The sequence below is a fragment of the Podarcis muralis genome, chromosome 18 (genome assembly GCF_964188315.1).
Source record: "Podarcis muralis chromosome 18, rPodMur119.hap1.1, whole genome shotgun sequence".
In the NCBI taxonomy this organism is placed as follows: domain Eukaryota; kingdom Metazoa; phylum Chordata; class Lepidosauria; order Squamata; family Lacertidae; genus Podarcis; species Podarcis muralis.
The window spans coordinates 7,418,458-7,484,978 of record NC_135672.1 but is presented as its reverse complement, the minus strand read 5'-3'; the positions used below and the strand labels follow the sequence as shown (position 1 = coordinate 7,484,978).

The 66,521-nt window shown below is 49.6% G+C and overlaps 3 protein-coding genes across 4 annotated transcripts in view; 2 read left to right on the top strand and 1 right to left on the bottom strand.

Moving 5' to 3' along the window:
* Window positions 1-5,814: 5,814 nt before the first annotated feature.
* Window positions 5,815-13,569, bottom strand: LOC114588626 (uncharacterized). The gene is made up of 3 exons (XM_028714033.2): window positions 13,155-13,569; window positions 10,079-10,251; window positions 5,815-6,271 (listed from the first exon to the last, which is right to left on the bottom strand). The coding sequence occupies exons 1-3, from the start codon at window positions 13,464-13,466 to the stop codon at window positions 5,974-5,976; spliced, it is 783 nt and encodes a 260-aa protein (XP_028569866.2). The 5' UTR covers window positions 13,467-13,569; the 3' UTR covers window positions 5,815-5,973.
* Window positions 13,570-21,330: 7,761 nt separating this feature from the next.
* PIAS4 (protein inhibitor of activated STAT 4) lies at window positions 21,331-58,284 on the top strand. Of its 2 annotated transcripts, none has more exons than XM_028713419.2 (11): window positions 21,331-21,429; window positions 34,675-35,131; window positions 41,829-41,913; window positions 42,378-42,419; window positions 43,908-43,998; window positions 45,057-45,185; window positions 49,249-49,354; window positions 50,460-50,533; window positions 52,240-52,400; window positions 53,649-53,791; window positions 55,047-58,284. In XM_028713419.2, exons 1-11 carry the CDS (start codon window positions 21,388-21,390, stop codon window positions 55,247-55,249), a joined length of 1,533 nt encoding a protein of 510 aa, XP_028569252.2. In that variant the 5' UTR covers window positions 21,331-21,387; the 3' UTR covers window positions 55,250-58,284. The 2 variants fall into 2 exon arrangements, with proteins under 2 accessions (XP_028569252.2, XP_028569253.2); XM_028713420.2 differs by having other exon boundaries at window positions 21,337-21,433.
* A 4,187-nt stretch (window positions 58,285-62,471) lies between these two features.
* The window catches only part of LOC114588555 (elongation factor 2), a 16,459-nt gene continuing 12,409 nt past the window's right edge, over window positions 62,472-66,521 (top strand). The window contains exons 1-2 of the mRNA XM_028713941.2: window positions 62,472-62,623; window positions 65,373-65,587. Coding sequence (XP_028569774.1) covers window positions 62,621-62,623; window positions 65,373-65,587 — 218 coding nt within the window. The 5' untranslated portion in view covers window positions 62,472-62,620. The remainder of the gene's footprint in view (window positions 62,624-65,372; window positions 65,588-66,521) is intronic.

The following is a 66,521-nucleotide window of genomic DNA, read 5'->3' as shown; positions in this document are numbered from 1 at the left end:
AGGCTTGAGCTTCAGTACCCTGGAGAGCTCCAGCAAGACCACTTTGCTCTGACTCCGTCTAGCGCAGGTGTGGGGGGACCTTTAGCCCTCTGCAAGCTGAACTACAACTCCCATGATTCCTGGCCATTGGTTGTGCTTCCCGGAGCTGCTGAGCCTTGTAGTTCAGCAGCCTATGGAGGGACAATGGCTCTCCACCCCTGCTCTACTCAGTGTTTCCCAAACTTGGGTCTCCAGCTGTTTTTGAACTCCAGTTCCCATCATCCCTAACCACTGGTCCTGCTAGCTAGGGACGATGGGAGTTGTAGTCCAGCAATAGCTGGAGACCCAAGTTTGGGAAGCACTGGTCTAAAGGAATTAGTTCAAGCTTGCTCTGTCTTCCATGTGACAGCCTTTGAGATATTGGAAGATAGCTATCGCACCACCTCTGAGTCTCCTCTTTTCCAGGCTAAACATACCCAACTCCTTCGACCATTCCTCATCAGGCTTGGTTTCCAGACCCTTGATCATCTTGATCACCCTCTTCTGCCCACCTTCCAGCTTGTCAACATCCTTCTTGAATTGCGGTGTCCAGAACTGGACACAGGACTCCATGTGTGGTCCGGCCAAGGCGGAATAAAGTTGACCTGTTCCTTCCTCAAACTATATTTTGTTAGTGGGCGAATCTGTCATTTTTGTTATTTCTTTCTCTCTGACATTTTCAATATCAGTTTGTGAATTATTATTTTTCAAGTCTTCATGAACATTCGCCAGCATTCTAGTCTGAATCGGATTTTGTTTGTATGCAGATGTGCCTAACAGGCACATTTTTTGGCACAGCAATTTCCCAGAATTACGATGCGTTTTTTAAAATTTTGTTTGCAGTGAAACTTGCACAGTTTTTTGCACGCCCTTTTAGCACACGCTTTTTTCCCTGCCTGCCACTTGGCTGGGTTGCAAAACTCAGAGAAGTGTGAATTTTGAAGGGTGTCTGTTTTTCGGTTGGCGTCTTGTTCTGGAAGGTGCGTTTCCTGTATGTTCGCCTTTAAATGTGACCCGAATAAAATTTCTTCTCAGTCCCTGTTTCGGATCGCAGTTAAGAGATGGAAGTGAATTCTTGAAGTAAGAAATTTTATTAGTTTTCACAATTTCAAAGCACACATACATACATACATACATACATACATACATACATCCTATTTAGATCTTGGTAACATTATTAAGTGACTTCCTCAAACCCCCTTGGTTGAATTTCATTGTATCTCATTTTTAACAGTTTTCTAAAATCAATTTCCTCAAAAAATTAACTTGGTCACTTAACCTCTTTCGTTCTTTCTAGTTTGACATTAAACATCTTAAATCTTGTCCTTGCATATTTAACTCCTAAGCCTATCTATTTATTTGCAAGCTCTTCCAAATAAGTTCTCATGAGAAGAGAAGACTCCCTGGAAAAGACCCTGATGTTGGGAAAGATGGAGGGCACAAGGAGAAGGGGACGACAGAGGACGAGATGGTTGGATAGTGTCTTCGAAGCTACCAGCATGAGTTTGACCAAACTGCGAGAGGCAGTGGAAGACAGGAGTGCCTGGCGTGCTCTGGTCCATGGGGTCATGAAGAGTCGGGCACAACTAAACGACTAAACAACAACAACAAAATATTTAACTAAGTAGTATTTAACTAAGTAAATTTCTTCCATTCTTCCTGGTACTCCTCCTCCTCCTGGTCGTGGAGTCTTCCGGTCAGGTCGGCCAGCTCCGAAAAATCCATCATCTTCACATTCTTCTATTGTTGGTAATTCTTGGGTTTTCCACTTTTTAGCTAATACGAGCAGCAGTTGTGGCATATAAAAATAATTTAACATCTTTCTTGGGCATTTCCAAACCTATTATTCCAAGAAGAAAGGCCTCTGGTTTCTTAGTAAATGTATATTTCAACATTATTTTCAGTTCATTATAAATCTTTTCCCAGAAGTCTTTCACCTTGGGACAAGTCCTCCACATATGATAAAAGGTACCCTCCTTTTCTTTACATTTCCAGCATAGATTTTCACTGTTGTGGTAAATCTTTGCTAACTTTACAGGGGTCAAGTACCATCTATACATCATTTTCATTATGTTTTCTTTTAACACTGTACATGCAGTAAACCTGACCCCTTTCCTCCACAACCTTCCCCAATCTTCAAACATTATACAGTGGTACCTCAGGTTAAGTACTTACCGTATTTTTTGCTCTAAAAGACTCACTTATTCCCTCCTAAAAAGTAAGGGGAAATGTGTGTGCGTCTTATGGAGCGAATGCAGGCTGCGCAGCTATCCCAGAAGCCAGAACAGCAAGAAGGATTGCTGCTTTCGCTGCGCAGCGATCCCTCTTGCTGTTCTGGCTTCTGAGATTCAGAATATTTTTTTCCTTGTTTTCCTCCTCCAGAAACTAGGTGCTTCTTGTGGTCTGGTGCGTCTTATAGAGTGAAAAATACGATGATTCGTTCCGGAGGTCCGTTCTAAACCTGAAACTGTTCTTAACCTGAAGCACCACTTTAGCCGCCGCGCCACCAGAGCATGATTTCTTTTCTTATCCTGAAGCAAAGTTCTTAACCCGAGGTACTATTTCTGGGTTAGCGGAGTCTGTAACCTGAAGCATATGTAACCTTAAGCGTCTGTAACCCGAGGTGCCAATGTATTATGTCCCACATAAGAGATGGAAGTGAATTTTTGGGTCTGTCTGAACGACTCTTGTGGGAGAATCCCGTTCAGCGACTTCCTTTTCTTCTTTCTACCTGAGATGTTTCTGCTTCAACACTCCCCCTGACCCCCCGGCACCTTCAGCCGTGTTGTTATATTAGCTTTACACCTTTTTTCGTTGCAAAGGGCAAATGACAACGTTAAAAGATTAGTTTGTGTCATAAGCTTCCTATTTTTCGAGGCCGCTACAAGATTTAGGGGGGCTTATCTGGTGGGATTAAAAGCCAATGTTATCTTCCTTAATGCCACTTAGTGGCCTAGATCCGAGATTTTCATTAAACAGCATCAGGAACAATTAGCAGGCAAGCAATTAAGGCCAGGCCTTGCGGGTGTATGTGTTTTTAAATAAAAACGAAGGCTTAGGCAATCAAGCAAATCGGTTTCTGCATTAGGTCTCCAACAACGTCGTCCCCCCTGCCGCCCCCCAACGTAAATTGGGAGACTGAAACTAAGCCCCATATGTATTTGCATCTTGTGGGTCCAATGCGTGCAAAATGAAACAAAAGGTTCAGAAACACAATTAAAGCATATACAGTGGTACCTCTGGTTACGAAGGGGATTCATTCCGGAGCCCCGTTCGCAGCCTGGGAGGAACACAACCTGCGTCTGCGCATGCGCGGGTTGTGATTCACCGCTTCTGCGCATGCGTGTGATGTCACTTTGCACGTCTGCGCATGCACGAGCGGCGAAACCCGGAAGTAACCCTTTCCGGTACTTCCGGGTTGCCGCAGGACGCAACCTGAAAAGACGTAACCTGAACCGAACGTTAGGTAAAGGTAAAGGGACCCCTGAGCATTAGGTCCAGTCATGGCCGACTCTGGGGTTGCGGTGCTCATCTCGCTTTACTGGCCGAGGGAGCCGGCGTCCAGCTTCCAGGTCATGTGGCCAGCATGACTAAGCCGCTTCTGGCGAACCAGAGCAGTGCGCAGAAACGCCGTTTACCTTCCCGCCAGAGTGGTACCTATTTATCTACTTGCACTTTGATGTGCTTTTGAACTGCTAGGTTGGCAGGAGCAGGGACCGAGCAACGGGAGCTCACCCCATCACGGGGATTCGAACCGCCGACCTTCTGATCGGCAAGTCCTAGGCTCTGTGGTTTAACCCACAGCGCCACCCACGTCCCGTGAACCGAACGTTACAAGACGGTAAACAACAACAACCCAACAACTGTTACTTTGGACACGGTTTATTGTAACAGAATCACAGAATTAGAGCTGTAAGGGGCCCCAAAGGTCATCCAGTCTAATCCCCCTCCCCCTGCAATGTAGGAACAACATGGGGCTCAAACCATCGGCCCCCAAGATTAAGAATCTCATGCTGCTTTGAGGAAAGGTTGAAGGGACTGGATGTGCTCTGGAGGTGAGAAGACTCCAAGGGTAAGGATGACAACACAATTCAGGACCCCTTTCCCATTTACCGTATTTTTCGCCCTATGAAGGGGAAATGTGTGTGCATCCTATGGGGCGAATGCAGGCTTTCGCTGAAGACTGGAGAGCAAGAGGGGTCGGTGCGCACCGACCCCTCTCGCTCTCCAGGCTTCTGGCTGCTCTCCGCAAGCCTTGGGAGCCCGGAGCGACTTCCCGCTGGGCTCCCAAGGCTTGCGGACAGCAGCCTGCAGCCCGAAGCCTGGGGCGAGCTGAGCAGCCTGTTCTGGGGTCGGGGGAAGCTCGGGCCTGGGTGGAAAAATAATTTCCCCCCCTTTATTTCCCCCCCCCAAAAAAAAAACTAGGTGCGCCCTATGGGCCGGTGCGCCCTATAGGGAAAAATATACGGTGTTTATTTTTAATGCAATACTTGGGGTTGTACCTGACTTAAGCCATACTTAGAGCAGAGCAAATGAAATCAGTGGGTTTGATTGACGAGCATGAATTGAAAAATCAGTGGATGCCAGTCACACCCATTGATTTGACTGGACCAGTTTGGGGAAGGTAGTGGACGGGGAGCTATGTCGTGGCTCATAATTAGAGGGAAGGAATTCCTCCGGCAAGCAAATAACTTTTAATTCTCCCACCCCCACCCCAACTTTCATGGTATCTAGAAGCACAAAAGCCCCCAAACTTATTTATTTCTCTTCAGTTCCTTACCTCTCTCTCGTTTGCAATTCCCAAACCAATTGTTGAGAAAACATTACCTTCGGAAGGGTTAACTTCGCCTGCAAATTTCATCCACTTCTGATCAAACATTTAGGTGTTTTTCTTTTAAGGCTCTCAGCACAAAAGCCCCTGAGCCTTGTTTACCTGTAATTTGCTCTATCCATTCTGGAGGCTTGGGAATTGCTTCTGTCAAAATGTGGGGGGAGTTATAGCCTACCCCACCCAAACATTGCCCAATAGTGATTTGTGGGAGGACAAAGCAGACCGGGATAGAGTCTGAATGAGTCTCGCACGGAAGCAGCCTGTTTTCAGAAGCGACAACCCTGCAGTCAGGGCACAACACTAGTTTATGCATGCACACCTCACAAAACCCTTTCCATCCTTTCTCTAGGCAACGAAGAAGCATAATCCTAGTTCAATGACATATTCCAGCCAGGAAAAGGGATCTGAGGGGGCTGCAGAGCACAGCCAGTGTGAGGTGTGGTCAAGTCAGTGGTGTGTGGCCAGTGGCGGGGATGTGCATGTTGCAATTTACAGTTCCTGACCTGCATGTATGAAAGGGTTAACTGGAGCCCTGCGCTCAAGTTACCCAAGTGGGAGTGGCTTAGGCTCTCAGCAGCCGCTGGCTCCTCTTTCTCAGTCTTGAACAAGCCAAGTGAACTGAAACTCTCAACAAATGAGATTTTACAGCCTGCATCTTTGCTAACCAAAAGTTTGCGCGATGCTTTTTTGTAAGGAAACCATATGCTTTCCCCGTTTAATTCATTTGAAAACTTTTATTCATTTCACTGCCAGCAGATAGAGGTATGTTTGGTGCAACATCTGGGGACTCTGTGAGTAAAACATTCCATTTTGTTGTTGTTGTTGCAAAGTTAAGTGTCTGTGATTTATTCTAGCCTAAGCCTTTTTCGTGAGGAATATTTGTTTAAAGATGGGCAAGGGCAGATGCAAACCTAACCAAGTTTTAATGTGCTGGGAGCAATCGCCATTATGCTTAACTCTGGAGAGTAGGAATATCTCCTCCAAACCTCTCTCTCCAACAGTGTGGCCTGGGGAGAACCTTTCAGCCCAGGCCTCCTCCATAGAAGCAGCACCTAAAAAGATTGTATTTTCCATGAACCATCTCTGATGCAGATGCTGCTGGTGGACCCAAGCTGGAGAAGGCGTCACGGATTAGCGTGGGCCAGGACGGGCCCGATCTGCAGCTGCGGTCTGCTCCAGGCCGCCCAGTTCAGCCTCTTCTCAGCCTGGGATTTCTCCTTCCCGCCTCCGGAGAAGAAAGGGTGAGGCCAGGAGACAGCCGAGGGCAGCAGGAGAGGAGGGAGCCCGGGCGGGCAAGGTGGAGTCATGCCAGGGAGGCCGGCGTGGGCATATGGAGGGCAGCAAAGGCAGTAGCGGCCCGGGGAACAGCAGCTGAGTCCATAGAAAGCATATGGGTGGTAGTAGCCGAAGTTCACCGCCATCCTGGGAGAAGGAAGAGGAGCAGGGACCAAAATTCACATTCGCAGGAAACAGGCCCGTGGTGGGACAGCTTTGCGTTTATATCTACAGTGGTCCCTTGGTTCTCAAACGCCTTGGTACTCAAACAACTTGGAACCCAAACACTGCAAACCCGGAACTGGGAGTTCCGGTTTGCGAACGTTTTTCGGAAGCCAAACGAGTTCTGTTTTGAGTGTTACGCGTCCGATTTGAGTGCGACGCTGAGGTCTGTCTGTTTTTGCTATTTATTTTGAGTTTTTGCAGCTATTGTTTTTTGTGACTGCGTGGAACCCAGTTCAGCTACTGATTGATCTGACTGTGTGACTGCAGTACATTGTTTATTGCTTTTATCCATTGATGGATCAATGGTCTCGTCAGACAGTAAACTTAATGTCAAGTTGCTGTTTTAGGGATTGTTTTTAGAAGCCTGGAATGGATTAATCCATTTTGCATTTGCATGACTTCCGATGGGAAAGCATGCCTTGGTTTTGGAACGGACTTCCGGAACGGATGAAGTTTGAGAACCAAGGTACCACTCTATTTATTTATACGCTATTTCATAGAAACATAGAATTGCCATCTGGTCCATGCAGGAATCTTCTGCCCAATACGAACACCCTGAGATTAAGAGTTTCACTCTCTGCCTCTTCTCCGCAGATTGATAACAAAAGAGATTGATTGTCCAAGGTGGCCTACATCATTCTCTTTTCTCCTCAATAAATTCCCCCAAACAACCCTGTGAGGTAGACTGGGCTGAGGGGCAGTGACTGGCTTCCAAGTTCACCCAGGGAATTTCATCGCCAAGTGGGGATTTGAACCCTGTTCCTGTTCCGACCCTCTAACCCGGGGGTCAGCAAAATTTTTCAGCTGGGGGCCAGTCCACTGTCCCTCAGACCTTGTGGGGGACCGGACTATATTTTGAAAAAAGAAGAAAAAAGAACGAATTCCCTTTGCCCCACAACTAACCCAGAGATGCATTTTAAATAAAAGGACACATTCTACTCGTGTAAAAACACGCTGATTCCCAGACCGGCCGTGGGCCGGATTTAGAAGGCGATTAGGTCACATCCAGCCCCCGGGCCTTAGTTTGCCTACCCATGCTCTAACCACTACGCCACACTGCTATTTATAATAGTGGTTCCCAGGATTCTTTGGGAGAAAGCATGTGTTTTAAGCGTTACTGTGGATTAATGGTTATCTCCCACTTGGACTACTGCCATGCGCTCTACGTGGGGCTACCTTTGAAGGTGACTCAGAAACGACAACTGATCCAGAATGCGGCAGCTAGACTGGTGACTGGGAGTGGCTGCCAAGACCACATAACACCAGTCCTAAAGGACCTACATTGGGTCCCAGTACGTTTCCGAGCACCATTCAAAGTGTTGGTGCTGACCTTTGAAGCCCTTAATGGCCTCAGTCCTGTACACCTGAAGGAGCGTCTCCACCCCATCGTCCAGCCCGAACTCTGAGGTCCAGCTCTGAGGGCTTTCTGGTGGTTCCCTTACTGAAAGAAGTGAAGTTACAGAGAACCAGGCAGAGGATCTTTTTGGTAGTGGCGCCCGCCCTGGGAATGCCCTCCCGTCAGATGTCAAGGAGACCAGTAACTATATAACCTTTAGAAGACACCTGAAGGCAGCCCTGTATAGAGAAACCTTTAAATGTTTAATGCATGGGTAGACAAACTAAGGCCAGGGGGCCGGATCCGGCCCAATCGCCTTCTAAATCCGGCCCACAGGCGGATCGGGAATCAGCATGTTTTTACATGAGTAGAATGTGTCCTTTTATTTAAAATGCATCTCTGGGTTAGTTGTGGGGCATAGGAATTTGTTAATCCCCCCCCTTCAAAATATAGTCCGGCCCCCCACAAGTTCTGAGGGACAGTGGACCGGCCCCCTGCTGGAAAAGTTTGCTGGCCCCTGCTTTAATGTTTTATTCTGTTTTTGTATATGTTGGAAGCCACCCAAGATGGACTGGGGCAACCCCGTCAGATGAATGGGGTACAAATAAGATTGTTATAAAATTATAATTAAAGAAGAACCCCACGGGGCATATCCACAGCCCACATTTAAAGCACAGGACCTCCGCCCAAAGAATAATAGGAACCGTAGTTTCCCCTTCGCAGAGGTACAGTTCTCAGCATCCTTAACAAACGACAGATCCCAGGGATCTTTGCAGAAAGCTGCCTGTCATTCTGGACTCACAGCTGTCCGTGAAGGCGCAGGTCAGTTCTGTGTCCAGGGCAGCTGTTTACCAGCTCCATCTGGTACGCAGGATAAGACCCTACCTGCCCGCAGACTGTCTCGCCAGAGTGGTGCATGCTCTGGTTATCTCCCACTTGGACTACTGCAATGCACTCTCCGTGGGGCTACCTTTGAAGGTGACCCGGAAACTACAACTAATCCAGAATGCGGCAGCTAGACTGGGGACTGGGAGCGGCCGCCGAGACCACATAACACTGGTCTCGAAAGACCTACATTGGCTCCCAGTACATTTCCAAGCACAAGTCAAAGTGTTGGTGCTGACCTTGAAAGCCCTAAATGGTCTCGGCCCAGTATACCTGAAGGAGCACTCCACCTCCATCGTTCTGCCTGGACACTGAGGTCCAGCTCCGAGAGCCTTCTGGCGGTTCCCTTGCTGTGAGAAGCCAAGTTACAGGGAACCAGGCAGAGGGCCTTCTCGGTGGTGGTGCCTGCCCTGTGGAACGCCCTCCCACCAGATGTCAAAGAGAAAAATAACTACCAAACTTTTAGAAGACATCTGGAGGCAGCCCTGTTTAGGGAAGCTTTTAATGTTTAATAGGTTATTGTATTTTAGTGTTTTGTTGGTGGGCGCCCAGAGTGGCTGGGGAAACCCAGCCAGATGGGCGGGGTATAAATAATAAATTATTATTATTATTATTATTTAAATGTCCTGTAAAGGCCGGGCAGTGGGCAGACACGACTCGGCCTCCGCTGGGCCACAAGCCCGTGTGATGACAGACCTTGACGCCGGGACTGAATGGCCCTCGCCTTTTCTTACCCAACCCCAAAGGGAGAAAGCAGAGCAGGATAGCAGGTCTTTCTTTTGTTTCTGAGGAGGTCAAGCTGAGGTCAGCCGGAGGGCTAAAGGTCTTATCCTTCCCATGGGCATTGGAGGGTTAATAGAGCCCATTAAATGATAGGATGAGTAGGGCTCATTCTGCATATGGTGCACGGAGAACCGGGGGAGGGATAAATGGGGGATTTGTTTGGCGCAATAGCATAGCTGTCAACTCACAGATTTGAAAATAAGGGACCAGCGGCCTCTAAAATAAGGGATCAGCAGCCAAAATAAGGGATTTTCCAAGCATAGGTATGTTCGACTTCTGAGCCCCTCCAAGTCAAAGGCAGAAAGCCCAGCCAGCAGCCAAACAAAGCCTCAAGCGGTGGTTCCCACAGCGCAGCAACCCGGCAAAGGGGATGCAGCAAGGAAAACCACCGTCACCTCTCCGCTGGGAAGCGCTGAGCAAAGGCGAGTCCCCAGGCAACGCGGCCGATTTGATCGGCACAAGGCATGCAAGCTCCACCCCCCAGTCGTTCTTAGACTCCTTATTGGGTGAGCAACGCAGCCAAGCAACACAGTTGGAGCCTCCCTCCTCCCTGGCCGGCAGGGAGGGAGGGAGAGGAGCTGCTTCCTTTGAAACCCGGGAAATTTAAGGGACATCATCAATAAAGGACAGCAGCGGGACATGGCGCTGGGGACTTTCCCGCCAAATAAGGGACAGTTGACAGCTATGCGCAAGAGCAGCATCAAAGCCGCGGGGATGCCTCTCACCTGCGGATCCTTCGCCGCGCTCTCCGCCGGTGGTAATCCCCCTTGGAGAAGTCCTCCAGGTTGGCCGGGTGGATGGCCCAGTAATGGCCTTTGCCATTGTCACTGCGGCCCGCTTTGATGAAGCACTCGTTCAACGACAGGTTGTGCCTCACACTGTTGCGCCAACTCTTCTCCTGCACGTAAAAAAAAAAGGGAAAAGGGGGGGTTGGGGGATCATTCAGTTTGCCACTGAAGGGTTAACCCTGCCGCCGGTAAAAACGGGGGTTGCCGGGGGGGCAGAGGTTTTGCTTAGGAACCAGGCAGAATGGCAGGAGGGAGTTCTGAGGGAGTTTCGCCTCTGTATGTTTGGCTGGACGTCTCCATGCTATGAACAAGGCTTGGAATAGGGACCCCTGACCGTTAGGTCCAGTCGTGGCCGACTCTGGGGTTGCGACACTCATCTCGCTTTATTGGCCGAGGGAGCCGGCATACAGCTTCCAGGTCATGTGGCCAGCAGGACTAAGCCGCTTCTGGCGAACCAGAGCAGCGCATGGAAACACCGTTTACCTTCCCACCGGAGCGGTACCTATTTACAGTCATACCTCGGGTTGAATACGCTTCGAGTTGAGCACGTTTGAGTTGCGCTCCGCCGCAACCCGGAAGTAATGGAGCACAGAGCGGTTTCGCCTCTTAGAATCATAGAATAGAATCATAGAGTTGGAATAGACCACAAGGGCCATCGAGTCCAACCCCCTGCCAAGCAGGAAACACCATCAGAGCACTCCTGACATATGGTTGTCAAGCCTCTGCTTAAAGACCTCCAAAGAAGGAGACTCCACCACACTCCTTGGCAGCAAATTCCACCTTCGAACAGCTCTTACTGTCAGGAAGTTCTTCCTAATGTTTAGGTGGAATCTTCTTTCTTGTAGTTTGGATCCATTGCTCCGTGTCCGCTTCTCTGGAGCAGCAGAAAACAACCTTTCTCCCTCCTCTATGTGACATCCTTTTCTATATTTGAACATGGCTATCATATCACCCCTTAACCTCCTCTTCTCCAGGCTAAACATGCCCAGCTCCCTTAGCCGTTCCTCATAAGGCATCGTTTCCAGGCCTTTGACCATTTCCCTAGATCAAGGGAAGTAATAGTGCCACTCTATTCTGCTCTGGTCAGACCTCACCTGGAGTACTGTGTCCAGTTCTGGGCACCACAGTTCAAGAAGGACACTGACAAACTGGAACGTGTCCAGAGGAGGGCAACCAAAATGGTCTGACCAAACTGTGGGAGGCAGTGGAAGACAGGAGTGCCTGGCGTGCTCTGGTCCAGGGGGTCACGAAGAGGCAGACACGACTAAACGACTAAACAGCAACAACAGAACTTGCCGCGGTCTGGCGAGACTTAATAGAGGCAGACATATCTGTCAGTTTGGGTTTCTCTCAGCTTCTAATTCCCTCCTACTTTTGAATTCTGCCGCAATTTCCCAGAATAAAGTCCTCAGGAAAATCCGTTAACATTTCAGTGCAAATTTCTCCAAACGAACAACATTCTTGGAGGCTGTTTAGACTGCTGTACAAACATTTGCCAGCAGCTCCCCCTAATATAATGCATCTTGGAGTGTTATTTTCATGAATTTACGCACCCATTCCTCTAAGGCATGTCTCTTTGCACCACGGATCTGGAGAAGCACGGATTTCGAAGGATAACTCTGTTTCGGCTCAAAAAGGTGGGAGTTTTGTAGTTGTTTGTTAAATTGCAGACGGAATCAACTTTCTCCCCGCAAGCCTAGCAAAGGGATGCTCTCTAGACTTAATGTTTGCAAGTCAGAAGCTCAAAAAACGGAGTAGATAGAAAAGTAAATTTGTACCCTCTGCAGGAGAGCTGTTTGAGAGTTCCCGCTGTTTGGCAGGAATCTCCTATAATGTTTTGAGCTTCTGTCCCGAGCCCTAGGGATTTCTGCTGAGATCTCCCCGGACAGAGAAGAGAACTGGGTGTTAAAAAGGCCAAGAAACTGTGTCACTGGCGTCCGACGTCCCAGTCTCGTGAAAAGGACGGCCACTTGCGTATCGCCAAAAGGGAGGGGGAAAGAGGGTGCTGATTTGCATATATTTTGCATGCTATATGCATGGCGCACATTTGGAAATAAGAACTCGAAATGGAAAAGGGTGAATTGGGTGGAATCCAGTGCTATTTGGTCCGTTGAAATCAATGAACATGACTAATCTAGATCCATTAATTTCAGCAGGACTAGTGTGGCATACAGTGCCGGATTTAAGTGTAAGCTAAACAAGCTATAGTTTAGGGCCCCACTCTCTTGGGGGGTCCCCAAAAATATACTTCTTCTTAATTATATTTCACTATTAATATACTTCTTCTTAATTGTATTTCAGTTCAACAATTACTTTGATAAAATACATATTTTGTTAGATGCAAATGGCTCGAGATACCTATGAGGTCCATAAATTACCATATAGCATATATTCAACACACAAAAAACAGTGACAATTTGTTGTTGACAAAGGACAGCTGGACATATAAAGGGCCCCATTACCTTCAGTAGCTGAGGGTCTCATCAAACTGAAATCCGGCCCCGGTTGGCTACAACCCATTAAACCTCGTCATAATTCAGGGGATGGTAACTAGATCATTTGTATGCTTCCTCCGCCTTCTGTGGGGCTAACTGTCAATGGACCACTTCATGAACCTTAGAAGTTTTTTATCTCTTAACTGGACTGGAATGGGACAGCCTTTCCTCTTCAGACAGAGGACTGTTCTCGGAGACCTGCCAACTAGCAGGACTGTATAAGGCAAGGGCCGCAATTCGGTGGTAGAACTACTTTGCATGCAGAAGGTCCCACCTTCAATCTTCAGCAGGTACGGTTCCGGCCCGAAAACCTGGAGAGATGCAGCCAAGCACCATGGACAATAGGGTCCTATTACTGACTCTCGGCCACTGTACCCTGGAAGAAACCAGCCATGTCCTCGCCCACCAAGTTGGCTTGCTCAATGGACGAGGGCCCTAGGTTGGGCGAGTCTAGAAGGTAGTTCAAGGCCCCAAGGTGAGGACCCATGTTCTCCAGGGTACCTGTTGGTGGCACTCACCTTGTTTTTGAAGTATGGGTATTTATCCATAATCCACTGGTAGATATCGGACAGCAAAAGCTTCTTCTCCGGTGAGGAGAGGATGGCCGTCGAAATGAGGGCGATGTAAGACTGGTTGGGTTTGTCCAGGAGATCTGGAGGTGCGTGAGGTCCAGGTTGCTCTGTCTCTGCGACGCCTCTCCCTTCTGCCCTCGCTTGTTCGCCCCTTGGTTCTGGGTCCCTGCGAGGTGGCTTCCTGTTCTCGAAAAGGAGGTAGTCAATGGTGAAGGAGACGCTAGGCTTCCTCTGTACCTCTGCCTCTGCTCTTTCCATGGCGGACGCAACTTGGGGTGCCCTTGATCTCAGCTCATCTTCGCCGGTCCTGGAAGTCCAGCCAAGGTCCAGGAGCTGCGTTGGGGCAGCGGCGGAAACAGAAGTGTCTCCCGAGGGCTGGGCTTGTAATTAGTGCAGATTACAGGGTTTGCTAATTGTGTTTTCACAAACGGGCTGCCTCCGCAAAGCAGCCTGTTTATCTGGCAAAGACTTAGCTTTAGCAGGATTTGGCCTCTAAGCCTAATAAATACATTGATTAATCCGCTCGGGATACAGGAATTCTGAGCTGGGTTTACCAACAGGTTGGCGGCAGCTGGAGGAGACGGGGGGGGGGGGCGGTCAGGGAGGGGGGGTCACAGGAGGGTCTAGGAAAACAAAAGAGGAACCGTTTTTATTTCATTTCATTAGGATTTTTGTTTTCGCTTTAATCCTGCCCTTGTGCATCCGGCCCAGTATACCTGAAGGAGCATCTCTACCCACATCGTTCTGCCTGGACGCTGAGGTCCAGCGCCAGGGCCTTCTGGGTGTTCCCTCATTGCGAGAAGCTAAGCTACAGGGAACCAGGCAGAGGGCCTTCTCGGTAGTGGCCCTGTGGAACGCCGTCCCATCAGATGTCAAGGAAATAAGCAGCTATCCTATTTTTAAAAGACATCTGAAGGCAGCCCTGTTCAGGGAAGTTTTTAATGTGTGACATTTTGGTGTATTTTTGGTCTTTGTTGGAAGCTGCCCAGAGTGGCCAGGGAAACCCAGCCAGATGGGCGGTGTACAAATCATAAATTATTAGTATAGCTAAGGAGTAATTCCTAAAATATATCGGAGCAAATTCCAAATTCAGGAAAATAAGAGGCTGCCGCAGAAATTGAAGCTGCACAGAACAGGAATGCAGAAAGCTGTCCTACATCACATTCCTCTAGCTCAGCTACGCCTTGTCTCCAGCTGTTTCTGAACTACAGTTCCCATCATCCCTGACCACTGGTCCTGCTCGCTAGGGATGATGGGAGTTGTAGTCCCAAAACAGCTGGAGGGCTGAGTTTGGGAGCGCCTGGTCCAAAGGCTATTCCTCAGGAAATAAGGATTTGTTTTAAGTTTTTCATGTGTGCTAAAACTCAGTTAACAAACACGGATACATATGCTATAATGTTATTTTTTTTTTAGTTAAATAAAGTGTTTAAATTGTTATTAAGGAAAAAACTTTCTCCTTCCAATAAAGTACAGCAGAAAAATTGCCCAAATATTAACAGTCAAGTTTGGGGAACCCTGCCCTAGGGTCTCAGGCTGGGGGATTTCCCCAGGCCCAGGGGCGTTCCGAGGTGGGGGCGAGGGGGCGGTCCGACCTAGGTGCCATTCCAAAGGGGGGGGGGTGACAAAATGCCGACCCCGATCAGCGGCGCACCCCCTGGGACACGTGCCACACCTCCTGCGATGAGTGCCACGCCCCTGGGACACGTGCCACACCTCCTGTGATGAGTGCCATGCCCCTCGGACACGCGCCACACCTCCTGCGATGAGTGCCACGCCCCTGGGACACGCGCCACACCTCCTGCGATGAGTGCCACGCCCCTGGGACACGCGCCACACCTCCTGCGATGAGTGCCACGCCCCTGGGACACGCACCACACCTCCTGCGATGAGTGCCACGCCCCTGGGACACGCGCCACACCTCCTGCGATGAGTGCCACGCCCCTGGGACACGCACCACACCTCCTGCGATGAGTGCCACACCCCTGGGACACGCACCACACCTCCTGTGATGAGTGCCACGCCCCTGGGACACGCGCCACACCTCCTGTGATGAGTGCCACGCCCCTGGGACACACGCCACACCTCCTGCGATGAGTGCCACGCCCCTGGGACACGCGCCACACCTCCTGCGGTGAGTGCCACGCCCCTGGGACACGCGTCACACCTCCTGCGATGAGTGCCACGCCCCTGGGACGAGTGCCACGCCCTTGGGATGCACGCCACGCCACCTGCAATGAGCGCTATGCCCCCTGGGACAAACGCCGGTCCAGGTTGCTTCGCCTCTGCCCAGGCCTACCTGGAGATGCTGGGAATTTAACTGGGGGGTCTCCTGTATGTAGAACAGATGTTCCGCCACAGCTTTTTGCTCCCTCTCCGAACAAAAAGGTAAGTTCCCAGTCCTCTTAGACCTGAATAAAGGTCTCGGTTAGAAAAAAAAGAACTTGGGAAGCTGCCTTATACCGAAACTGACCCCTGTGCCCTTGTGGTCATGTCCTCCTTGTGGGTTTTCCATAAGGGGCATTTGTTTGGTCACGGTAAGAACAGGTTGCTGGACAAGATGGACCACTGGCTTGATCCAGGAGGCTCTTGTGTTCTTTCTTTATTTTAACATATGTAACCCCGTCTTTTGGCCTCAAAGTCTCCCAGAGCTGCTTGTGGCGACGTCAATAAAAACTGCTAAAACCCCCACAAAGCTGAGTGATTGGGTAAGACTATGGAAAGAAGGCTTAAAATTTACGGCATGCAATACCCTCAAAGAAAATGTGATGGAAATGATATTTAGATAGTATATTACACCCGTCAAATTAGCGAAAAGGTATAAAGTTAATAATAAATGTTGGAAATGTAAAGAAAAAGAGGGAACATTTTATCACATGTGGTGGGAATGTAAGAAGGTGAAAAGCTTCTGGGAGATGATATATAATGAGATGAAAAAAATATTGAAATATACATTCATAAAGAAACCAGAAGATTTTTAACTGGAAATTGTTGGGAGTGATATAAACAGAAAGGAATGTAAGCTTTTTGTATATGCAACAACAGTAGCAAGAATATTATTGGCCCAAAAATGGAAGCAAGAAGAATTACCGACGATCCAAGAATGGAGGATGAAGTTAATGGACTATGCAGAATTAGATAAATTAACAGGAAGGATTCGAAACCGGTGGGACCAGAAATTCACGGAAGACTGGAGTAAATTTACGGACTATTTGAAAAGTATTTGTGAAGACCAGACGACGTTTGTAGGTCTGCAAGACGCTTTGTGAGGAGTATTATTGGAATTATTGCAAAAATGTATAAGGAGAAGGATGATTTGTTAAAAGATTTAAAGTTAAGAAATGCATAAGAAGTGGTTAAAACGGTGGATCATCAGAGGTGCTGATGGAAGTCTAAAAAGATTGTATAAGTTTTAAGTTTTGTGGTACGTTTTATAATTTATATGTTAAAATCAATAAAAATTATATATATAAAAAAAGGAAGTCTGTTCCAAAACCAAAGCATTCCAAAACCAAAGCAAGCTTTTCCATATAAAGTAATGCAAAATGGATTAATCTGTTCTGGACTTTTAAAAACAACCCCTAAAACAGCAATTTAACATGAATTTTACCACCTAACAAGACCATTGGTCCATAAAATGAAAGCAATAAACAATGTACTGCAGTCACACAATCAATCCATCAGTAGCTGAACTGGGTTCCACACAGTCACAAAAACAAAATGAAAAAGAGCCGCAAAAACAGAAAAGCAAAATAAATAGCAAAAACAGACAAACCTCAGCGTAACACTCGAAACGGAGCATGTTCAGCTTCTGAAAAAAAAATTGGCAAACCAGAACACTTACTTGTGGGTTTGCAGTGTTTGTCAGTCTCAGTCTCAGTCAGTTTTATTGCACATAGCCAAAGGCTGCCGCAATGTACACAGAATTATTTGACAATTAAAAGAAAATATACTGAATTGGTAAAAAAAGACTTAAAACATTTATATTATTAAAACATTACATACTCTAAACAAAGCTATAAAAGTACCCCAATGTACAAATAAAAAACTTGGGTTCCAAGTTGTTTGAGTATCAAGGCATTTGAGAACCAAGGTACCACTGTATAGACTCTTTTAAGCTTAAATCACAATTGTTGGGGGAAGTAAATCAAACAATGTGTGAGTGTGTTTTGGTGTTTTCTAAACCTACGTAAGTACCGTATTTTTCGTCCTATAGGACGCACTTTCCCCCCTCCAAAAATGAAGGGGAAATCTGTGTGCGTCCTATGGGGCGAATACAGGCTTTCGCTGAGTTCCCGCAGAGCTCCCTAGGCTGCGGATAGCAGCCTGCTGCCCGGCGCGCGGGGCGCCCTGAAGCAGAGCGCCCCTCGCGCCTGGCAGGCATCGGCCAGCCCCACAAGCTCGGGGGACAGTGGGGAGGCGCAGCACCGCCATCCCGCTGTTCCTCGACCTGGTTTTGGGGGGGAAATAAAGGGGAAATTTTTTCCCTCTATTTCCCCCCCCCCCAAAAAAAACTAGGTGCGTCCTATGGGACAGAAAATATGGTATATTTTATAATTCAGCACATTGGCTGATAATCGTTTGGATGGACTAGTTCGTTTGTAAAGGGATGAACGTGACCGACACTTAGTTCTTTATTGGAAACTTTGAATGTGCAGCTAGGGTTGCCATACGTCTGGGAAAATCCGGACATATCGGAAGTGGCAATTTTGGCGATTTATATGAATAAGAAGCTCTAAAAGCTCAACAACTTCCAGTGAGCTCAAGGCAGCGTCCTTCAAGTCAAAATCTGCAGGAAGTTCCTGAAATATTTGCACCCATCAATTACTGCTGATTTATTCAGCGTGGCAGCAGAAGAAAAGCTATGCTAGATTGTTATGAGGGGCAGGCAAACTGTCTATGCAGTGTGGCGTATATTTTTAAAAATACAGAAATACAACGCCCACCGCTGTAGCAAATATCTGAAATCTATAGAAAACTGAAATGCTGTCTTTATAGTAAACACGTGGGGTTATCTGTTATTTCTTTCCTGTTATTTCTTTCCAGCTATGATATATAATTTTTGCCTCTTTTGCCACTTCTTTCTATTTTCCAGAATTCTGAAAACTGTGGCATTACTAGACCCCTTGACCTTGGTAATGTAAGGCAGGGGGGAAATGTGGCAAATAAATAGACAAAACATTGATTTATTGTACAGTTTTCCTGCTTTGCCCCCCTTCCCATAGCGTATGATGTGTATATAAAATATATAATGCTGTAAGTTGCTTGGATACCTTTGGGTCACAAGCGACGGGCAAATTTAATATATGATTATGGTGATGATAATGATCAGTCCACGTGGGATTTTGGACAGAGCGGAACGAAGATGAATGACAGAATTGTAGAGTTGGAAGAGACCCCGTGCGGTCATCTAGCCCAACCCCCTGCAATGCAGGAATCTGGAACCCACGACCCTGAGATTAAGACTCTCATGTTTTACCGATTCATCTTATCCCCCTTCCCAAAGTGGGGTGTGTGGCGTTGCTTTATCCATTAGATTCACATCCTGCCTTTCCTCTCAAATTATTTTTAAATTGTGGCTACATGGTGGGCCTCTTAAATACACTCTGCGCATGCCCAGAGGGCCTCCCTGACCATATTGCTGTGCGTCCACTAAAACCGAGCCTAGCCAGTACAAAACCCTCTCCTAAGGTTAGTAGTTGTTTAGTCGTTTAGTTGTGTCCGACTCTTCGTGACCCCCTGGACCAGAGCACGCCAGGCCCTCCTGTCTTCCACTGCCTCCCATGGTTTGGTCAGACTCATGCTGGTAGCTTCGAGAACACCATCCAACCATCTCGTCCTCTGTCGTCCCCTTCTCCTTGTGCCCTCCATCTTTCCCAACATCAGGGTCTTTTCCAGGGAGTCTTCTCTTCTCCTGAGGTGGCCAAAGTCTTGGAGCCTCAGCTTCAGGATCTGTCCTTCCAGTGAGCACTCAGGGCTGATTTCCTTCAGAATGGAGAGATTTGATCTTCTTGCAGTCCATGGGACTCTCCAGAGTCTCCCCCAGCACCAGAATTCCAAAGCATGAATTCTTCGGCGATCAGCCTTCTTTATGGTCCAGCTCTCACTTCCATACATCACTACTGGGAAAACCTTAGGTTTTACTATACGGATCTTTGTTGGCAAGGTGAAGTCTCTGCTTTTTAAGACGCTGTCTAGGTTTGTCATTGCTTTTCTCCCAAGAAGCAGGCGTCTTTTAATTTCGTGGCTGCTGTCACCATCTGCAGTGATCATGGAGCCCAAGAAAGTAAAATCTCTCACTGCCTCCATTTCTTCCCCTTCTATTTCCCAGGAGGTGATGGGACCAGTGGCCATGATCTTCGTTTTTTTGATGCTGAGCTTCAGACCATGTTCTGCACTCTTCTCCTTCACCCTCATTAGAAGGTTCTTTAATTCCTCCTCCTTTTCTGCCATCCAAGTTGTGTCATCTGCATATCTGAGGTTGTTGATATTTCTTCCGGCAATCTTAATTCCGGCTAGGGATTCATCCAGCCCAGCCTTTCGCATGTATGTATAAAATACATATTGCTGTAAGTTGCTTGGATCCCTTTGGGTCACAAGTGACTGGTAAATTTAATAAATGATTATGGTGATGATAATGATCGAAGGATTATGCATTTTTCATGTATGCAACAACAGCAGCAAGAATACTCATAGCTAAACACTGGGAAACTCAAGACTTGCCCACGCTGGAAGAATGGCAGATGCAACTGATAGACTATATGGAATTAGCAGAAATGACTGGCAGAATCCGTGACCTGGGAGAAGAAGGGGTGGAAGAGGATTGGAAGAAATTTAAGGACTATTTACAAAAACATTGTAAACTGTATGAATGTTAAGATGATGTAAGAGTAAGAGTTAAGGTGGCATCAGTAAATTAGTTGACAAGTGTTTGAGAATAGATGAGATTTGAGAAAAAGTAAATCTACTGGTTAATATTATGTATATCTAAGTATCTAAGACTTTGGAAAATAAATTTAAAATTGGAAGACATAATATTCCATAATATGGAAGACAAATATAACTAAGAAATTGAAACAAGGTGATAATTTGCTGTCTAGAATTTTATAAATTTGGAAAGCAGGAACGAAAGACGTGAGGAAGTCCAAAAGCGAGGAAAGTAAGAAATTGACGATGATGTTATAACTTTTTCTTCTTTTCTGTATGTTTTTCTTTGTCCTTTTTTTTGTGTCTGTTTATTGTATTGTTGGGGATGGGGTTATATGTGTTGGAAGATAAATGTCTAGAAAATTTTGAATAATAATAATTAAAAAAAAGATAATGATCAGTCCACATGGGATTTTGGACAGAGCGGAACGAAGATGAATGGCAGAATCGTAGAGTTGGAAGAGACCCCGTGCGGTCATCTAGCCCAACCCCCTGCAATGCAGGAATCTGGAACCCACGACCCTGAGATTAAGACTCTCATGTTCTACCGATTCAGCTTATCCCCCCCCCCCAAAAAAAGTGGGGTGTGTGGCGTTGCTTTATCCATTAGATTCACATCCTGCCTTTCCTCTCAAATCATTTTTAAATTGTGGCTACTTGGTGGGCCTCTTAAATGCACTCTGCACATGCCCAGAGGGCCTCCCTGACCATATTGCTGTTCGTCCACTAAAACCGAGCCTAGCCACTACAAAACCCTCTCCTAAGGTTAAGTCGAACCTAAATATGACCACAGATTAAATCCTGCCCGCAAATTATTTTCCCTTTTTGGGGGGTGAGTGTCTCTTTAAGAGCCGGCTGGGCGTGGCCACACGTCGTCATCGCTCTTTCTCGGGAAGAGGAAGCGGGCAAGGCGGGTTGGCTGTGCGCATGCGCCGCCTCTCCCCTCTTCTGGCGGAGGAGAAGCGAGAGGCCGGCCCGAAAAAAGCTTCGCCGGGTCGCTTGGCGCGCATGCGCACGCGCCGCGCTCCCCGTCTCCGGCGTCGCACGTCAGGAGAGGCTTTTCGTACGGAGCGTCGACGCTGATTGGAGAAAAGAGGGCGGGGGCGGGGAAAGAAACCGCAAGACGCGCGCTCCGGATTGGCCGAGCCGGGGCGCTTAGCCGTTGACGTCGTCCCCCCGTCACGTGACGCGGGCGGCTCTTCTCTTTCTTCTTCCCTCCCCCCGCCCCTCCCTCCACCTGTTCCCGGCGCGTTGGATGCTGGAAGTCAAGATGGCGGCGGAGCTGGTGGAGGCGAAAGTGAGTGAGTGAAAGAGGAGAGGGAGGGAGGGGAGGGAGGGAGAGGAGAAGCGGGGGTCCGAAGGGGGCGCCCCGTCCCCCCCCTCACTGAGGTATGTTTTTTTTGGGGGGGGACCCTATGAATCTGTGCCACAGGGAGGGGGCACCTGAGGAGGGAGGGGCGTGGCTAAAGGGGAGGGGCGGCCAGAAGCCCCGCCCCCTCGTCCCGAGGGAGGGGGCGGCCTCCCCACCCCCCTCCAGGGACTACCCCCCCTTACCAATCCCCCCCACTCTCACATCCCCCCCTCTCCCTACCTGCTGCTGTTTTACACCCCCACCTTCAAGACCCCCCCATGCCAGGAAAGACCCTCCCCATTTCCTCTCACCCCCCCCAGGAGGGTTTGTTTGCCTGTCTGTTTGTTTACATGCCTTTTATCTCGCCCTCATGCCAGCCCTCCCTTTGGGGCACCTTTTGACAGCCAGGAGGAGTTGCCACCAACCCTGCAAGGTGGATTTTTTTTGGGGGGGGGGGACTGTTTGTTTGGAGCTGGTTTAATCCTGATTGGTGTGTTGGAAGCGAAAACAAAACAAAAACACAACAGCAGCAAAGGGCGATCTTACGCAGGTCTTACTCAGAAAGTAAGCACCCCTTGGGTTCAGGAGGGTGGTGTTAAAGGTAAGGTAAAGGGACCCCTGACCATTAGGTCCAGTCGTGGACGACTCTGGGGTTGCGGCGCTCATCTCGCTTTATTGGCCGAGGGAGCCGGCATACAGCTTCTGGGTCATGTGGCCAGCAGGACTAAGCCGCTTCCGGCGAACCAGAGCAGCGCACGGAAACGCCGTTTATCTTCCCGCCAGAGCGGTACCTATTTATCTACTTGCAGTTTGACATGCTTTTGAACTGCTAGGTTGGCAGGAGCTGGGACCGAGCAACGGGAGCTCACCCCGTCGCGGGGATTCAAACCGCCGACCTTCTGATTGGCAGGTCCTAGGCTCTGTGGTTTAACCCACAGCACCACCCATGTCCCATTGGGGGTGGTGTTACTCGCTGGTTAAGTCGCCTGGAATAGCAGCTTGGCAATTGCATACAGTGGTACCTCGGGTTAAGTACTTAATTCGTTCCGGAGGTCCGTTCTTAACCTGAAACTGTTCTTAACCTGAAGCACCACTTTAGCTAACGGGGCCTCCTGCTGCTGCCGCGCCGCCGGAGCACGTTTTCTGTTCTCATCCTGAAGCAAAGTTCTTAACCCGAGGTACTATTTCTGGGTTAGCGGAGTCTGTAACCTGAAGGGTATGTAACCTGAGGTACCACTGTACATGCCTAATTGGAAATCGCTGGACTTCTAGGTAAGGGTTGCAGCCTTCGCCTCCTGCGCAGCCAAAACGGGCACCCACGGAGCGTGGCAGTACTTTTTAGAAAGTGAAACAGGTTTATTCTGCTTGAAGCACGTTTGTGAACTGGATTTGTCAGGTGTTGGCTCTCTCCTGACAGATATTTATTGTGCATACATGTGTGTGTGTGTTTATTTGTTAATTTGAAACCTTAGCTGTTTTAATGGAGGAGGGTGGATCTGAAACATTTAACAGATCAACGCATCTCTTAGCCGTTCCCTTGTTTACCTTGTATATGCATGCATGTGGATAATAACAGAAAAAGCTATAAATGCATTTCTGTGGCACATAAGGACCTATGAAGGGCCCTGCTGGATCATGCCGTGGCCCATTTAGTCCAGCATCCCATTCTCACAGTGGCCAACCAAATGCAACGATGGGAGGCCTGAGTGAAACTGCAACTCTCCTCTACCTGAACTGGCATTCAGAGGCATACGGTTTGTGGTCATGGACGTAGGGCATAGCTGTCATGGCTAATAGATGCTGATAGCCTTATCTTCTATGTAATTAGACACTTAAGTCACAAAACCACCTGCCAAAATGGAATTTCTGTAAGATTCTTTAAGGCTCCTTCTCTGTGTGTTCTGTATTGTTAAGTTGAACCATGCAGAGCCAGTTGTGAAACCAATGGACACCTTAGATAGCAAGCAAAGTCATGTATAAAGGTAAAGGGACCCCTGACCATTAGGTCCAGTCGTGGCCGACTCTGGGGTTGCGGCGCTCATCTCGCTTTATTGGCCGAGGGAGCCAGTGTACAGCTTCCGGGTCATGTGGCCAGCATGACTAAGCCGCTTCTGGCGAACCAGAGCAGCACACGGAAACGCCGTTTACCTTTCCGCCGGAGTGGTACCTATTTATCTACTTGCACTTTGACGTGCTTTTGAACTGCTAGGTTGGCAGGAGCAGGGACCGAGCAACGGGAGCTCACCCCGTCGCGGGGATTCGAACCGCCGACCTTCTGATCAGCAAGTGCTAGGCTCTGTGGTTTAACCCACAGCGCCACCCACGTCCCAAAGTCATGTATAGGAAGCCACAATTATAAGTTCTGCCATTTGTATTAATGATTGTACTTTTACTTTACAAGAGTAGATCTGGCTTGTTTCGTGAATATTCAGAAACAAAGACTTTAGGGTAGTTAACTTCTTTGAGTGAATTTGGAATGGCTGGCTTCCAGTTTTTTTTCAGTAAGCTGTGGACACAAACTGGGAAGTCTTCAGTTGAAACCTTGAGTTTCCACGCACTTACGTATTTGTTACTTATTTAGAGCACTTTTATCTCTCCTGAAGACATCTGGCTTACTAGAAGTACATGTAAAAAGGATCTAGGGGGTCTTGGTGGACCACAAGCTTAACATGAGTCCGCAGTGTGATGCAGCAGCGAAAAAAGCTAATGCCGTTGTAGGCTGCATCAACAGAAGTATAGTGTCTAGATCAAGGGAAGTCATACTACCACTCTATTCTGCCTTGGTCAGGCTACACTTGGAGTACTGTGTCTAATTCTGGGCACCACAATTTAAGAAGGATGTTGACAAGCTGGAATGTGTGCAGAGGAGGGCAACCAAGGTGGCCAAGGGTCTGGAAACTAAGCCTTATGAGGAGCACTTGAAGGAGCTGGGTATGTTTAGCGTGGAAAAGAGGAAACTGAGAGGAGATATGATAAGGTAAAGGTAAAGGTACCTGTCAGGGAACTGCCATCGGAAGGACAGGAGGTGGAAGGGCTCCCGGAGGTTGAGAGAGACTTAGCAGCTGAAGAGGGAACCAGCAGGGGGAGAGAAGGAGCTCCAAGGGAAAGTGAGTCGGAGGGATGGCTCAGAGACACTTCCAGCGAAAACAGTGGGGAGGTTTCAAGACCTCCTATAGGGACACCCACTCCTCGCCGGAAACTGTCGCGCCGAGAGTCCAGAAGACGTGTTTCCGTTAAGGAGCTTTTATGCTGGAAGAGATTCCGTAAGCGCCCACTTTCGGATTCTGCTAGCGACTGACGGAGCCATGCTTGAGGGGCTCCGTCGTAGGCAGAGGTTTGCGGATTTGATCAAACTCTGAGGGACTAGGATTTTACGCACAAGCAGCTCATCATCCCATCACAGTACCCCTGCCTGTACCGGCCAGTCTTGACAGACTCTAGGGTTGTGCGCTCATCTCACTCTATAGGCCGGGAGCCAGCGCTGTCCGCAGACACTTCCGGGTCACGTGGCCAGCGTGACAAAGCTGTTCTGGCGAGCCAGCACAGCACACGGAACGCCGTTTACCTTCCCGCTAGTAAGCGGTCCCTATTTATCTACTTGCACCCGGGGGTGCTTTCGAACTGCTAGGTTGGCAGGCGCTGGGACCAAGCAACGGGAGCGCACCACGCCACGGGGATTCGAACCGCCGACCTTTCAATCGACAAGTCCTAGGCGCTGAGGCTTTTACCCACAGCGCCACCTGCGTCCCTATGAGATATGATAGCCACCTTCAAATATTTCAAGGGCTGTCACACGGAGGAGGGAGCATGCTTGTTTTCTCCTGCTTTGGAGGGTAGGACTTGAACCAATGCCTTCAGGTTGCAAGGAAGGAGATTCCGACTAAACATTCGGAAAAAAACTTTCTGACAGTAAGAGCTGTTCAGCAGTGGAACAGACTCCCACGAGAAGTGGTGGACTCTCCTTCCTTGGAGGTTTTCAAGCAGAGGTTGGATGGCTATCTGTCACGGGTGCTTTAGCCGAGATTCCTGCGTTACAGGGCGTTGGACTAGATGATCCATGGGTCCCTTTCAACTCGTAAGATTCTATGAGTCTATGAACCATATGAAGCTCCCAGAGCAGCGTATAAATTTCAATAATAAGACAACCCCTGGCCTCAGACTCAGAATCTGATAGACAAAACACAAATGGGAAAGGAGTGCGCAAGGGGCCCTTTATCTCAGCTACAGTTAGTGTGAAGGCTGTAAGGAAAGTCTTGCTGCTGTCAGACCCAGCTCTAATAGGGGGGAAATGAGGCTAGCCCATCTCACAGGGCTGTTGTAAGGAGTACAGCATCTTTTAGTGCTATGGAGGCTTGGCGCTCTATAAATGTTAATTATTATTGTATCAAATGAATATCTGCAGTAGACCTGTCCAGTCTGATACGGACAGCAGCAGATTTTCTCAAACTGGTGTGCATGAGGTACATCGCTGTCTCCTCGCTCCCTTTTCCAACCCGAGGGCCTTCTGGGAAACCTTCCAAGAGCCACATGCCAATCGTGGGCAGAAGTGGGTGGAGCAATGAATGCAGATTACAGCTTTGTGCAGCAGGGTGCTTCCAACACACTTTGCTCCATCCGTCATCCAGACAAAGCAAGAAGACACATTCCAGCCAGGCAAAGTCACTCCAGGAGGGTGCAAAGCAAAGGCTGGTGAGGGTATGTGGCCGGTGGAATGCTCCAGGGCCCAGCTAGAGAGCCCTGGGATGGTTGGATTTGGCACTGAGGAATCCCACCTGCTGCCTCCACTGCCAAGTCCTTGCTTGCTTGCCTGCCTATCTATTGCTCTTGTCGTTTTTGCATGGGCTTCCCTTTGCTTGTGCTGCCCTGAGCAGCTGGAGCTTGGGAGGTGCAGCTGTGAAATGGTGGGGTTTGAAGCTTTGAGATTTTAAGGCGATGGCTGTGAATCATAATAAGCGGAGACCTACTTTTTAAATTAGTTGGAGCAGATAGGAGGCTTTGCTGCTGCTGCTGCTGCTTCTGTTGTTACCGTTAACCAATTTATATACCGCTTTTTAGGCACAGATGATGTTCCACAATTTCAGTGCCTTGACGAGATCTGCGCAGCATTGTCAAACCATAGTGTTTAGCCAAGCCTTCTGTTCAGCACAGGATCTGCAGAAACCTCCAGTGCCTCTCAAGTCAGCCTGTTCCTCATTTAACAATAACTCTAAGAAGGTCCCCCTCATGTTCAGCCAAATCTGTTTCTTTCGTCTTCTGTAAAAGTCTACCAGTATTATTATTTGTTTTAATCCCCGTATTAAAAGGGCAAAGCAAGTTGCTGGCTCTCATTATTTTTAGCATATGGAGGGCGCAACATTTGTTTGCTGCTCCTGACTGCTGAGGATTACTTCACACATCTGATAGAGCCAACAAAAATCTAGGCCACCATACCTCTTACGCCCCAAAGTCCTGCAATAATCATGGAATCATAGAATTGTAAATTTGGGGGGCACCCTGAGAGTCATCTAGTGTAGGAATCCTGCCCACAACCACCCCTGGAGTACTAGTATTGCAGGGAAGGGTTAGGTGGGTCAGCAGCCTGAGACAGAAAGCATTTTTATTTGTTTATTTGCTGGGGGGGGGGCATGGTAGCCCAAGGCTATCTCCTCACTTGGTTGCTGAGCTTAAATACAGTCGTACCTCGGAAGTCAAACGCCTTGCGGCTCGAACGTTTTGGCTCCCGAACCCTGCAAAGTGAGTCTTCCGGTTTGCGAACGTTCTTTGGAACCCAAACGTCCGACGTGGGTTCCGCAGCTTCCGATTGGCCGCAGGAGCTTCCTGCAGCCAGCCAGAAAACGCGCCTTGGTTCCCGAACATTTTGGAAGCCGAACGGACTTCCGGAACGGATTCCGTTCAACTTCCGAGGTGCCACTGTATTATGTTGCAGAGCTATAGCTTGTTGGCGGAACACCTGCTTTGCATGCAGAAGGTTCTTGTCTGAAATCACGGAGGGCTGCTGTGTAGAGGGTCCTGAGCTACGTGGGACCATTGGCTTGACCAGTAGAATGGACTCCCTCAGAAGGCGGTGGGCTATCCTTTGATGGAGGTTTGTAAACGGAGGTTGGGTGGCCATCTGTCAGGGATTCTTTAGCTGTGATTCCTTCCTTTCAGACGACCCTTTAAAAGGTGCCTTCCAATCTGATTCTATCACTTTGTACCTCATGCACTTATCAGGGGTCAGCAAACTTTTTCAGCAGGGGGCCGGTCCACTGTCCCTCAGACCTTGTGGGGGGCCGGACTATATTTTGGAAAAAGAATATGAACAAATTCCTATGCCCCACAAATCACCCAGAGATGCATTTTAAATAAAAGGACACATTCTACTCATGTAAAAACACACTGATTCCCGGACCGTCCGCGGGCCGGATTGAGAAGGCGATTGGGCCGGATCCGGCCCCCCGGGCCTTAGTTTGCCAACCCATGTCTTAGCTGCTGTGCTGCACTAGCTTTCAGCTTTCGTTTTTGATGCTTTAAGCATGAGGGTGGAGGTAAAGGTAAAGGAACCCCTGACCATTAGGTCCAGTCGTGGCCGACTCTGGGGTTGCTGCGCTCATCTCGCTTTATTGGCCGAGGGAGCTGGCGTGCAGCTTCCAGGTCATGTGGCCAGCAGGACTAATCCACTTCTGGCGAACCAGAGCAGAGCACGGAAACGCCGTTTACCTTCCTATTTATCTACTTGCACTTTGACGTGCTTTGGAACTGCTAGGTTGGCAGGAGCAGGGACCGCGCAACGGGAGCTCATCCCGTCGCGGGGATTCGAACCGCCGACCTTCCGATCGGCAAGCCCTAGGCTCTGTGGTTTAACCCACAGCGCCATCCTTGTCCCTTACGAGGGTGCAGGTAACAACCCCTATATAAATGGGCATTTTCTGCTGCTAGTATCATCGAATGGCCTTCCCTCTGCCATAGCAGGTCACATATGCTTCAGGTTACAGACTCTGCTAACCCAGAAATATTACCTCGGGTTAAGAACTTTGCTTTAGGATGAGAACAGAAATCGTGCTCTGGCGGCGCGGCAGCAGCAGGAGGCCCCATTAGCTAAAGTGGTGCTTCAGGTTAAGAACAGTTTCAGGTTAAGAACAGACCTCAGGAATGAATTAAGTACTTAACCCGAGGTACCACTGTATATGTTTTAAATGCTGTTTTACTGCTTTTAGACTCTGTTTTTAAAATATAACACTTGGGGTGTTTTAGACTAGAGATTTTCGAAACATTAAGACTTTTATAAACTCTTTAAAACAAACCAACCGGTTTCAGAGATCACCCTTTGTAGGTTTAGAGCGTCCTTTCCCGTTCAGCGTTTGCGATTCGGGCTGCAGAAACCGTTCCAAGTTCTGAGCTGCATTCTTTAAGTTGGTTTCACGTCTTTGGGCCGCCAAGGTGGCATCTTTAGGATCTTCAGAGAGAGTTGTTTTCTTGACTCTCGAGTGATCAAGTACCCCAACCCTGCCTGGCCTGCCACTGTGTTTGTGGTTGGCATGTGCAAGTTGTGACTCAGCCGCCTGCCATCCATGTATGGCAAGCACACCCACCCACCCCCCGCTGCTGCCCCCAGTGCTTTATAAACCTGGTTTCGCTCCCAGGCTGCAAAACAAGAAGGACCGTTGAGTCCTTGGCAGGTTCCGCTTGCTGGAGGTGGGCTGCAACTTGGCTTCCTGGTCCATATGCTGTGTTGTTTTAACCAGCGAAATTATCTTCCCGTTTGTAAGTGCTGGAGCACCGCCTGTATTCCTTCACTTGCCCTCCTCGCTGCTTTGGTAACTCGGTTGTGCAGGTCCGTTTGCACTGGAGGGTGGAGGGTACGGTTGGCAGGCACCCCTGGTGTTGCTCTTGTGGAAGAACAAAACCAGCAGACGTCTGAAGCAGCAACAAAGGAGGATTTGCTGCACCAGCCCTACTCCGAGTAATAATAATAATAATAATAATAATAATTTTTTATTTATACCCCGCCCTCCCCAGCCAAGGCCGGGCTCAGAGCGGCTTACAAGCAATAATAAAAACAAGTTGAATGATTGCAACTTAAAAACAAAATTAAAATACAACATTAAAATATTGAAACATTAAAATATTAAAATGTAGCCTCATCGCAGGAGGAGAAGGAAAGGAAAAAAGAAAGAGAGGGAGGGGATCAAATTGGCTCCAAGCCAAAGGCCAGGTGGAACAACTCTGTCTTACAGGCCCTGCGGAAAGAAATCAGATCCCGCAGGGCCCTGGTCTCATGAGGCAGAGCGTTCCACCGGGCCGGAGCCAGAGTTGAAAAGGCCCTGGCTCTGGTTGAAGCCAATCTAACTTCCTTAGGTCCCAGGACCACTAGGGTGTTGCTATTTATGGACCTTGAGGCTCTCCGTGGGGCATACCAGGAGAGGCGGTCCCGTAGGTACGAGGGTCCTAGGCCGTGAAGGGCTTTGAAGGTCAAAAGCAGCACCTTAAATCTGACCCTGTACTCCACCGGGAGCCAGTGCAGCTGGAAAAGCACTGGGTGAATATGCTCCCATGGCAGAAACCCCGGGAGGAGCCTCGCTGCAGCATTCTGCACCCGCTGGAGTTTCTGGGTCAGCTCCAAGGGCAGCCCCGCGTAGAGCGAATTACAGTAGTCAAGCCCGGAGATGACCGTCGCATGGATCACTGTGGCCAGGTCGGGGCGGGAAAGGTAAGGGACCAACTGCTTGATGCGGCGAAGGTGGAGTAGAGCCATTGGCATGGATGAACTTTGGCCTGTTAACTTCAGTGGGTCTAGCAACCCATAACTTGGTGGTAGGGCCCCACTTTGCATGCGGTATGGTCCAAGTTTCAGCCCCCACTCTCTCCAGTTAAAAGTAGCAGGTGCAGATGATGCTTAAATGTCTGATATCGAAGTACAGTGGTACCTTGGGTTACAGATGCTTCAGGTTACGTACGCTTCAGGTTACAGACTCCACTAACCCAGAAATAGTACCTTAGGTTAAGAGCTTTGCTTCAGGATGAGAACAGAAATTGCGTGGCGGCGGCAGCGGGAGGCCCCATTAGCTAAAGTGGTGCTTCAGGTTAAGAACAGTTTCAGGTTAAGAACGGACTTCCAGAACGAATTCAGTTCTTAACACGAGGTACCACTGTAGAATGTTAGATTACTGCAACACATCGTACGTAGGGCTTCATCTGAAGATGGTTCGGAAACTTCTGCTGGTGTAGAATTCAGCGGGGCTCACCGGGGCAAGATGGTTTCAGCATATTATAGCTGTCCTGGCTTGACTGCAATGGCTGCTGATTACGGTATTTTTTGCTCTATAGGACGCACTTTTCCCCCTCCAAAAATGAAGGGGAAATGTGTGTGCGTCCTATGGAGCGAATGCAGGCTTTCACTGAAGCCCGGAGAGTGCGCACCAACCCCTCTCGCTCTCCAGGCTTTAGGCAGCTATCCGCAAGTTCCCGCCGGGCTCCCAAGGCTTGCGGATAGCAGTCTGCTGTCCCCGAAGCCAAAACAGAGAGACGGGGCGCTTCGGGATGGCTGCGCAAAGGCTCCGCAGGTCGGCGGGGTGAACGCAGCCCGCCGCCCTGTGGAGGCTTGAATGGCTGTCCCCGAAGCCTCAAGCCTTTGGAGTGGGATCTTTGAGGCTGGCGGTGGGGGAAAGCAGCACTTCCCCCCACCGCCATCCCCACAAGCTCAGGGGGCAGCGGCAAGGCTGCGCACAGCCTTTGTGCTGTTCCCCGACCTGCTCTTGAACGCACTTTGAACGCACCTTGTTTTTGAGGGGGAGAACAAGAAATTTCTTTTCTTTCCTATTCTCCCCCTCCTATGGTCCGGTGCATCCAATAGAGCAAAAAATACGGTAGTTTCTGGACCCAATTCAAAGTGCTGACCTATAAAGCCTTAAGTGGAGCAGGACCACAATACCTCAAGGGCTGCCTCTTACCATATGAACCCACCCGGATCCTGAGATCATCTACTGAGGCCCTTCTTCGTGTGCCTCCTCCACAAGAGGTGCAGAGGGTGGCAACATGAGAACGGGGTCTTTTCTGCAGTGGCTCCCCGTCTGTGGAATGCTCTCCCCAGGGCCTTCATTATGAACCTTTAGGTGCCAGGCGAAAACATTCCCCTGCAACCAGGCCTTTGGCTAATTAGCAATCAGGCCTTTGGCTAATTAGCAATCCAGTGCCCTTTTAAAATGTTCTGTAGAGGCGGGGATTATTGGTGCGTCGTTATTCTTATTTTTACTATGCGTTTTGTGGTTTCGACGCTGTAATTTTATATTACGAGCGCTGCCCTGAGATCCGCGGCTGAAGGGTTGCGTACAAATTGAATAAATAAGAATTTCCTTGCTGGCTTAGGCCAAAGACCCATCGAGCCCAACGTCCTGTCCTCACAGTGACCAACCAGATGCCACCCCCTAGGATGCCAACAAACAGAACTTGAGGGCAGCAGCAGCAGTAGCAATGCTACCTCTTGGGATTTCCTGCTACTGACATTCATATGCGTACATATGCCTCGAATTGTCGAGGAAGAACCTAGTCATCACAACTGTTCTTAACGTGAAGCACCACTTTAGCTAATGGGGCCTCCTGCTGCCGCGCAATTTCTGTTCTCCTCCTGAAGCAAAGTTCTTAACCCAAGGTACTATTTCTGGGTTAGCGGAGTCTGTAACCTGAAGCGCCTGTAGCCTGAAGCGTCTGTAACCTGAGGTACCACTGTACTGCTCCTCAATGAGGCCAAACTTAGATTCACAAAATGCAATGCAGGAATATGCGGCTGTCCCATACGGGGATCGAACCTGCGGCCTTGGTGTTATCAGCACCGCGTTCTCACCAACCAGAGGCTTGGAGCGGCTGGAATGGGAAAGGGTCCAGGGTGCCATTGGCTCCCTGGGCTGTTTTTCCAGCTGCGGTTGCCTGGGAAACCGTAGCACATGCAAGCTTTAACTTGGGTAGGCAATGTGAACGCATGAGGGTGTTGACGATGGTTGGCCAACTGGCAGTTACGCCCGCTGTTTTTCCTTGGTTTCCTCAACCCAGGAGCTCACCACTTACCATGTGTAAGGCTCGTCCCCAGTTTGGTTTGGCAGGTGCAGGGTCTGGGCAGGGCCGGCCCACCCATGAGGCAAAGTGCGGCAAGCGCCTCAGGTGGCAGGATCCACAGGGACAGCAGATCCCAGAGTGTATCTGTATCCCCCCCTTGTTCCTGATCTTCATTCACCCCTCCTACCCACACCCATTTTCTGGTTTGCCTCGGGTGCCAAAATGCCTTGGGCTGGGTCTGGAGTGAGGTCGTCACCCTATGCCAGCTGTTCTACCACAGAGGCTGGATTTTTGGCCACAAGGGCGTGAGCGTCAAGGGGGCAGTAATCCACTGGAATGCAGATCCACCACCCACAGCCCTTTGGGACCTGCGGGTAACGCTTAAAAGCAGGGAAAAGTTCTGGAATTCCACCGTGCGCTTTTCAAACTCGTTTCCATGAGGGCAAGCGACTTGGTTTCGTTGAAATAGAGGCAGGGGTAAACACGCAGTGCTGGAACGACTCTCCACCACCAGACATGCACGTGTTTGCTTGTGGGTAGCAAGATGTAACTGGTGTGGGGTGAGAGGAAGGGTGTTTTCTTACCCGCCTTGCGCGGATCGGCTTCCAATAGCCCCGCCTCCATTGCCTTGTGATGGTGGGGCATCTCTGTGAAGTAGGGAGGTCCCAGGGGTTGTGGGTGCCTTCCCCAAACCTGATTGGCCCCTGTATCCTTTGTAACATTGTGCATGGCACAGAGCAGAGAGGCAGAGGGCGACTGGGTGTAAGGTAGCCTCTGATGTTCCTGCTTAAATCAGCCTTTCATTCGGAACCATGAGGACTGGAATCTTAGTTCATTTCAGAGAGAAGGATTGGAGCACCGTGTAGAGCGTGTGTTGCATTGCGTACATATTCAGAAAGCCACTGCCAATCACTGTTGACAATGCTGGTCTAGGTGGACAAATGGTTTGACTCCTAAGCAGTGCTTTTTTTCTAAAAAAAATGTTTAGGGGTACTCTCAATTTCCTGCTCATATTGCAATACTGCCCCTCAATGAGGCCAAACTTAGATTCACAAAATGTTTAGGGGTATGCGTACCCCTGAGTCCCCCCCCAGAAAAAAAGCACTTCTCTTAAATACTGACGGACAATCGTTCCTATACAGTGGTACCTCGGGTTACATACGCTTCAGGTTACAGACTCCGCTAACCCAGAAATAGTGCTTCAGGTTAAGAACTTTGCTTCTGGATGAGAACAGAAATCATGCTCTGGCGGTGCGGCAGCAGCAGGAGGCCCCATTAGCTAAAGTGGTGCCTCAGGTTAAGAACAGTTTCAGGTTAAGTACGGACCTCCGGAACGAATTAAGTACTTAACCCGAGGTACCAGTGTATTTTGAATGTGGGCACCTCTGTATCTGCCGCTTCCTGAGTTTGCAGAAAACCCAGAAGAATAAAGAGAACGTAAGACCTTTTTGTTATAACCATGATAAAGGTAAAGGTACCCCTGCCTGCACGGGCCAGTCTTGACAGACTCTAGGGTTGTGCGCCCATCTCACTCAAGAGGCCGAGGGCCAGCGCTGTCCGGAGACACTTCCGGGTCACGTGGCCAGCGTGACAAAGCTGCATCTGGTGAGCCAGCGCAGCACACGGAAACGCCGTTTACCTTCCCGCCAGTAAGCGGTCCCTATTTATCTACTTGCACCCGGGGGTGCTTTCGAACTGCTAGGTTGGCAGGCGCTGGGACCGAGCAACGGGAGCGCACCCCGCCGTGGCGATTCGAACCGCCGACCTTTTGATTGGCAAGCCCTAGGTGCTGAGGCTTTTACCCACAGCGCCACCCGCGTCCCTTATAACCATGATACTTGACCCCAAATGCTTTCCCCATATGGTCTGTTCTGTGGCATAAACTTGGGGGGGGGGCGGGGTTGTGTGTGTGTAAATGTATTATGGTCTTTGCAAATGTATAATAATGCTATAACCACAATACATTTTTTAATGGTATTCAGAATAAATACAGCCATGGGCAAAGCAGCACGGCAAGAGGAAGGCTGGTTAATAATTTCTCCCTTGATCCAGATCTTGGGGAATGTTTGCTGCCAGCCCCATAAACGGTGCTTTGATTTCTTCGCTATCTTTGACTTCAGATGTCTGTCTGTCTGTCTGTCTGCCCTCCCTCTCCGCCCGCAGAACATGGTGATGAGTTTCCGGGTCTCGGACCTCCAGATGTTGCTTGGGTTCGTCGGCCGGAGCAAGAGCGGCTTGAAACACGAACTGGTGACCCGGGCCTTGCAGCTGGTCCAGTTTGACTGCAGCCCGGAACTCTTCAAGAAGATCAAGGAGATTTACGAGACGCGCTACGCCAAGCTCTCCGATGCAGGGCAGATTCCGCAGCAGCAGCAGCAGCAGGCGCCCCAGCACAGACCTCCCCAGGAAACCCTCTCCATCCATTCCTCCTACGACCGCAGCAGCAATGCGGTGGCCAGGACTGCTCTCTCCACCGCCAACATTGACTATCCCTCTCTCTACGGGAAGTACTTAAACGGACTGGGGCGGTTACCCGTCAAACCGGCGAAGCCCGAGGTTCAGTTGGTGAAGCTCCCCTTCTACAGCATTTTGGACGAACTCCTGAAGCCCACTGAGCTCGGTGAGTTGGGGGGGGGGATCGGGGTGGCCCTGGACAGCTGGGACGTTGCCTCGTCCCACATTTGCAGGTGGCCGGTTTGCGCATGGCAGCTGGCGCTGCTTCTTCTGCTTGCGTGCACAGGCCCAAACCCAGGGGTCAGCAAACTTTTTCAGCAGGGGGCTGGTCCACTGTCCCTCAGACCTTGTGGGGGGCCGGACTGTATTTTGGAAAAAAATAAATGAACGAATTCCTATGCCTCACAAATAACCCAGAGATGCATTTTAAATAAAAGCACACATTCTACTCGTGTAAAAACACCAGGCAGGCCCCACAAATAACCCAGAGATGCATTTTAAATAAAAGGGCGCATTCTACTCATGTATAAACACACTGATTCCTGGACCATCCGTGAGCCGGATTTAGAAGGCGGTTGGGCCAGATCCGGCCCCTGGGCCTTAATTTCCCTACCCATACCCTAACCCTTAATGTCTGAAACCTTACAGCATTAGAAACTCAGATATATAACCTAGGCTCCAACTGGCTCCTTCAACCAAGGTTACGGTTGCCAAAACGGAATGTCTAGTTGCCGTTTTGGGGCAAGATGGCTCTGAAGTTTTATTTTTCAAGTGATGGACTGGACTGCGATTGATTATCAGTTAAAATACCTGGCTCGTTCAGATTGCAGCCTCGTTGAAGAGCTTTGAGAACTGAAAGAAGAAAAGTCACTTGATCCAGGGACAGTCCTCTTATATATTGGCCTATTACGACCTCTTTTTCTTAATGGTGACATGGACCATTTGTAACGTAGGAATATTCTTCACAACTGTGAGCAGGGCAGTGGGGTGGGGTAAGCAAAAACAAGCGAAAACAATTAACTATAACCTCGTTCCGTGCTCCTGCTCGGGCTGCACATACAAAGCATTTTGGTTCCTGAAATTCGTTTCAGTTGTACAGATAAAGTAGAACGGATAGAATTCTACAGGGTGGGGTGTTAGTGTGTGCAAGCAGCCCAAATCCAATGATCCCCAGATAGTGGAGATGTCAGACGCCATCCTGGCACCCAGGTATCTTCACTCTGTTGCAAGCGGTCGAAAGCCAGGTGCAAAATGGCTACCGTATTTTTCGCTCTATAGGACGCACTTTTCCCCCTCCAAAAATTAAGGGGAAATGTGTGTGCGTCCTATGGAGCGAATGCAGGCTCCTTGGCTTCAGCGATAGCAATGTGAAGCCTCTGAAGCGCAGAGGAAGCGCTCCCTCCGTGCTCCGGGGGCTTTGCGTTGCTTTCGTTGAAGCCTGGAGAGCGAGAGGGGTCGGCGCACACCGACCCCTCTCGCTCACCAGGCTTCAGGGATAGCCGAAGCCTTCGGAGTGCAGTGCGAGTTCCCGCTGCGCTCCGCAGGCTTCGGGGTCCTTTCGCTGAAGCCAGGAGAGTTTTGCTCTCCCGCCTTCAGCAAAAGGAACCTGAAGCCTGTGAAGCGCAGTGGGAACTCGCACTGCGCTCTGAAGGCTTCAGGGGTAGCCGCCTGAGCGAGTTCCCGCTGCGCTCTGCAGGCTTCGGGTTCCTTTTGCTGAAGCCAGGAGTGCAAGACTCCTGGCTTCAGCAGAGAGGGACAGCTGCGCAGCGCCCCTTCAGCCAAGCGGGAGAAGAAATGGAAGGGGCTCCGTTTCTCCTACCGCTTCGCTGAAGGGGCGCTGAGCAGAGAGGGGTAGAAATGTTTTTTCTTGTTCTCCCCCTCTAAAACAAGGTGCGTCCTATTGTCCGGTGCGTCCTATAGAGTGAATAATACGGTAATTTCGAACGCTGCTTGGGGAGCTGTAACCAGTCAGTATAGTAAAAATATTACCTAGATGGACCCAGTGGTTTGGCTCAGTGCTAGGCAGCTTCCTGTGTCCCTAAACACCAGTGGTTAATCACCTTTGTTCTTGAGCACTAATCGCAATACCCTTGGAAGGCAGAAAGACATGATAGACTTTCGTAGAACCACAGAATTGTATGGTTGGAGCGAACCCCAAGAGCATATCAATTACCCGTTCTGCATATCAAAGGTAAACTGGTCATGTAGACAATCTACATGCGGGGCAGAACCCAGCACTGAAACCTTAACCCTGATCGGCTGTTTTTCTACATGTGAGGAAGCTACTTGCCTGCCCGCCCCCTGTGGAGGTTATTCAAAACTCAAGCTGCGGAGTTAAGAAGGGACTGCGTTTTATTTCTGAACCGCCACTTTTCAGGTACTCAACCTTCCCAACGCAGTTTACAATATTTCAGAAATGATACAGGGTCCATTGTCCCCCCACTTCCAGTGCTCAGAGGCGAGTGCCTCTGTGTATATGTACAAAATGGCAACACACAAACACACGAGGGAGGGATCAGCAGGTTTGTGCAAAAACCGTTTTTGCAAAAGTGCAAAAAGTCCGAAGGAGGAGCCCAAGAGCCATTTAATGTAGCTTGTCCTTCATTGGCGGTTTAAATATGAGATTGGGGATTATGAGGATTATATATGAGATTGATTTGGCTCATGTACTTGGCACACTGTCCCTAAAACCATATTGGGTAGTGTAACATAGTGGTTGCAGGGCCCGGCTTTTAATCTGCTGCCCCTGGTTCTTGGTCTTGATATGATTTGAATCGTAGAATCATAGCATCATAGAGTTGGAAGGGACCACAAGGATCATCTAGCCCAACCCTCTGCAATGCAGGAATCTTTCGAGAGCCAGTGTGGTGTAGTGGTTAAGAGCGGTAGACTTGTAATCTGGTGAACCGGGTTCGCTTCCCCGCTCCTCCACATGCAGCTGCTGGGTGACCTTGGGCCAGTCACACTTCTCTGAAGTCTCTCAGCCCCACTCACCTCACAGAGTGTTTGTTGTGGGGGAGGAAGGGAAAGGAGATTGTTAGCCGCTTTGAGACTCCTTAAAGGGAGTGAAAGGCGGGATATCAAATCCAAACTCTTCTTCTTCTTCTTCTTTCGGCCTAAACGGCCTCGGTCCAGTATATCTGAAGGAGCGTCTCCACCCCCATCGTTCCGCCCAGACACTGAGGTCCAGCGCCGAGGGCCTTCTGGTGGTTCCCTCACTGCGAGAAGCCAAGTTACAGGGAACCAGGCAGAGGGCCTTCTCGGTGGTGGCACCCGCCCTGTGGAACCCCCTCCCACCAGATGTCAAAGAGAAGAACAGCTACCAGACTTTTAGAAGACATCTGAAGGCAGCCCTGTTTAGGGAAGCTTTTAATGTTTGATGCATTACTGTATTTTAATATTTTGTTGAAAGCCGCCCAGAGTGGCTGGGGAAGCCCAGCCAGATGAGCGGGGTATAAATAATAAATTATTATTATTATTATTATCCATACAGAAAACACTGGCCTGCGTAAGCCTCTAGTTGTTGTTGTTGTTTAGTCGTTTAGTCGTGTCCGACTCTTCGTGACCCCATGGACCAGAGCACGCCAGGCACCTCTGTCCTCCACTACCTCCCGCAGTTTGGTCAAACTCATGCTGGTAACCTCGAAAACACTATCCAACCATCTCTGTCGTCCCCTTCTCCTTGCGCCCTCCATCTTTCCCAGCATCAGGGTCTTTTCCAGGGAGTCTTCCCTTCTCATGAGGTGGCCAAAGTACTGGAGCCTCAGCTTCAGGATCTGTCCTTCCAGTGAGCACTCAGGGCTGATTTCCTTCAGAATGGAGAGGTTTGATCTTCTTGCAGTCCATGGGACTCTCAAGAGTCTTCTCCAGCACCATAATTCAAAAGCATCAATTCTTTGGCAATCAGCCTTCTTTATGGTCCAGCTCTCACTTCCATACATCACTACTGGGAAAACCATGGCTTCTAAGCCTCTAAGTGTTCCTTATAAGCTAAACCCTGAGCTAAAACAGCTGCTCTCCCAGCACCTGTCCTCCAGTTAAGATATATGGCTTTTAACTCCACGTAAAAGTAAAGCAGAAATTCTCCTTGCCTGTCTGCTGCAATTACCATTAACTGCTGACTCAACTGACTTTGAACCTATTAAACATTAAAACAAATGGAAAACCAGGGAGGAGCTCAATGGCCAGCAGCCTTCCTTGTTGCCATCTTCAGCCCACGAAGCTTTAATTCTATCAATGTATAAATGTTTTTAAACAGTTATTTTCCTATGCTTTTAGCTGTTTTTATTCTTGTCTGTGGGGACGCGGGTGGCGCTGTGGGTAAAACCTCAGTGCCTAGGGCTTGCCGATCGCATGGTCGGCGGTTCGAATCCCCACGGCGGGGTGAGCTCCCACTGCTCGGTCCCAGCACCTGCCAACCTAGCAGTTCGAAAGCACGTCAAAGTGCAAGTAGATAAATAGGTACCGCTTTATAGCGGGAAGGTAAACTGCATTTCCGTGTGCTGCGCTGGTGCCGGCTTGCCAGAGCAACTTCGTCACGCTGGCCACGTGACCCGGAAGTGTCTCCAGACAGCGCTGGCCCCCGGCCTCTTAAGTGAGATGGGCGCACAACCCTAGAGTCGGACACGACTGGCCCGTACGGGCAGGGGTACCTTTACCTTTACCTTTACCTTTACCTATTCTTGTCTGTAAGCGGCCTTGAGTCCCGTTAGGGAGAAAGGCAGGGTAGGTAGAATGAAAGAAAGAAAGAAAGAAAGAAAGAAAGAAAGAAAGAAAGAAAGAAAGAATTTACATGCCACCTTTCATTTCAAGGAGAAAAACACCAAGGCTGTTCACAAGCAGTTTAAAAGCCAATGGGAAAATAACACCACCAGTTATTAAATTAAATTTCCCATAAGGTCAGTTGGAACTACAATCAAAGCAGGAGAGTTGAGTCGGGAGGTCAGGAAAATGCTTGTCTAAACAGGGAGCGGTCAAGAGCCAAGGGTCAGGCGTTCAGCAGGGAGGACATTCTACCACACTGGCGCCACCACTGTCAAAGCCTGGCTCCGTGTTACCACAGTAGTCTTGCCTAGTGCCCTGCTGTTGCTGTTGGATTTACATTGCCCTGACCACTCTCTCGGTGTGAGTTGCAGTCCAGAACCACTTGGAGGGCACCAGGTTGGAGGAGACTGAAATGCACTGGTGGTCGGATTCTGCATAAGGCAGTTGATTGGTCTGCAGATAACTTTCTGAATCGCCCCTTAAGGCTAAGAGGTTAGATGTCCCAGAAGGCTTCTTAGCTGTTTATTGTTTCTTCCCACCCCTTCTCTTAAGAATTGCTGTTGTAGCGTCACGCTGAATTGGGTGCCGTCCGGAAGCTACTTGTGGTTTTGTGATATTTACTTGATCTCAATTAAAGGTATCATGTCCCACTCCCTGTTCTCGGTTGTCTCCTCTCCCACGCTGAATTAATATGACTGTCTGCATTTATCTGCCTGCGGATTTGTTTTACATGCAGTCGTACCTTGGTTCTCGAACTTAATCCGTTCCGGGAGTCCGTTCGACTCCCAAAAGGGTTCGAAAACAAACGCGCGGCTTCTGATTGGCTGCAGGAGCTTCCTGCACTCAATCGGAAGCTGCGACTGATGTTCGGCTTCCCAAAAAAACGTTTGGAAACTGGAACACTCACTTCCGGGTTTGGGGTGTTCAGGAGCCAATTTGTTCGGGGTCCAAGCCGTTCGAGTACCAAGGTACCCCTGTATTTATATCCCACTTTTCGGGCAGAAGAAACCCGCCCCCCCAACGTGGCTCTCAGCAGTTGCCATTCAGTCATATTAACGGAGTGGTATCTCTTGTCGAAGGCAGAGGGCCCGGTGGGTGTTGGAACTGGGGTTTCAAGGGATGATTGCAGGGAGGGGGGCATCTCCCAATTCATTTCCCCCTGTGGTGAAAAATTCATGTGCGTAAAGGTTTGCAGCAAAGTGGCTGAGGCAACGCCAGTGTTTTGATTGCAGGAGGAGCCGAGAGCCTTCATGTCCTCTGAGAAATTATTTGTTGCTCTGACTCCAAAAACGTGCTGGGCTCTCTGAGATGGGTTCTGCCAGGGATTCCACGTGAACACATGAGAGCCCTGTTGCGTTCAGCTGAGCGGAGTGCGTAAATCATACGTACACCCTCCTGGTGCAGCTGCAGATATGATTTTAGGCTGCTGTCGATAGAACCACAAAACCCCAAGTTAATGGGGATTACTGGCTTGTCTTGAGCTAAGTTCCATTCCCCTATCAAATATCTTACGGGCTGTCACATAGAGGAAGGCGCAAGCTTGTTTTTTCCTGCTCTGGAGGGTAGGACTCGAACCAATGGCTTCAAGTTACCAGACAGGAGATACTGTTTGACAGCAGAGCGAACTCCATCGGAAGGTGGTGGACTCTCCTTCCTTGGAGGTTTTCAAACAGAGGTTGGATGGCCATCTCTCACGGATGCTTTAGTTGTGGCAGGCACCCTTCGTTAAATAGAACACTTGCAGGAAGGCTGTTCACCTTCCATAGAAAGCGTTGTTGCTTACCATCCCTGCAGCTTACAGTGGAAAAGTCCTTAAAACATTTAGATAAATCTTGCTGTATGAATTCCCTCCCAGTTTTTGAAGTCCTTCTGAAAGGCAGGAGGCGACCCAAAAGCTTGCAAAGAAGCTCATGGTTTATCTTTCTCTCCCCCCCCCCCCCACAAATGAGGCTGCAGTTCAGGGATTTGGCAAGCCTTGAGCACATTTTGGTTCTGTTGCATAAGACTGCTTCGGAGAGAGGGCCAGCTTTCTGCTCCGTTTGTCTCCCTCCTTGAGGCTGCCTGCTTGCTTGACCTCCTTCTCTGTTCCCTGTGTGCAGTCCCGCAGAACAACGAGAAGCTACAGGAGAGCCCGTGTGTCTTTGCCCTGACGCCGAGGCAAGTGGAGCTCATCAGAAATTCCAGGTATTCTGCGGGGTTTCCCTTTGACCGGAGACTTCCTTTTTCTCTGCTGGGGTTTTTACCTGGGTTAGGCCTTTCTCCAGGCCTCGTGAGCTGGCATCTGGAGCCAGTGGGCAGGCAACACCCCGCAACTGACGCCCTGGGCATTGTTCTGAGAGTGGGACCCCTTTGCTGTGGATGCTATGGTGGCAATAGAGTGCGTTTGAGTTCATTGTACCACATTCAAGTGACCAACCCTCCAGCAGAGCTTTTGGCCTCTAGCCTGCAAACTGGGAATGAACAACATCAGAGAACAGAATCTAAGCTGACAAACCAGAATTCCTCTGTGTGTGTGTGTGTCCCCGTGTCCCCGCTGAAAAATCCTGGGGTCGGTCTTGGGTTTATTACTCTTGCGATAAATGTTTCCCTTCTCTGTGAACACAGATGCTTAACCTGGAGGGGATGTTTGTCTTGTTTTCACTTGGCAGGGAGCTGCAGCCAGGTGTGAGATCGGTCCAGGTAGTCCTCAGGTAAGTCTGAACGCTGCGGCTGCTAATTAAAGCCCCTGAGATGGGGGCAGCGGGTGGGTGTGGGGAGGATTATTACAAAAGCCAGGCAGTGGCGTCATCGGAAGAGATCCTTGGCTGACAAACTTGCAAGCGGCTTCCCTGCGTAGCGGTTCCCTGGGCCCCAGTCTCCATCTCCTAACGCAAAGCTCCTGCTGATTCACAAGGTCACAGCTTGCCTGTACACCTGCTTGTTTTCCATGGCCACTCCTGATCACGAGGAAAAGCCTTGAGCTTTTGAAGGTGACGGCTAGGTTTCCAAGAGACCGGGGCTTCTTCCGCACAAAGCATTTAAGTCACATGGCTTCCCCCCCAGAGAATCCTACAGGCCGCAGTTTGTCAAGGTTTCTGGGAGGTGTAGCTGTGTGGTGGGCAAACTACAGTTCACGGGGTTATTTTTTGCAGTGTACGCAAAAACTGTGTTTCCAAAAAAATGTTTAGGGGTACAGTGGTACCTTGGGTTACAGATGCTTCAGGTTACAGACACTTCAGGTTACAGACTCCTCTAACCCAGAAATAGAACCTCGGGTTAAGAACTTTGCTTCAAGATGAGAATAGAAATCGTGTGACAGCAGCGGGAGGCCCCATTAGCTAAAGTGGTACCTCAGGTTAAGAACAGTTTCAGGTTAAGAACGGACCTCCAGAACGAATTAAGTTCTTAACATGAGGTACCACTGTACTCTCATTTTCCTACACATATTGAAGTAAAGGTAAAGGTACCCCTGACCGTTAGGTCCAGTCGCGGATGACTCTGGGGTCATGTGGCCAGCATGACTGAGCCGCTTCTGGCGAACCAGAGCAGCGCACGGAAACGCCGTTTACCTTCCCGCCGGAGTGGTACCTATTTATCTACTTGCACTTTGATGTGCTTTCGAACTGCTAGGTGAGCATGAGCTGAGACCGAGCAATGGGTGCTCACCCCGTCATGGAGATTCAAACCACCAGCCTTCTTATCGACAAGCCCTAGGCTCTGTGAAATGTCTAAACCACTGAGCCTCTTGGGCTTGCTGATCAGAAGGTTGGCGGTTCGAATCCCTGCATCAGAGTGAGCTCCCATTGCTCTGTCCCAACTCCTGCCAACCTGGCAGTTTGAAAGCACGCCAGTGCAAGTAGATAAATAGATACTGCTGTGGCAGGAAGGTAAACAGCATTTCCATGCGCTCTGGTTTCTGTCACAGTGTTCCATTGTGCAAGAAGTGGTTTAGTTCTGCTGGCCACACGACCCAGAAAGCTGTCTGTGGACAAACGCCAGCTCCCTCGGCCTGAAAGCGAGATGAGCGCCGCAACCCCAGAGTCGCCTTTGACTGGACTTAACCGTCCAGGGGTCCTTTACCTTTACAAACCGCTATTCTGAATAACGCATTATAGGGGGAACTGGGGGTGGGTTTGTGGAACTGAGCAAAGAAGCATGGGAACGACTGGTCTAGAGCCTTTGCTTTCTTTGCCCCGCAGAATCTGCTACACAGATACCAGATGCCCTCAGGAAGACCAGTATCCCCCAAACATCGCTGTGAAAGTGAACCATAGTTACTGTTCTGTCCCGGTAAGTCAACCCAAATCCTCTGAAACTCTTACAGAAGAGGACAGGGGTGTCCACTGCCCATTTTTTGTGAGATGGGCTGCCTTCCGTTGGTGTTTCATACCATCCATCAGCAGCGTGGAGGGTGGGCTGTCTCATCATTTGCAGAGGTGAAAGCTGCCACCGCTTTCTCCAGGCCAAGACTTTGTCCTCAACCATAGCCAGCCTCCCTGGATGGGGCAGAGTTTTGCACAATTCAAAGTGTTGGTGCTGACCTTCAAAGCCCTAAACCAGGCTTCCTCAACCTTGGCCCGCCAGATGTTTTTGGCCTACAACTCCCATGATCCCTAGCTAGCAGCACCAGTGGTCAGGGATGATGGGAATTGTAGTCCCAAACATCTGGAGGGCTGAAGGTTGAGGAAGCCTGCAGCCTAAATGGCCTCGGCCCAATATCCCTGAAGGAGCGTCTCCACCCCCATCGTCCAGCCCAGACACCGAGGTCCAGGGCTGAGGGCCTTCTGGCGGTTCTCTCTCTGCGAGAAGTGAGGTTACAGGGAACCAGGCAGAGGGCCTTCTTGGTAGTGGTGCCCGCCCTGTGGAACGCCCTCCTATCAGATGTGAGGAAATAAACAATTATCTGACTTTTAGAAGACATCTGAAGGCGGTCCTGTTTAGGGAAGTTTCTAATGTTTGATGTTTGATTGTGTTTTTAATATTCTGTTGGGAGCTACCCAGAGTGGCTGGGGAGGCCCGGCCAGATGGGCAGGGTATAAGTAATAAATTATTACTATTACATTATGATATCCAGCTGCATCCAGTTTGGGGTGGGTTTTCCTCAGTGTCCTTGCTGGGAATCTTGTGCCCTGCAGGGTCTTTGAAATGGACGGTTTGTGAGCAGATGGCAGAGAAACAAATAAGCCTTGAAGGTTCTTGAGCAGAAATTTAGCAAAAGATGGAGATGCATTCCTCTTCTTCTTTGTTTACATCACTGGCTGCTTCCTGCTTTTCGGGTGTGTGTGTGATTTGTGACTTTTGCTGGCAATGAAACAAACACCTCTCCCTCTCCCTCTCTGTCTTTCTAGGGCTATTATCCCTCCAACAAACCAGGTGTGGAGCCCAAGCGGCCTTGTCGTCCCATCAACCTCACTCACCTCATGTACCTGTCTTCCGCAACCAACCGCATCACCGTCATCTGGGGCAATTACGGAAAGGTGCGGGGCAAGTTGGGCGGGCAGTCACAAAATTGCCGCTGCCCCTCTTCTCCTCCCCCCTTAAATGTTTGTCCTGCTTTGCGTATGCAGACGTGTTTTCAGCTGTGCCCGGGCGTGGTTATGCACGCCCACTCCCTCTTTCGGTAGGTGTGCCAATGTCAAAATTGAGTTGAGCTGCTGACTCTCCCTGTTCCTTTAAGAAGCCGGCTGTGCAAAGTGCTGACTGGCCACCCTGTTGTGTGACTGTCACAACCTTGGCTCAGAGAAGAGTGGATTTGATTTAAATCATGGGTAGGCAAACTAAGGCCCGGGGGCCGGATCCGGCCCAATCGCCTTCTCAATCTGGCCCGCGGGTGATGCGGGAATCAGTGTGTTTTTATATGAGTAGAATGTGTCCTTTTATTTAAAATGCATCTCTGGGTTATTTGTGGGGCATAGGAATTACCGTAGTTTTTTTTTTTTTCTTTCCAAAATATAGTCTGGCCCCCCATAAGGTCTGAGGGACAGTGTACCGGCCCCCTGCTGAAAAAGTTTGCTGACCCCTGATTTAAATCAAATCGATTTAAATTACGATTTAAATCTCTAGTCAGTAAGGCTTGATTTAAATTTTTATTTTTTTTTAACAGAAAGACTCATTCTTGCTAGTTTTAGCTTAACAACCAGATGAAGGTTTCATTTTTGGAATGATAAATTTCCAGAGAAGTTTTTTACAGTTATATCAGAAATTACCGATTTGGTTATACTATTAGAAATACATAGACCGATAATTATGAAATTGTTGTGAGGTTTAATTAGGACAGTCCACATATACATTGGTACTCCGGGTTACAGACACTTCATGTTACATACGCTTCAGGTTACAGACTCCACTAACCCAGAAATAGTACCTCGGGTTAAGAACTTTGCTTCAGGATGAGAACAGAAATTGCGTGGTGGTGGCATGCAGCAGTGGGAGGCCTCCTTAGCTAAAGTGGTGCTTCAGGTTAAGACCAGTTTCAGGTTAAGAACGGACCTCCAGAACGAATTAAGTTCTTAACCCGAGGTACCACTGTATACTGGCTTCCTCCGGCCTCTTTTTTTCAATGGTGACCCAGACCACTGGTAATGTAAGAATATTCTTCACAGCTGTGAGCAGGGCAGTGGGGTTGGCTAAGCGAAGACAAGCGACGGCAATTCACTGTGACGTTGTTCCCTGCTCCTTCTTAGGCCGCACAGAAAAAGCATTTTGGTTCCTGAAATTCATTCCAATTGTGCGGATAAAATACAGCGGTACCTTGGTTTAAGAACAACTTAGTTTATGAACAACTTGGATTAAGAACGCTGCAAACCCAGAAGTAGGTGTTTTTGTTAAAGTTTGTGGGTCATAAATCCTTTGACCCACTGAGTCTGCTGCAGCGGCCCTGTAATAAATTTGATTTATTGCTACTCCGACAAACTTCCGATGGCGCCCACACGCTTCCACTCGCGTGCTGGCTCTCTTCTCAGTTGCCGGATGATAGCAGAGTTCACACGCAGCGTAAAATGGCTTGTCTCTGTCATAGCTGTCAAGCGTCCCTTATTTGGCGGGACAGTCCCTTATCCCAGCGCCATGTCCCACTGCTGTCCCTTATTGATGATGTCCCTTAAATAAGCTACTGAAGGTAATGGGGCCCTTTCTATGTCCAGCTGTGCTTTGCCAACAACAAATTGTTGCTTTTTTGTGTGTTGAATATATGCTGTATGGTCATTTATGGACCTAATAGGTATCTAAAGCCATTTGCATGCAACAAAATACGTATTTTATCAAAGTAATTGTTGTTCCCTTATTTTGGCTGCTGATCCCTTATTTTCGAGGCTGCTGGCCCCTTATTTTCAAATCTGTAAGTTGACGGCTATGGTCTCTGTCGACGTGGTGTCTCCAATAATTCAGCTTGACACCAGTGCTTAGAAGCATTCAAAAACAGAAAAGAAAAACCTACAGAATCTAGCTGCATGCTTGCAGCTTTCTTTCTAACAAAAACGAAACTATCTTGCTCACGTTCTCAGACAGACTGCTCTCCAGAGAGAGCTCAGCCCCCACAGAGCACAGATCAAAGGGAAATGCCCAGGTCATGTGGGCAATGCAACCAATGAATAAGAACGCTTCCTGAAGTGTTAACTCTTAACTGTCCAGAACCACAACAGTTTTGGTTTGTGAACTTTGCCTTGGAAGCAGAACATGTTGAGTGTGTTCCATTTGTAAATTGTAAATCTGCTATGGGGAAAGCACGCCTTGGTTTAAGAACGCTTTGGTTTAAGAACAGACTTCCGGAACGGATTAAGCTCGTAAACCAAGGTACCATTGTATAGCTGATAGAATTCTACAGGGTGTGATAATGCTGTCAAAACATTGAAGATCCAGTGATCTCCAGGCATTCTCCTCCAGATGGTGGAGAGGTCAGGCACCCAGGCATCTTCACTTGATCGCACGCCCTGAGAGGGTCAATAATGGGCAGAGCAGGAGATGCGAATTTTGCCTTTGCACAGTCAGCTAGTTCCGCCGCTCTCACGTTTCTCCTCCCAGGAAGGCAGGAAGCATGGTCAGGAAACACCTTCTAGCCTGGCACGAATACGCAAGGAGCGGGTGGGCAAAGCAAGACCAATGAGAGGTGTGGCTCAGGAGGGTATATGGCCTAGAGCAGTGTTTCCCAACCTTTTTTGGGCAAAGGCACACGGAGGTAGGCTGGTGTGCCGTGGGAGGGAGGCGGGCGAGTCGGGCGGCGAGCACACGCGGGGCGGCGAGCGACCTCCCTCCCACATCCCATCGCCGCTCGCTTCGGCCGGCCTACTGGGCTGTCGCAGGCGGAAGGCCTGCGCATGCGCGAGGTTTTCGCGCCTTCCTCCAGTAGGCCGGCCGAAGCGAGCGGCGATGGGATGTGGGAGGGAGGGAGCTCGCCGCCCCGCGTGTGCTCGCCGCCGCCGCCCCGCCTCTCGCCGCCCGAGTCGCCCGCCTCCCTCCCACGGAACACAAGGCAACGTTCCGCGGCACACTAGTGTGCCGCGGAACACCGGTTGGGAAACACTGGCCTAGAGGGCTGCATTTGCTGCCAGGTCTGGAGGTTCCCCTCCCCTGGTTCAAATAATACCCTGTTTCCCCCAAAATAAGACAGTGTCTTATATTAATTTTTCCTCCCAAAGGTGCGCTAGGTCTTATTTTCAGGGGATGTCTTATTTTTCAATGAAGAAGAATTCGGTGCACATTTATTGTCTAATTGTGAGTCAGCCAGAGCGAGCAGCAGGCGGCAGCTTGCCCTGGCAGTGGCACGGGCTCTCTGATTTAAAGAGACCTCGCACTGCCTGAACAGCTCCGGCTGCGCTGCGGCCAATCAGTGAGCTGCGTGGCGGCGCCCACCGCTACGGTCCAGAGGAGTCAGACGCCTTATGGAAGCTTCGGGGGCCTTATATTCCGGGGAGGCCTTATGTTTGGGGGAGGCCTTATTATCGGGGAGGCCTTATTTTCAGGGGATGCCTTATATTACAGCGAGAGGCAAAACTGGAAGTACCGTATTTTTCGCTCCATAAGGCGCACCTACTTTTGGGGGGGGGGTGGATTCAAGAAAAATATTATTTAAAGGGAGCGCTGAGCAGAGCCTGTATGCATCCCAGGCTCTGCTCAGCGCTCCCTTTCATGAGCCGCGTGGAGCGTGTGTGCGGCACTTGCAGGCTTTTCCCCGAGGAGGGAGAAGGGCGGCCGATCACTGGCTGCTCCCAGTCTTCCCGCTGCTCCCTAAACTTGTGGGGCTGGCAGGGGAAGCCCAGGTTCCCCCCCCCCCCCCAGCCCCAGGGACCACACATTCGCTCCATAAGACGCACAGACATTTCCCCTTAGATTTTAAGAGGGGAAAAGTGCATCTTATGAAGCGAAAAATACGGTAGGTCTTATTTTCGGGGGATGTCTTACTTTCGGGGAAAGACGGTAAGCACAGGAACCGAAACGCAGGAAGGATCCTTTGCCAGGTGATAGGAGGGATGCTTTGAAAGACCAAGGAAGCTTTCCCTGCCCTGTGATTTCTCACATCCCCTCTGTTCTCCTCCCGCTCTTCAGAGTTATTCCGTGGGCCTCTTCCTCGTGAGACAGATGACGTCGGCAGAGCTGCTCCAGAGGTTGAGAGTAATCGGCATCAAGCACCCAGAGCTGTGCAAAGCACTTGGTGAGTTGGCACGCTTCTCCGTAGAATCGTAGAGTCTCAAGGGACCCCCGAAGGCCATGCAATGCGGGAATATTTTCCCCAACGTGGGACTCGAACCCACAGCCCTGAAATTAATGGTAGCGTGCTCCTGTGGACGGGGGGGCGGTACATGAAGAAGGGAGTTCTGCAGATCGGGAGTTGCAATCCGGCAGTCTCCAGAAGGCTGCCGGTTCGCCGCCCCTGGGCCAGTGTTAGAAACTCAGGTATGTAAACGAGGTGCAAAATGGCTCCTTAAACCAGGGTTGCAGTCGCCAAAACAGATAGTCCTAGTTGCCATTTGGGAAGGCCAGACAACTAGGAAGTTGTATTTTTCAGTGCAACTCTCTGGTTCCTGAAATCTGTCCTGATTGTGAGGATAAAATAGCACAGATCGAATTCTACAGGGTTTGTTGTTAAGTACAGTGGTACCTCGGGTTACATACGCTTCAGGTTACAGACTCCGCTAACCCAGAAATAGTACCTCGGGTTAAGAACTTTGCTTCAGGATAAGAACAGAAATCGTGCAGTGGCGGCACAGTGGCAGCGGGAGGCCCCATTAGCTAAAGTGGTGCTTCAGGTTAAGAACAGTTTCAGGTTAAGAACGGACCTCCGGAACGAATTAAGTACTTAACCCGAGGTACCACTGTATTTGTGTTTTTAATATTCTGTTGGGAGCAGCCCAGAGAGGCTGGGGAAACCCTGTCAGGTGGGCAGGATATGAATAATAATAATAATAATAATAATAATAATAATAATAATAATAATAATAATATTGCTGTAGCCCCTCTGAACAGCCTGCTATCGGGGAAGAGCCTCAGCACGACCGATAAATCATAACAAACCCAACCCCTAGCTCACAATGATTGTGCCAAAAAACACGTTGCGGAGTATACCTGCCGTAAAACACCTGTCTAGAGGGGCCCTTTGTCTTGGGCAGAGGCATGTCGAGGGGGGAACGAGACAGATTCTTCCACTGCCCGCTTTCTCCGTTCCCTGGGGAGTGGTGAAAGTCGCTAACAAAGGACCACCGCTTTGTTCCCTCTCTTCTCTTCTTCCACATATTCTCCTCCCGACTCAACAACTGTAGTTAAAGAGAAGCTTCGCCTGGATCCAGAAAGCGAAATCGCCACCACTGGTGTCCGAGTGTCTCTCATATGCCCGGTAAGTGATCCATGTTGTGTTGTAAAGCTCTCTCTCTGTGTGTGTGTGTGTGTGAGAGAGAGAGTTTAGAGTTGGCAGCCACAGCACAGCTCACATGCCTTGGGAACAGCTGATTGGCCATTGCAGGAGGATGCTTTGACACTTTCAAGATTTCCTTAAGTCCAGTAGCCTTGGAACGTTTATTATTTGTTTACCCCATTTTATATCAAGGTGGCATCCTGGTTTCCCCCACTCCTCATTTAATCTCCGCAACAACCCTGTTGGGAACCTCCCCGAGATCTTCGGAGGAAGGGTGGTATATAAATTTAATAAATAGATCTCTGCTGTTTTCAAGCTCCTTGAGGCTACTGAGTCTTCCACCCTCCCTTTGGAAGCTGGGCTTTGCTCAGCAAAGGCATATCCCTGTCCTTAAAGGGACCCCTGACCATTAGGTCCAGTCGTGGCCGACTCTGGGGTTGCGGCGCTCATCTCGCTTTACTGGCCGAGGGAGCCGGCGTACAGCTTTGTCAATGCCCAGCTTTTTGGACCTACGCAAATCATGACGCTGCCCTCTGGTATTTAATTGGCTAGGTAAAGGTAAAGGGACCCCTGACCATTAAGTACAGTCGTGACCGACTCTGGGGTTGCAGCGCTCATCTCGCTTTATTGGCCGAGGGAGCCGGCGTACAGCTTCCGGGTCATGTGGCCAGCATGACTAAGCCGCTTCTGGCAAACAGAGCAGCGCACGGAAACACCGTTTACCTTCCCGCCGGAGTGGTACCTATTTATCTACTTGCACTTTGACGTGCTTTCGAACAGCTAGGTGGGCAGGAGCAGGGACCGAACAACAGGAGCTCACCCCGTCGCGGGGATTCAAACTGCCGACCATTCAGTTGGCAAGCCCAAGCAGCACAGTGGTTTAACCCACAGCGCCACCCGCGTGCCTGTCTTACAACTTCCCTTTGAGATCCTGCATCGGCAAAGACTTAGGCAGGCATAGGCATACAATCTACCCTGGCCTTAGGGCCAGATAGGTAAAGGTAAAGGGGCCCCTGACCATTAGGTCCAGTCGTGGCCGACTCTGGGGTTGCAGCGCTCATCTCGCTTTACTGGCCGAGGGAGCCGGCGTACAGCTTCCGGGTCATGTGCCCAGCATGACTAAGCTGCTTCTGGCGAACCAGAGTAGCGCACGGAAACACCATTTACCTTCCCGCCAGAGTGGTACCTATTTATCTACTTGCAGTTTGACGTGCTTTCGAACTGCTAGGTTGGCAGGAGCAGGGACCGAGCAACGGGAGCTCACCCTGTGGCGGGGATTTGAACCGCCGACCTTCTGATTGGCAAGTCCTAGGCTCTGTTGTTTAACCCAATTTTAAAAGGGGGTAGCCCTCCCCCACTGCTCTGCACTCTCCTTGAGTGCCTCTACATGGCTAGAATGTGCCATTGAACTCTGAAAAGGCCTCTTACTTGCCTTGATGGATTTTGGAGGGGGTTGTGTGTGTAGGAATTCGCCTTCTATACAAAGGCAAACATTTGCATCTGTTGCTCCGCCCACCTTTGCTCAGGCCCCGCCTACCACCACCAGGTGGCTCCGGGAGGCTGTCTAGAAGTAAATGCGGCCCTCAGGCTGACAGTGGTTCCTAGAGCGCCAAAAGAGCTGCCCCAGGCCTTCCTCCTTTCGGTCCGTTCTGGGGCTTTTATAACGTTCCTCACCTTTCTCTCCAAAGCTTGTGAAGATGCGTCTGTCGGTGCCGTGTCGGGCCGAGACCTGCGCTCATCTCCAGTGTTTCGACGCCGTTTTCTACCTGCAGATGAATGAGAAGAAGCCCACCTGGATGTGCCCAGTTTGCGACAAACCGGCCACTTACGACCAACTGATGATCGATGGGTGAGTTGAGCTCATTGCCTCATCGGAAGCAGTTCTCTCTTTTTACCTCTGTGTGTGTGTGTGTGTGTGTGTGTGTGTGTGTGTGTTGAGCATAGCTGTCAACTTACAGATTTGAAAATAAGGGACCAGCAGCCTCGAAAATAAGGGGTCAGCAGCCAAAATAAGGGATTTTCAGAGCACAGGTATGTTCGACTTCTGAGCCCCTCCGAGCCAAAGGCAGAAAGCCCAGCCAGCAGCCAAACGAAGCCTCAAGCGGTGGTTCCCACAGCACAGCAACCCGGCAAAGGGGATGCAGCAAGGAAAACCACCGTCACCTCGGGGACTCGCAAGATTTTTTCGTCTTGCGAAGCAACCCCATAGGGAAATTCGTTTTGCGAAGCGCCTCCAAAACGGAAAACCCTTTCGTCTAGCAGGTTTTCCGTCTTGCGAGGCGTTCGTCTTGTGGGGCACCACTGTAGTTTGCCATTCTTCCCTGGTAGGGACTTTTGTCTTCTTTCCATCTCTGGGCTTTAAAGAGAGGCAAAGCCTTGTGTGAGGAATTAGGATACTGATATGTCACTTTCTAACAAGATCTCCAAGCGACTTTCCTTTAAAAACATCATGATAAACCTAATCCTCCTCATATGTGTGTGCGTATATTTATATTACAATAGAGATATTTCACATCTGGCATATATTTCACATTCGGCAACCAGTGTGCCCCTTTGGTTTCACATAGTACATGGGTAAAAAGGTAAAGGTAAAGGGACCCCTGACCATTAGGTCCAGTCGTGACCGACTCTGGGGTTGCAGCGCTCATCTCGCTTTATTGGCCGAGGGAGCTGGCATACAGCTTCCGGGTCATGTGGCCAGCAGGACTAAGCCGCTTCTGGCGAACCAGAGCAGCGCACGGAAACGCCGTTTACCTTCCCGCCGGAGCGGTACCTATTTATCTACTTGCATTTTGACGTGCTTTCGAACTGCTAGGTTGGCAGGAGCAGGGACCGAGCAACGGGAGCTCACCCCGTCATTGCGGGGATTTGAACCACCAACCTTCTGATCAGCAAGTCCTAGGCTCTGTGGTTTAACCCACAGCGCCACCCACGTCCCTAGTACACGGGTAGGCAAGTCTAAAGAGCCCGGGACACAAATTTTCATGGCTTCATTTACCTGAAGTATTGTATTTAGCATTAACTCTGGAACTCTGGAAGTGCATGCTTGACACATCTCAGAATTAAATCGGCAGCTGTGCTGTCTCTTCCCCCACAGGCTCTTGTCGAAGATCTTGACGGAATGCGAAGATGCCGATGAGATTGAATACTTGGTGGACGGCTCCTGGTGCCCTATCAAAGCAGAAAAGGAGAGGAGCTACAGTCCCCAGTGTCCAATTTTAGTTGTGGGTGGGTCCACAGGTGAGTCTAAAAATATTTGCTGGTCACTGCTGTGTTTCCTTCCTAAACGGGGACCAAAGGCCCAGTAACCCTGGTGCCGCAGAGCTTTGAAAGTTTCAGCTGCACCCAACGTTACTCCTGCCTGATCAGAGTAGACCCACTGAAGGACTTGACCATGGGTAGGCAAGCTAAGGCCCGGGGGCCAGATCCGGCCCAATCGCCTTCTAAATCCAGCCCGCGAACGGTCCAGGAATCAGTGTGTTTTTACATGAGTAGATTGTGTGCTTTTATTTAAAATGCATCTCTGGGTTAGTTGTGGGGTATAGGAATTCGTTCATTCCCCCCCCCTTCAAAATATAGTCTGCCCCCCCCCCACAAGCGCTAAATTGCGCTTTGCACATGCGCACAAGCTCCAAATTGCGCCGTGCACCTGTGCAGATACGACGCTTCAGTTTGCACTCTTTTCATGTTGCGAACGGGCCTATGGAACAGATCCCGTTCCGCAACCAGAGGTACCACTGTACATAATAGATGTACCTATTTTAGAAAGGTGATAATGATGATGATAATTCTTAACATAATACTACTACAGTGGTGCCTCGCAAGACGAACGCCTCGCAAAACGAAAAACTCGCAAGACGAAAGAGTTTTCCGTTTTTGAGTCGTTCCGCAAGACGAATTTCCCTATGGGCTTGCTTTGCAAGAAGAAAGCCCATAGGGAAATCTCCGGGGACCTCTTTTAAATGCTGGCGGTGGGGAGCAAAGCCTTCGCTGCCGCCCGCCAGCATTTTAAAATCGCCCTGGGACAGCGGAGGCTTTGCTGCCGCCCGCCAGCATTTTAAAATCGCCCCGGGACAGCGGAGAAGTCTCCGCTGTCCCGGGGGCTTTTAAAATGCTGGCGGTCGGCAGCAAAGCCCTCCTGTCCCTGGAGCTTGCAGGGCGGGAGGTGGGGAGAAGGGCTTTTCTTCCCACCGCCAGCCTTCAGAACAGCCTTCTGAAGGCTGGCGGTGGGAAGAAAAGCCCTTGTCCCCCCCCCCCCCCAGCCTTCAGAAAAGGTCGGGGTACAGACTGTCCCCGGACCTGGTCTGAAGGCGGTTTCCATAGGAACGCATTGATAGATTTTCAATGCATCCCTATGGGAAACCATGCTTCGCAAGACGAAAAACTCGCAAGAAGAAAAAACTTGCGGAACGAATTAATTTCATCTTGCGAGGCACCACTGTACTAATAATAACGCATGTTAATTCCCCCTGACGCTCCTTCCCCCTGCTTCCAGGTGGCACTTCGGAGGCCAACGGTGTGCCGCCTCCTGCCCCCAGCGTGGAGAACGGCAAGGTCCCCGCCGACGTGGTGGACTTGACGCTGGACAGCTCGTCCTCCGAGGAAGAGGACGACGACGACGAAGAGGAGGACGACGACGGCGGACCCAAAAGGAAACTGCCCCGCCTATACAAGAACGGCTTGGCATCCGCCTGCTGACTGCAGGGGGCGCTCCGGGTCCTCCGCGTGGGAAAAGCTTGAATACCTTGGTGCTTATTCAGACGTGGGAAGAGGGGGCTTTCTCTCCCTTCCCCCTCTCCATCTCGCCCTCTTGCAAAGCTGCCCCCCTGTGACTTCCCAGTTCCAAGTTAATTTTTTTAAAAAAAGAAAGAAAGAAAAGAAAGAAAAATTAAGAAGGCCTGCCGGGGGCGAGGGTGTGGCGGCGACGTTGGCGGAGCTCCTGCGTGGCTGGAAGACGAGCCATCCTCTCTCTGGGGTCTTTTGCCAGCTCAGCTTGCACCGCCGCGAGAAGCAGGGCCGGGACGGCACACCCCTCTCTTGCATGGAGGAGTCGTGTCGGGAATTGGCCACTGGCTCTCCTCTCCTTCCTCGCGCCCCCGACCCCCGGCTCTCCTCTCTGCCCCCGTTGCTTCTTGGATGACCTGGTGCCAGCTGCTCGGAGCATGTCTGAGCGCCGGCGGGCAACCTGAACTCTTCCGGGCCTCCCAAAAGCGGCATGTGTCTCTTTGGTCTTGCCTTGTTCGACAGCCATTCCTGACTCCTCCTCAATCTCTCTCTCTCTCTTTCCCTTTCTCTGACACGTGCGAGACCCCTCGCTGGACGTTTTAAGGGAGTGCTGTGTGTTTGTTGCCCTTCGCGTCGATGCCCGGAGGCTCCTAGAACCAGCAGGTTTCCCTGGTCCCCCCCTCCACTGCCCCCCGTCCCATGGGCACGTCAGGAAAGGGCTTTGGGAGGGGAGCCGGTGCAAGATGGACCTAGACTTTGAAACCAAGATGGTTTAGAGTTCCTTGGAGCATTCTTGGGAGAGAACCTCATGTAAAGAACTCTTTTTAGCTTCTCCCGAAAATAATGTAGAATTCTTAACATACTGATTCCCTGTTACTCCCCGCGCCCCCTTTTTTTAAGTTGAACAAAGCCATTGGGGAGGTGGGAGGTGGGGATGGGGTCGGAATGCGGAATGGGCTTGAACCACAAACCTGTCGTCTTTTCTTCCCCTTTCTTTTGAAGTGCAATAACTTGGTGTGTTTTGGAAGGCGAAAGGGGCTGTGTGTCTCCCCGTCCCACCCTCTTTAATCTCACCAGGGCTTTAGCTTGAGTCGGGTGTTTTGGGGAACAAAACAGCTTTTTTTTGCCAGGGGGCGGGGGTGGGCTAGGAGTGGACGGGCCGGCGGGTTTGGGGGGGGGCACAATGGCCCTTTCCAGAACAGAAATGCCAGGTGGAGGAACTTTTTATTATTATTATTATTATTATTGTTTCTACCCAACTACCTCGGTTTTAAGACAGACAAACAGAAATTCAGGTGTAGCTCAGTCATGAAGTGGTGGTGGGCAGCATGCAGGTACTGTTGTCTTTTTAAAAATTGCCTATGGACTTCCAGCTGCTTTGATACGTCTCCCCCTCTGTCCCCCCAAAGCGCACGCCCTCGTGTATCCGTGAACTCTTTTTAAATATTGCCCCCCTCTGCTCTGCCTGGCCTCGGATCGCTTGCCTACGTCTGCTCTTGACTTTCATTGCTGGCAAGCGAGGAAATGCTCGCCCCTCATATCACACACACACACACACACACACACACACACACACACACCCTCTGCCCAGGAGCTGGTGCACTACTAGTAACCCCATGCAGATGACCAAGGAAAAGTGTGCCTGCTGGTTTCGTGCGTTTACACTAGGCCAAGACTGTGCAAGGTGGGCTTTTGTTGCACACACTGAAAACTGAATTGGCCTCGCATTTTATTTCGGTGGGTCGGGGGAGTTTGTCCTGTTTCCTTTGCCCTACCTTCCCCCCCCCCTTTCCTGCCAGTCTCTCCTGTTGTCCGTCCGCCAGCCCAGCAAACCTGGAACGCGGGGTGCTTTTGCTGTTTCCTCCCCCCCAAAAAACAAAACAAAACCATGATGTGTGTTCCAGGCACCTCCACCTTCTGCTCTCTCCCCTGAAGCTGGAGGGAACAGCACCGTCGTCCTTTTTTTAAAAAACCAGACCAGTGGTGCTTTTCTTGAGCGTTGCGTTTTCAAAAAAAAGAGAGCAATACCTCTTCCAAAGGACTGTGCCCCCGGGAGGGGTTGCCAAACAGAGAAATGGCACCTCCTTGACTCCAGGCCGAGAGTGCGTCTCTTGTCTCCCTTTTCCAGGCTTCGCGTGGCCTGGGGGAAAGAAAGCCCTCTCCAGGGTGTTTTAAAGGAAAGCCAGTTCAAGTGTATTTTATAGAAGCCCCCAGACATAAACGGTTGCTGTATAGGACCTCACTCAAGGAGAAGCAAAGCGCTTAGGAGTTCAGCTGGGTCGTGGCAAGTAATTCTTGTCAGCGGCTTTTCTCTCCCCCTGAACATCCCACCCCACTGATGGGCCCCATGCCTGGTGAAGGGCTCTTGAAGAACCCCTGGGATAAATAGCACTCGGCAGGGGCAAAGCCCTGCCCCAGTCCCTTGGAGAAGCCGATGTGGAGAAAAGATGGCTGCAGGAAGGGAGGCGTGGCAAGTCATCCAAACTTCCTGGCTCTTCCACTCCCCCCCCCGCTCTCCTCCCCCATATTACCATATATATCCACCCCCACCCCCCCGCACCCGGTCAAACATCTCAAACTGAAGCAATACGTTTGCAGTTTTTAAAACGCGCACACACAAGACCTCCAGATCCACTGACGGTTTGCAAAGGTCTTTCCTTGTACAGATGATGGTCGCTTGCCTCCTCAGCCACTCAGTAGTTCGTCCCACTCCTCTCCCTCAGGATTATAATTTGTGTGCTTAACCTTCTTTGGCTCCCCATCCCAGACACTGTCCATTGAGACTTCGCATCCTTCCTTCCTTCCTTCCTTCCTGATTTCCATTCTGTACATATGTTTTTGCTTAACATACCTGTCCTGGTCCCCCCCCCTTTGTGTGTGTGTGTGTGTGTGTGTGTGTGTGTAAAGAAAAGAAATCATTATTTTTTTTCTTTCCTTCAATACACATTCTTCAGAATTCAAAAGTATAGTGTTTGTTAAATAAAATGAATTGAAAGATTTCACTTTAACCTGCTTTCACTTATGCCTGACGTTGTTGCGATGGGTTGGCTCAAAGCTCCGTCTTAGCCCAGTGTCCTGTTTCCAGCAGTGGTCAACCCAATGGTTTGGAAGGCCTCGCGAGCAGGATGAGTCTTTGGTTGCTTGAACCCCACCTTCTGGTATCCTCCTCCTGAACATGTTCTGTTCTGTTTAGCATTGATTTAGATTTACCGTACTTTTTGCTCGATAAGACTCACTTTTTCCCTCCTAAAAAGTAAGGGGAAATGTGTGTGCGTCTTATGGAACGAATGCAGGCTGCGCAGCTATCCCAGAACAGCAAGAGGGATTGCTGCTTTCGCTGCGCAGCGATCCCTCTTGCTGTTCTGGCTTCTGGGATTCAGAATATTTCCCCCCCCCCTTGTTTTCCTCCTCCAAAAACTAGGTGCGTCTTGTGGTCTGGTGCGTCTCATAGAGCGAAAAATACGGTAGTTGATTTAGAGCTGTTGGTTTATTTCTGAAGAACATGGGTAAGAATTGTCTTGCAGGAACAACACCAGTTCTAGAGCAGGGGTCCCCAAATTTAGGTCCGCGGGCTGGATAAGGCCCGAGGGACTCGTTTATCCGGTCCGTGGCGACGCCCGCTGCCGCCACCCGCTCTTACCGGCGCTGCACTGCGCAGCTGCCCACTTCCAGGTCGGAGGAGCACTGAAATAGCTTGTGTGCACGCACAAGCGTTACTTCCACATGCACAAGCGTTATTTCCAGTGCACATCCTGGTCGGAGGAGGCCCATGCACATGCGCACAAGCTATTTCCGGTGCTGCTCCGACCCGGAAGTGCTCTGAAAATAGCGTGTGCGCACGCATATGGGCACGCACTCCTCCGGCCCACCACGCGATTGGCGCTGGAGACACCGGCCCGAGGCGCGGTAAGTTTGCTGACCCCTGTTCTAATCTAGAGTATTGTTGTTGTGAACAAAAAGCCAAACAGCTGCCTCAGAACGATAAATGGGGTGTATGTGTGTGTCTCCTAACCTTCGCCTTCCCCTTTGTTTCTTTGATCTGGCGGTACTTTGAGAGAGATACAGCCCCTGTCCCTAGTTTATTGACTCCGTGTTCAGATAATGCTGAACTATACAATTTCTGTCAACCCTACAAAACATGGCCCAGTGGTCAGGAATGATGGAGGCTGTGGTACAGCCACATCTGGCAGACTTAGTATAAGCTGGTTTTCTCCTGCCCCAGACACTAGGACCCGAACCACTGGCTTCAAGTTATAAGGAGATTGCGACTCAACATCAGGAAGAACTTTCTGACAGTAAGAGCTCTTTGACAGTGGAACTGTCTCCATCGAGAGGTGGTGATTCTCCTTCTTTGGAGGTTTTTAAGTAGAGGTTGGATGGCCATCTGTCATGGATGCTTTAGCTGAGATCCCTGCATTTGCAGGGGGTTGGATTAGATGACCCTCAGAGTCCCCTCCAACTCTGCAATTCTGTGATCTTTAGACAGCTTCCTATGTCTCAAGCTGGTCTGAGGAACCTTTGATTCTCCAGATGCTGATGAACTACAAGTCCCACCATCCATGGCAGTTGGCCATGCTTGCTGTGGCTGATGGGAGTTGTAGTTCAGTAACATTTAGAGGGCCAAAGGGTCCCCACATCTGATCTACTCATGGTGGCTGGAGCATCAGATTTCCTTTGATCTGAGAGTCTCTGTTTGCCTTTGGGATGAGTTCAGCTTGAGTTTTGAAACCGTTCCATTTGCCTTTTCCCTGTTTCTGCAACCTCTTGCAATCCCCAGTCATGCTCGTACTTTCATGTGTGCCGGAGAGGGTTCTCCTGTGTGGAGTTTGGCTGAACAGGTTTCTCTATCCTTGCTTAAATAAATGGCGCAGCAGCTATGGAGAATGAGGCTTCCCTGGGACTGCTCTCTAGCATGTGGTTGGTCCAGCTCCAACAGCCCCTCTCAGAGAGCTCACCTTAGCTGTAAAGGCCCTTAGTCATAATTATAGATGACGACATGCGGACAAAAGGCACACACAAAAATAAAACTCTTGAGATGTTTCTTTATCATAGCTGTCCATGGAGGCACAGGTCAATTCTGCGTCCAAAGCAGCTGTCTACCAACTTCATCTGGTACGCAGGATGAGACCTTACCTGCCCGCAAACTGTCTCCCCAGAGTGGTGCATGCTCTGGTTATCTCCCGCTTGGACTACTGCGATGAGCTTACGTGGGGCTACCTTTGAAGGTGACCTGGAAACGACAAGTAATCCAGAATGCGGCAGCTAAACTGGTGACTGGGAGTGGCCGCCAAGACCATATAACACCGGTTGTAAAAGACTTTCATTGGCTCCCAGTACATTTCCAAGCACAATTCAAAGTGTTGGTGTTGACCTTTAAAGCCCTAAACGGCCTCAGCCCAGTATACCTGAAGGAGCGTCTCCACCCCCATTGTTCAGCCTGGACACGGAGGTCTAGCTCTGAGGGCCTTTTGGCGGTTCCCTCCCTGAGAGAAGTGAGGTTACAGGTAACCAGGCAGAGGGCCTTCTCAGTAGTGGCGCCCACCCTGTGGAACACCCATCAGATGTCAAGTAAATAAACAACTATTTGACTTTTAGAAGACATCTGAAGGCAGCCCTGTTTAGGGAAGTTTTCAATGTTTGATGTTTTATTGTGTTTTTAATAATCTGTTGGGAGCTAATCAGGGTGGCTGGGGAAACCCAGCCAGATGGGCTGGATATAAATAATAAATTATTATTATTATTATCAACTGGCCTGAGATGACACGCTAAAAAAACTCTAACCTTGTGCCATCGTAACCCATGTAATTTTAGGAACATTTAAAACTTGTTTGATATGACAAGGTCTATATCCGTTAACAAAATAATTGCGTCTTTCGCCAAATCTGAAAAGCAATCTGCACAACCGATCAAATGCCAAAAAATAATATTAAAGCGTGTCTTAAGTTTGAGGCCCCTTTAGAGCTGGGGGGGCCCAGGTGAATTGGCCCCTTAATTGCCCCCCCCCCCAAGCCATAAGGCAGCAATTGGGAGTCCAGTACCCAGCACACATCAGCCCCAAGCAGCATGGTCAGTAGTTGGGGGTTGTTGGTGTTACAGTGCAGTGATTTCCCCAAGGAACAGCTGTGTGAAAAAATGTCTTGTGGTCACCTAACAAATTTTATTGCCGCGTAAGCTTTTAACGTGGTCTAGAGCTAGTCCTCTCTAGGCGATGGTCAACAATTTGGCTGCAAAAGGCAAGTCAAATGACACACAAAAAATTGTTATTTAGTCGTTTAGTCGTGTCTGACTCTTCGTGACCCCTGGACCAGAGCACGCCAGGCACTCCTGTCTTCCACTGCCTCCCGCAGTTGGGTGAAACTCATGTTCGTAGCTTCGAGAACACTGTCCCACCATCTCGTCCTCTGTCGTCCCCTTCTTGTGCCCTCCATCTTTCCCAACAGCAGGGTCTTTTCCAGGGAGTCTTCTCTTCTCATGAGGTGGCCAAAGTCTTGGAGCCTCAGGTTCAGGATCCGTCCTTCCAGTGAGCGCTCAGGGCTGATTTCCTTCAGAATGGAGAGGTTTGGTCTTCTTGCAGTCCATGGGACTCTCTCGAGTCTCCTCCAGCACCAGAATTCAAAAGCATCCATTCTTCGGCGATCAGCCTTCTTGAAGGTCCAGCTCTCACTTCCATACATCACTACTGGGAAAACCATAGGTTTAAGTATACGGACCTTTGTTGGCAAGGTGATGTCTTTGTTTTTTAAGACGCTGTCTAGGTTAAATAGAGGTTTTTTAAAAAATAATCAATGAAAATAGGTACAAATGATTATTATTTTTAAAATATAAAATGCCTGCGAATGGGATACAATAACCACACAGAAATAAAAATAAAAATCAATGCTAATATGATTCCTTTATTACCATAAATAAAAAATATAGCAGTTTCTTCATCACCTCCCCTTTGCAATCAGTCACCGCACCCACGTGACTGCAGCGTGCCCGCTCACTTCCGCACTGATCCAAAAGTTCGCACTGCGCAAGCGCGAGAACCGTCCAAAGTACATTCCTATTCTCCCTTCTGTCCTCTTTTTCCCGCCTCTAAGATCAAAGAGCTGCGTCGAAGGGGCTAGAGCGGCCGTGTTCCGGATTCCTGCCCTAGGCCCCTCCTCCTTCCTTTACGAGCTACCGCCCGCCCCTTGCCGGCTCCTATAAAAGGCAGCTTGTTGACGTCAGCGTCCTCTTCCGCCCGCTCGGCCCCTGCCAACGAGACAGGGCTACCCGAGCCGCCGCCATTGTTGCCGGCCTTTCTTTTTCCCCCCTGCCCCTTCTGAAGCGCCTCCGGAGAATCCGGCGCCATCCGCCAACATGGTGAGGCATCGGAGGCTGGGGTTGGGCTGAGGGGAAGCGGGGGGCCTGGGGCGAAACGCGGGGCCGGGTAAGGCCGCGGGGGAAGCGCGGCTTAGGCCCCGGGGAGGCCGCCGGGCCTGCTGTGGGGTTGGAGGCCTACGGAGAGGGAGCGGGGCCGGTAGCGAGGAGAGGCCCAGGCCTAGGAGAGGCCTGGAAAGGAAGCAGATAAGCTAAAAGGGCAAACTAAAGCAGCTCTTTAAAACCTGCTTCCAGGGGGTTGCTATTGTGGCCAGGGAATTAATAAGAAAATAATTAAAATTAAAAATATGGGGCTCCTGACCTTTGAGCTGGTCCTTAATAATGTGGGTGGGAGAGATTTCCCCCCCAAAAACCCCGCCTTGCTTTCCCATGTTGTTAGTCCTACTCGAGAGTAGGCTCATTGATAGGTAGGTAACTCGGGGCCCTTCAATTTCAGATAGGTTCCACTTAGGTGGATACAAACCTCTTTTTAAAGTAACCTTTTAAGGGAGCATTTATTTCTCTCTATGCTCAGTGTTTTATTTTTTTAAAGGGTTCCCCTTTATTTTTCCTCCCCCTTGTTTTTGCCGCAGAATAAGCCTACCCCCCCCCTTTTTCAAATACAAAAAGAATTTTGGATTTGGGGGATATGCTAGGGCAAATAGATGAATTTCATAATGAGATATTTTTAGAATGTGTGATTATTTGACTGTTTGATTATTTGATTGTTGTTAGCCGCCCTGAGCCCGGCTTCGGCTGGGGAGGGCGGGATATAAATAAAATTTATTATTATTATTATTATTATTTTTACATCTCCTTCGCAATGCGTGCTTAATGTATGTAGTATGTACACATCCATGTTAAGGGTCCTAACTCCCTATATTCCTAAAATCTGTGTTGGGTTGGCTTGAGGCTCGCCATGGCCTCAGCCTAACCCCACAGCGTTTTTAGGATAAAAAGTGGAAAAGGAGAAGGTCACGTACACCACCTTCAGTTCCCGGGAGGAAAGGTGGGGTTTAAATGGTAATAACAAGAAATGAATTGATGGAAGGGGGAGTCACGGGATGACATATTCAAGCCGTGGTGAGTTCTGTGTACGTTTGAAGATAGGGGTGGCTTTGCCTTTGGGGAGCTACCAAATAGGGGGAGAATAGGTCTTGGAATCACAGTGAAAACTAAAAGAATCCCAGAGCTCAATATATTTGGTTGGCAGGTAAAAATATCTGTTGCGGGGGGAGATAACTTGGGGACGTGAAATGATGTGGCAGAGTGAGGAAGCTGGGAGAATGCCAGGATGTTATCTCGGCCAAAGGGAGGTACTGCAGCGTGCAGAGTGGAAATTGTATTTTCACTCTCTCTCTTTCTCTTCCCTGCGTTAAAGCAGCAGTCTTATGTAAGCCCTACGGTCTTTGGCGGGGAGGAGACGCCTAGAGACTTAGGAATTAGATTTTCTCCCATCCCTAAAGCCCAGTGAACCTGTACATGGGTGATTCGTGCCGAAACGATCTGTTCATCCAAACTAGAGTTCTGCGGGTGCTGTTTTAGGAACTGCGACGGGTGCTTTTGTTTCAACCAGACTCCATAGTTCAGAGGGTGTGGAGGCGATCCCCAGTACAACTTGAAATATTTTGTGTGCCCTTTTATTTTTTTTTAAGCCCATGGAGAACGTGTGTGTCTTTTTTAATGTATCTATAGGCCTTCATGTTTGCCTTGCGATGCCCTTGGAAAAAATTGTGTTTGTTCTGTAATAGCAGAATTGGCACACAGAGGGGCCGGCGTGACTCAGTGAAGTTACGTACTTTATTATACCAGGTCAAACTGCTGATTCATCTAGTCCAGTATTGTCTACTCTGACTGAGGATAATAAAAGGGCAGTTCTTTCTAGTTTGTGATAGGCTGGGTTTTCTGGGATGGAAGGCAGATTAGTGCTTCGCCCACCCTGATGCTTAGCAACAAAACGGCTCAGAGCTAGGCTCCATTCAGAGCTGGTGACAGCTTGGCAGTGAGAAACACGTGCACAATGCCTTTCCCTCCTGCCTTATGAGAGAAACCGTCGTGCTTGCAACTGCAACAAGCAGAAGGTTCATTGGTAACAGGAGTTTGGGCAGATCCACACCATATTAGACTTTTCCCAAAGAATCCTAAGAGCTGTAGGTTGCTAATGGTGCTGAGAATTGCAGCTCTGCTGGAAGTTGTAGCTCTGTGAGTGGGGTGGGTTGCAGTTCACAAGATTATTTGAGGAAAGTCACGTGTGTGTGTATGTATATATATACATATAAATGTATGGTGTGGGCCTGCCCTAAGCAGGATCTGAAACCACATGTTTCCAAGTTTGGAGGCAAATTCCGTAGAGCAGTTATAGCCAGCTTCCTAATCCAGTGATACCTCGGGTTACAGACGCTTCAGGTTGTGTTTTTTTGGGTTGGGTTTTCGCGTTTTTTTGGGTTGGGTTGTGGACCGCCGAAACCCGGAAGTATTGGGACGGGTTTCTTCCGGGTTTCGGTGGTCGCGCATGTGCAGAAGCGCTAAATCGCGCAATGTGCAGAAGCACCAAATTGCAGCATGCGCATACACGCCGCTGCGGGTTGAGAATGTGCATCCTGCACGGATGACGTTTGCAACCCGAGTGTCCACTGTACAGAATGACACCTCAGTGCTTCCTCTCTCTCTCTCTCCCCCCACTTCAATAAAGCAGTCCAGGAATGGCCTGTTCTCTGAAGCAGCCACATTAACCTCCCTTCTCTTGCCCCAGGTGAACTTCACCGTAGACCAGATCCGGGCCATCATGGACAAGAAGGCCAACATCCGGAACATGTCAGTGATCGCCCATGTGGATCATGGGAAATCTACCCTCACAGACTCGCTGGTTTGCAAAGCTGGGATTATTGCCTCAGCCCGTGCGGGAGAAACGCGTTTCACAGACACGAGAAAAGATGAGCAGGAGAGGTGTATCACTATCAAGTCCACGTAAGTCCTTTCCAGAGTCGTATCCCCGCCCCCTTCTCTATTCCTGAAACTGCCAGAAAAGGAATCGCCAGCAGAAGGCAGGTTTCTTTCAGGTGGGGGAGATTCAAATAGGGGTTTAACTCTCCCATTAAAATCACATAGGAAGTTGGTGGTTTGCACCCACCCAGGGGTGGCTGTTGAGCAGAATTCCTGCATTACAGCTCTGTGTAGGGGGGGGGGGGGAATTACATCAGTCAGCAAATCCTGAGACTCTTAATCTCTGGGTCATGGTTTCAATCCCCACATTGGGTGAAGGATTCCTTCATTGCAGGAGGTTGGGCTAGATGACCCTTGGGATCCCTTCCAATTCTAGAATTCTGTGATTCGAAAAGGTCTGAAATTTTGCTGATTTATGCTGTAAGCATCTCAAGTTGGCAGTGGAAAGGTAAAGCTTGTCACTCTTGATGTAATTCAAGTATGTATGCATTAATTCAGTGCTTTTGAAGACAAGCCATAGGCACTTGATACGTATATATTGTATTTTATTTGTCTTTTAATGTGTGTAAGCAACCTTGAGTCCCAGTTCAAGGAAAAGGCAGGATTATTATAAATTTGCATTCTGCTGTATAACCATAGATTTCAGGGCAGTTCGCAACATTGAAAAACACAAAACACATAATTAAAATAATGACAATTCAATAATTCCCTTCCCTCTCCAACGCACTTTAAAAGGGCACTGGATGTCAATTAGCCAAAGACCTGGTTAAAGAGGAATATTTTTGTCTGGCGCCTAAAGCCAAACCTCCCTGAGGAGAGCCTGTTCCACAAATGGGGAGCCACTGCAGAAAAGGCCCCGTTCTTGTATGTTCACCCTCCGGACCTCTCATGGAGGAGGCACGTGAAGAAGGGCCTTAGAGGGTTCTTGTGGTGGAACGGTAGTTTAACGGTTAGGAAT

Bases quoted from the DNA above. Each gene is read 5' to 3' on its own strand.
- PIAS4 (XM_028713419.2), top strand. From the start codon at position 21,388: ATGCTGGAAGTCAAGATGGCGGCGGAGCTGGTGGAGGCGAAA. The intron at 41,914-42,377 runs GTATTCTGCGGG...TTCACTTGGCAG, and splicing joins GAGCTCATCAGAAATTCCAG to GGAGCTGCAGCCAGGTGTGA. The intron at 52,401-53,648 runs GTGAGTTGAGCT...CTTCCCCCACAG, and splicing joins GACCAACTGATGATCGATGG to GCTCTTGTCGAAGATCTTGA.
- LOC114588626 (XM_028714033.2), bottom strand. From the start codon at position 13,466: ATGGAAAGAGCAGAGGCAGAGGTACAGAGGAAGCCTAGCGTCTCCTTC. The intron at 10,252-13,154 runs GTGAGTGCCACC...TTTTACGTGCAG, and splicing joins ACCCATACTTCAAAAACAAG to GAGAAGAGTTGGCGCAACAG. The intron at 6,272-10,078 runs GTGAGAGGCATC...TCCTTCTCCCAG, and splicing joins GCGCGGCGAAGGATCCGCAG to GATGGCGGTGAACTTCGGCT.